This window comes from Sinohyriopsis cumingii, chromosome 18, assembly GCF_028554795.1.
Source record: "Sinohyriopsis cumingii isolate HCF-2022 chromosome 18, ASM2855479v2, whole genome shotgun sequence".
Classification (NCBI taxonomy): Eukaryota; Metazoa; Mollusca; class Bivalvia; order Unionida; family Unionidae; genus Sinohyriopsis; species Sinohyriopsis cumingii.
This window is the reverse complement of record NC_142978.1, coordinates 78,027,408-78,099,496: the sequence shown is the minus strand read 5'-3', so window position 1 is coordinate 78,099,496 and position 72,089 is coordinate 78,027,408. Positions and strand designations below refer to the sequence as shown.

At 35.8% G+C, this 72,089-nt stretch overlaps 1 non-coding gene and 5 pseudogenes across 1 annotated transcript; all 6 read left to right on the top strand.

Moving 5' to 3' along the window:
• The first annotated feature begins 1,803 nt into the window (after positions 1-1,803).
• Positions 1,804-1,911, top strand: LOC149777115 (U5 spliceosomal RNA; annotated as a pseudogene).
• A 12,763-nt stretch (positions 1,912-14,674) lies between these two features.
• On the top strand, positions 14,675-14,782 carry LOC149777114 (U5 spliceosomal RNA; annotated as a pseudogene).
• Positions 14,783-27,545: 12,763 nt separating this feature from the next.
• On the top strand, positions 27,546-27,653 carry LOC149777113 (U5 spliceosomal RNA; annotated as a pseudogene).
• A 12,756-nt stretch (positions 27,654-40,409) lies between these two features.
• LOC149777112 (U5 spliceosomal RNA) lies at positions 40,410-40,525 on the top strand. Its single transcript, XR_016416386.1, has one exon. It is a non-coding gene; the product is annotated as a U5 spliceosomal RNA (small nuclear RNA).
• Positions 40,526-46,675: 6,150 nt separating this feature from the next.
• LOC149777111 (U5 spliceosomal RNA) lies at positions 46,676-46,783 on the top strand (annotated as a pseudogene).
• A 21,997-nt stretch (positions 46,784-68,780) lies between these two features.
• LOC149777110 (U5 spliceosomal RNA) lies at positions 68,781-68,825 on the top strand (annotated as a pseudogene).
• The last annotated feature ends 3,264 nt before the right edge of the window (positions 68,826-72,089 follow it).

The following is a 72,089-nucleotide window of genomic DNA, read 5'->3' as shown; positions in this document are numbered from 1 at the left end:
CCATAAGCTTACGTCCATGTGCAAGTGGCAACATGGTTGGGGTTTTTTGTTTGTTTGTTGTGATCTGTTCATTATTTTTTTCTCTACCTATGAGCATGTGCCATGGTATATTTCATCTTCGAACTAATTCTAAGAAATTAATAAATTCTTTGGGAAAGGCTTATTACATCGGCTTTACAATTTCATTAATGATCAAAGCTGCTCAGATTTGCTCCTTGAGGCATCTAACGAAACCAAATTAAAGCAAAACAGACGAAATAACATTAAGGAAATTTTTTTGACTATGGCTGCCTAAAAATAATTCAAAAAGAACAATCTTAAAACCATTCACATGTCACAGAGTACCAGCAAGTTTTAATATGCAACTTTGGAGGCCTCGTATTTCTAGCTACTTTTATGTATTTGTGATTGAAAATCTCTAACGAAATCTGAGTTGTTACTTACATAAACTTTGTATTACTATTATTTTTGATGGATAGTAACACCGGCTGCATTCATTTAAACTCAAAACATACAAATCTATGAAAACGGCATGACACGTTTCCGACAGAAAATAATTTTCAATGCTGGCGATGTATCACAGCAGGTGACATATCTTAAAAGAAATGAAGAATTTACACGTAAGTATTAAGGTTTTAAATGCTAATTTTAAACTACATGGAATTAAACGGGAACCCGGATGGCCGAGTGTTCTAAAGCGCTCGACTTTACCAATCACTGCCATCTCATCTCGATCCACGTGGTTCGGGTCTCGGGGTCGGTCTATGTGTGTATATGAGAAAGGTTGCCATTAGCCTCTCGTGAGTCGGTGGCTCTTCCCGAGGTTTTCTCCAGTTTCTTATGCCACTATTTATACTGGCCGCCATGTATAGCCTATCACGTGCGGAAAAATGGCGTTATTCCCACAACAACAACATGGGAATATGTTATGCGCCTTTTTCGCGAGTTGGATCTAACAGAGAAGCAGTTTTAGCAGTAGGAAGAGAAACTCATTGATGCTCATTTTACAAAGAGTTTTCAATTTAATTTTCCTGAAATCTATACCTCAAAAGCCGAAATCTAAGCTGCGTACCACTACCGAAACGAGAGAGGAAACAATGCTCTAAATATAGACTGGGACTACTTTTGTGGGTACTGATCCGGAAGTAATAATTGCGACTCAATTTCATTAACGGCAGCCTAAACATGTCTGAATCTTTACTTAACCATGTGTGGACCACCTATTGGAATTGTACCAAACGCAATAAAGACAGTTAATGGTCTAAGCTTGGTATAACATACCCTAGTTTGCTAGTACATATGCCAGGTTTAAGGTCTACATTACTCTCCTCGGAGAAGACAGATGATATCCCAAACATCTGAAACATCCACACGTTGCATTAATCTAAAATGGAATTTTTTTTCTTCAAGTAAATTTTGATTTCCTATATGAATAAAACACCTGTTATTTTTTTCCAAATTAGTAATCTTTTCCTGATGTATAAATAGGTAGTTATAATCCATCTCGATAACTCGAACATCTAACGAATGTGGATTACATCCCTTTTACTGTCAAATTAACTCCCCCTGCCTTTTCCACGACAAGAAATATAGAAATATTAATTAGTATCCTTTCTACCAGTATAAAGAAAATAAATGGGTTTCACTGAAATTCAAAATAGCCAATAGCAAAATGACACTGTATATTGAAAACTATGACCCTTTTGGATCTTTGTAGACATAACCATTCCACTATCGTCTTTACAAAAGCATTTGGAAAGTTCAAACTATTTCTCTTCAAAATAAAGCGTGAAAGTATAATGATTACTCTGGTTTCTCTTCACATCGTATTAATCTTTCGCATTTTACTAAAGATTACCTGGTTTCTCTTCACATCGTATTAATCTTTCGCCTTTTACTGGATACAAAAGGAAGGTAAGCAGTGATTCAGGAGCAAGTGGAATTCAGCTGGGAAGCCGAACCGTTTGGTGAGTCCGTTCTAATCTATCTCTTTATTCTTCCTTACACGACATTGCCACTTAAATATCACAGCCCCTTTAAGGACCCTGTCGCAACACACATCACCACTACACATTAAATTCTAACGTTTACCGTATATCAGTACAAATAAGCATACTGTTTCACTCATACAAGATGAACAGCGAAGAGGTATGTAAGCAATTCTTACCCAAGCACGCCTTCACCGAAACGGAAGAAGGCAGACTTTTCACCGCAGAAAGATGGGACTATGTCCAAGCGGTAGATCTGTCCCAAGTCCATGCGGCGGAAAGACCGGCAACCCCCGAAATCCTCGGGGCACTAGCCGCCAGGGGAGTAACCCTCGAAAACATCGATTTTATCACAAATATAGGAAGAGGGATTATGCTGATCTATCCTAAAAACAAAACCAAAATAATTAATTTTGAGAGTTTTACTATAAAAGGGAAGACAGTCCTGATCACAACACCACCACCCATAACTAGGTTTACAAAAAGAAAATTCATAGACATACACATTACCAGATACCCAAATGAGTTCCCTATGGACTTGTTTAAGGAGGGAGTTGAAGCCAGACTGGGTGTCGGAATTTGTAAGGTTAGGTGGGAGACATTGCGGGGGTTCCCGACAGTGAGAACTGGAAAGAGAATAGTGCAGATTGATGCTGCAGACGTAGATAGGGTGCCAGAGTTTTTTTAAGGTACATGGTTTCGTGGTACACTCGTGGTACCCAGGGTGCAATGTCACACGCCCCTGCCTCACTTGCGGAAAAAAGGGCCACGTGAGGAGAGATTGCAGAGAGGCAAACGGACGTGGTACATATGCGGCGGCGGTGTCAAGAAGTGATGATCTGTTCGGACACATCTCCGACGATGGTGGCGATTCTGATCATGAGCCGGACCAGGAGGCTGTCAGCATGGAGCAGCCCCAGCCCCCAGCAGCTCCAGAAAAGGAGGAGGAGGAGGCTATGCAGAGTGAGGAGGAGGCGGCGCTGGAGGACGAACACGATGGTAAACGGGCGGAGTCGGGCAGTGAAAGTGTAACCGAAACAGATTACCAAACTGTAGAACCACGAAAGAAAAGAAAGAATCAGAAAACCAAGCAATCCGAATTAAATGGAACCAGGCCCCCAAAAAACAATGACAAGGAACAACAAAGAGGAAAACAACCTATATCAGACCCCATCAAAATCGTCAAAAGCAGCCTCACACGAAATCAGCGTGCAACAGCCAGCAAAACTCATATGCCTGCACAAGAGCAAGAAGCAGCACCAACAACAAGAAGCAGCACTATCAACCAAGCACATAAATACAACAACCACCAAAAACAAGGATCACCCAAACACTACACCAACAAAATACAAAACAATAACTAAAACACCAACCAAAAGCCATAACCGCTAACAAGCCACCACACACAACCACTGCCAAAACTCATAATGCAGAATAAACACTCAGTAACCCTTATATTCTTTTTCTATGGAAATGGAGAAGAAATACGCATTCTATCTCTAAATTGTAATGGACTAAACCATGATAAAGCCAAACAACTCGTACATTTTGCAAGAAATTATCACATTATCCTGTTACAGGAAATACACGACATAAACATTCAAGTAATACAATACCTGGAAAACAATTTGGATGCTACACTCATAGTACAAAAAGATCTAATTAACCCAAGATCAGGGGTAGCTGTTATATTAAATAAGAACATAAAAAATAATAAATGGAAAAACTACAACATACCCGACACACTAAAAGGTAGGGTATTACACATTTTTATTAACAGCATACACATAATTAACATATATGCACCAGGAAATAAAACACATAGGAGACACTACTACCAAACCTTACAAGAATACCTAAGAGAATTCAACCTCGAACACATGTTGATAGCTGGAGATTTTAACTGCACTATATCAGACCTGGACCGGAAGGGAGGAATGTCTGAATTTGACAAAGAACTTGCCCCCACCGTATCCAACCTGATAGAGGAACACTCACTAACAGATTCATACAGATTCAAAAATCCAAAAGGGAATCAATTTACATATCACTATAAAAACGATGGAGCCTCGAGACTAGACAGAATATATGTAGATGACCAAAACAAGGAAAATATAATAAACTCTGAAATCCTCCCTTTTAAACTAGCGGACCATAATGCTACTTCTGTAGTAATAAAAACCCGAAACCCACACAAGTGGGGAAGGGGACAATGGAAATTAAACAATCAGTTACTACAGTTGGAAACATACCAGCAGGAAATTGCCCATATTTTGACCAACCACGATATACACTGCAATAATATAATAGAAGAATGGGAACAAACAAAAAAGGATATTAAAAATATCTCCCAATCATATGCACTCTCCATAGCAAAAAACAAAATGTACATTCAGAGGGAATGTCATTATATTATCCACCACCCTGAATCCACAAACAAAGATATACAAACGGCAAAAAGCGTCCTACATACACTGAAAGAAAAAGAAGAAATAGGAAATAGACTCAGAGCTGGTAAATTCCACTACATTTACAAAGAAGGGAGGCACCTATATAGGAAAGAGGAGATTAGAAAAGGTTTGGAACGAAGCATCACAGAATTAAAAGAAGGAGAAAAAGTCCTAAAACATAAAACAGAAATACTAGACTATATACATCAATTTTATGCAAATCTATACCAATCACAAAAAATACCAACATCCAATATAACACATTACATGGAAAATGTAAACTTTCCGAAACTAAGCCAGGAGAATACAGACCTATGCGAAAACCCCATCACGGAACAAGAAATAATAAACGCAATCAACCAACTAAACAAGGATAAATCCCCGGGATTAGACGGCCTAACCGCTGAATTCTATAAGACTTTCCAAAAACTACTAGCACCATTATTATGTAAGATCTTCAAGGAAATTTTCAAACAAAAAGAAATGTCCCCAAGCATGAAACAAGGACTAATCACGCTAATTTACAAAAACAAAGGGAATGCCAATGAATTAACAAATTGGCGACCAATCACTCTACTAAACACAGATTATAAAGTACTAAGTAAAATACTGGCCAGTAGAACCACCACTACACTTAACGATATAATCAATATAAATCAAACATGCGGAGGTGATGACAAAAATATTCTAGACAACACCTTATCAATCAAAACCATTATAGACTTTATTGAGAGCCAAAAGGATACCGGAGCGATGATCCTAATAGATCAAGAAAAGGCTTTCGATAGGGTTGAAAAAAATTACATAACTGAAATCCTAAAGCGTTTTAATTTTGGACCGATTTATAAAGAGTGGATAGAAATCCTGTATAACAACATATCAGCAGTAGTACAAACTAATGGCGCGATTACAAACAAATTCCCGATAGAGAGATCGGTGAGACAGGGATGCCCTTTATCCATGTTACTCTATGTAATGGGCATCGAAGCGCTAAGAATCAAAATACAGAGCAATGAAAACATCAGAGGGATACATATTCCTAACCTAAAAGAAGAAATAAAGATGCTACAGCACGCGGATGACTGTACCAATTTTATAAAAGACACAACCTCATATAAACATCTAATGCAAGAATACTACAACTATGGAAAAGCATCCGGATCCCAGATAAACGATGGGAAAACCGAAATCTTGTTACTCGGGAACTGGCGTGGAAACTATCCAGGTTTACCACCTGACAAAATAAAGAAACACGTTAAAACACTCGGCATTATTTTTGGAAAAAACGCGAAACACTTAAACTACCTAAATGTACTAAACAAACTAAAAAGACAATTACTTTTATGGAGCTCGCTGTATTTTAACCTAATCGACAGAGCCCACATAGCTAAAACATACCTTTTTAGTAACATATGGTATGAGTTTAGTGTTATAGACTTTGATATGCAGTACATTAGGAAATTCGAAAAGGTAATATACCAGTTCATATGGAATGGGAAAATACACAAACTAAGTAAACAGACACTGCTAAGAGAAAACAAGAAAGGGGGGCTTAACATCCCTATTCTTGCTATCAAACAAACGGCAAACATCATTAACAGAATACAAAAATTACAAAACCTGGACGGAAGACCATGGAAAAACATATATGTTTATTTCTTTGGATATATCTTAAATAATTTCCCAGAAATATATAAAAATAACAAACTAACAAAGAAACTCAAACCCCCAAACATCGCATATAAAATAAAAAACACAATCATAGAATACAGAATTAACAAAGAAATATGGAGCTTACAGGAAGAAAAAACATACGGATACTTACATAACATTTATACAAACCAACACAAAACACAAATAGAACATCTACACCCAGACCTAAACTGGAAACCAATCTGGGAGAAATGGGGTAAAATAAAAAACACCAACACTCAAACAAGATTATATCTATACCTACACGATGCATGGTGGACAGGAGAAAAAGCCTTCTTTAGGAAAATCGTCCCATCCATACCACAATGTATCTTATGCAACACTCAATACGATAGCAAACGACATCTAATTTTATATTGTCCAAATACAAAAACACAAAGGGATGCCATTAAACAGGAAATAAAAAATTCAATAGGGAATTTCCAGACAAAACAATTATTGTACACGGACAACATAGAGGATAAAAACTTATATGATGAGATAATTCAATACATAAATAATATCGTGCAAATTAGAAACGATAAAATATGGACTACCAAGCCATCCGAATAACATCCAACATGTACAAAGAACTAACACATACACACACGCATACATTAAAACAGTAGGCAGAAGGGGCAGCGGGCATAACTCTATTAAAGAGTTTATCCCAACGGAAACCCAAAACCCCATCCTGCGATCACAAACTAACCATAATCAGGACTGTCTACCATTATATATAAAATTCACCACCAAAACCATTCAACCAATTACGAAATTAAACAACACAGAAACAGTACACAGAGGAGGCGGTAGGCAAAAACCCTATTAAGGAGTTTATCCCAATGGAAACCCACCATCTCCAGCTGTGACTGTCTTATTTTGTGCAGATCCAATCCCTCCACCTATACATGTACGGTAAACCTGGCCATACTACAAAAACAACTATTTCATCCCGACTAGCGAATATAGCTATAGGCATATAACAGAAACAGATGTGAGGGCTAGAGAATTAACTCTCTTCAAGAGTTTATCCCAAGGGAATCTTAGTCAACACATCTGTAACTGATACCCCCTCCCCCCAAACACAAAATAAACAAAGACCCACCAGAATATGCAACGCTCGCTAAACAGATATGGCCTGCTGGATAAAGTCGAGGAAAGAGACTGTCTAAATAGAGTCTATGAAGGTCCTGTCTGTACAAAATCCCACCGAAAACAACAATACAATAACCTAACCAGCCCACACACATCATTTCTATCTATAGGAACCCAACAATAAGCAGATAAGTATGCACAACAACAAAGTAAACTGCGTACATGCATACACAAACACACAAATCCACACAAAATAAAAATAAAACAAAAATAAAAAGTCAAATTTTAAAAAAAAATACATCTATTTTCATTTTTATATATAAGGAAATCAAACAAAAAAGGAAGAAATTATAACTAAATATCTTTAACCTCCTAAACAATACATCATATAATGAACCTGAATCCAAACTATCCCAGTAAAATCCTTTCTAGCTGATGTTCACACGAATCTTGGAACAATGACTACCAATGATTAATTACACCCCAGCCGGGATATCAATCAAACAATTCTCCAAGTACAGATAGACCTACACCACAGGGACTAAAACCAAGACTACCGTGCCACTACTGAAAACTAGATAGTTAACCCAAAACTCTTAAGATATGATCTAGATATTGCCAGTCTATACACAAAATCAAATGCAGTTACAACACAACACACACAAACAGCACCACACCGGACTTTAATGACTATGGCAAGTCACTCAAAAATAATAACGATAACGAAATGGGGATGGGAACGGAAACTTTTACCCTGAACTTTCGTAAAGGGAAAACGAGTACGATCCTAAGTTTCATGCATGTCGGGTTCAAGGCAAGAAAACAATCACGAGCACTAGTGTTTGCAAGTATTGACCTGAGAATGGAAACCGACCTGCCTACCGAGTGGGAACGCAGTACAACTCAGAACCCGCATGCAGGGACAACTCGAGATATATGGCGAAACGAAACAAAGATCAACCCTGACGAAAAAAAGAGATAAATAAATAAATAAAAAACAAAAACAAAAAAAAAAAAAAACAAAAAAAAAATACAAATAAAATAAAAAAAATAATAAAATTAAAACTTTTATATAAAACGAAATGAATACAAAAAAGCAATATCACATGGAATCTACATATGGGAGGACGGGGGATACATAAATCACAAACCATGACTTTTAGAAACGAAAAACAGGGTGACACCTCCAACTCTTTACCAGCATCTGCTGGAACGGAGTCATGGGGTGCCAACATAAGTTACTAAAGATTACCGTGGAGAGGAACATTTAATGAGTCTATAGACCATTCTTTGAAGCCTCACTTTGGTGAGGTACCAATTCAATTAAAGTAAACCTCTAGTTCAAATTTAGCATTTTGTTCTCTTTTCTTCTAACCAGATCCAAATGGAAGATAGTAACCGATGATTATATAATCAGGTCTCAGTACTTCCAGTTCGGTACTCACAAAGGTAGTTCTAGTCTATTGTTAGAACATTTATTCCTCTCTCATTGTCATGGTGATAGAAGAGTTATATTTATGCGATTTTGATAGGGATTTAAAGGTCATTGTTTATTCTTGAGAATATGAGCTCAGGTGTGGTTTTCCATGTGTATTTCGGCGATAGTGCATAGTCAGTAATAAGGCCATGGTGATGATCCGGAAGTGAAATATGTGTTCTGTTTACATACTGCTCTGTTGACAGTCCAGCCTCTCAAAAAAACCTTTGGCAAGAACTTCACCGTGAAGGTATTTTTAGATTAACATATGATTTGTACTGATTGTCACACAGTGGAAATGTCAGTCTCGACAACCAAATGTAGAGAACATATAACAAAATTAATTGTGCTATGTCCTGTCAGTGCAGTATTTGAGTAAAGATTAAACTGGTATTAAATCTTTATTATTAATGAACGACACATGAAATTTCAATATGTTATGTATATTGACTTTGAAAAACAGTAGAATGAAATTAGAAATAAAAAGTTAAGTTTTATTTTGAAAAATTTAAATGAAATTTAAAAAGAAGTATAAAAAATTAAAACATTTACTCCAAAATATATAATATTTGTTGAAATGATATTAAATGATATCAGCATGTAAATATTCCTACACCATATATAAGTTCCAATGTTGGATATTTGTCAAATTTTGTCAGAGAAAATATCTTTGTAAGTCAAAATGAGACCATCATTTAAAATACACGAAGACAAAATTCCAATTTGTATTGGTCATTCAAAGTATTTATTAGGGGTCCAAGCAGTTAATTTATGTGTTTATCATGGGGTCACTTCCTGAGTAACACATATCTGCTTGTATGGCCTTCAGTAATTTTTTACAAACATAGTTATAGGGTATTTAGTGAGAGGACAGAGATGAAAACTTTATACTAGAACCTAGTCAAGTTCTCTACTAAATCATTTTAAACCGTCCCAGAATGAAATACAGTTCAAAGGGATAAAATATACTTTCCCCATGTATATTACCCTTGGATGTAAGAAAACAGCAAAATAATATAAGCTGAACACAAAATGCATTCCATTGTATTGTTCAGTTTGGTTACGATATTGATTGGTGTAGTGCAGCATTGTGGCCTATATGATGTTATGGGAATGCTGATGATCCATCTTGCTTTATGCATTATTAATTACTAATAATATTTGTTAACTGACACTCTAAAGATTGCATAAGAAATATTCAAACAGATTATTTGAATTTAACTTTGTACAACTGATTTTGCGATAGCTACATATCCCACATGAACAAATATTCATATATTTTAGAATGTTTGGGATCAAACGTTCACATTCAGTACATCATATAGGCTGACATTGTACATATAGTGAATCTGTAAGGCCCATTTCTGGCTGTGTGCGCTGAAAATATCCCAAAATGTTATTTTCATCATGAGTAGGCCTATGTATGATAACATATTTCAATTTAGTACTATGACAGTGTGCAGTATTGTAGCATCAGCTGATATCTGATTCCATTGAATCATTGAGTTTAATAATTGGTAACCAACACTCTTAATGATAAATGTTGAAACAGATCATTTGAATTTTGTTTGCACATTTGATCTTAACAAGTACATTGTATATGTCCCACATATGTAAATGTCCATCCTGGTTTTCACGTTTTGGGGATCAGAATTTCACATTTAGTTGACGATATAGGATTTATTGGTATCTATAGTTGATCTGTGTGGCCACATTTTGCTGTATTCATCTGCAATATCCAAAATTGTTATTTCCCTCATGAATAAGATCGCTTATAGTCATATATTTTAATTTATTACATTGTCGATTGACCTTCCTGTATACTGGTATGTACTAATGTTTGCACCAATGATCAAACCTCACCGCCCCAACATTGCCTTAAACTGTATGATACATAGTCTACCTGATTTGCTATTTAACCTGTAAATGGCTAAATATGCTTCTAGAAACCCCATATATTTTTAGGATGAATTTATCACTTTAATACATGGTCATCGCTTCACCTTTTTGAGTGTCAGTCTGTCATGTTTAATATTTTTCCCATGCTTGCAACCTTAATGTTATTTTGAAATCACCATATCGAACACATTTTAAATTCATTTACCTACATCTTACTGTTTTCTAGAATCAAGTGAGACATGTTATATCTTTTCAGGTCTAACATTGTATCTGGAACAAAATGTTAGAGTTGGATCAGTTTGGAAGCTCTCCAGTAGTCCGGTGGTGATAGCAAGGTTTCATAAGGACATGTGAAGTGTACTGTCATAAGTGACCATGATTAGTTCATATCACCACACTGATATATAGCACCACAAAGACATGGCTTAGGTCTTCATGAGAGAGAATAACACCATTTTTCAGTAAGGTAGAGCCTCCCTAGAAACTGTATTTTCCTATCCCATTGTCACCTTTTGTAGTTATTGACATTGAAATGGAATGCATTTTTGCTATACAACATGGTAGTGGTCCCATCCGAACTTTAAATCTGAGTGCGCTATTACTTATACAAACAACTGCCTACGTACCTGACATAATATGTGGAACATAGCACCTGTCACTGTTTCTTTAGTGTCTACACCTATATGCATCTGGACAGGCATATTGCGGTTTGCTGCCAAAATCACTATGAGCTGTGTTGCTTCACTAACCCTGGGAAAAATGATATCACTTGTACAGACTTAAGCTACCATTTGTTTTAAATACCATGTATTAGTCAACTTTGCTGTCTAAAATTTGTCAAACTGAATTTTAAAACTTGTAGGAAAATTTATATTTTCAATAAAATGTAGTTTTTAAAATTTAAATGTTTATTTAAATTTCCTTTATCAATAATTTCAAATTGTAAACATATTCTCAGAGAGGCCTTGTACATTCAGGTTTTCATTGCATTGAAAAATTCTTATAATTAAGGAAGATATAGCAAATTAAGTTTTGGTTTCTCAAGAGCACTTGGACCAAAACTTGCACCCTGTGGAACACCAGCACTACACACTTTCTGAAAGGTGTCACGTGTCTTGTTTGTAATAAAATTCAAAAAGACTTCATGTATAAAATTGAAATAGGTGTGGCATGCAAATATAAAAGTTTGACTAAAATTGGCCATAACAAATTGGGCCTGTCAGGAATCAGGTCACAATTAGTACATCCAGTTCAGTACCAATAGATGTAGTTCAAGTCTATTTTTAGAATATTTCTTCCTCTCATTTTGGTGGTGACAGAAGAGTTATATTTATGCATTTTTTAGGGATTTAAGAAGTATTGAGAAACAAATGTAGAGAACATAGAGTAAAATTAATTGTGTTCTATGTCCTTATGGATCTGACCTTGTTCGATTTATTGACAAATGGAGTTTATCAGGAATATTATGTTCCCTGAATATTACTGGACCAGAAGTATGTTAGTTATCACGTCACTTTCTCGCATCATACCTTCTATTTTGTCCTCTTTATCTCACATGTATATGGTATGCATGTGTGTTTGGAAGTAAGTAACATTATCTTATGTTTATGAATTTAGCATTTGATGTGATCTTATTCAAATACATGTATGTAGATGCACGTTTGCTTTTTAGACCAACAAGTAGATCTCCGCCTTTTCTTCTTTTTTCTCCCCTGACATTACCGGTAGTGTCAGAAAAAAACAAAAGAAGCGATGATCTACTTGCTGGTCTAGTTTGCGTGGAATATGTATGCAAATGTATGTACAAGTATTATATTTGCATATGGTCATCCAAAGTGTATCAATTTAGCGTTCATATATATACCAATCATGTGCTGCAAAATGGCATTAAACCCAGTAAAACCAATCTGAATAATCAATCCGCTAATAAAAAGAGGCGTGATCTAACGATTGTGGACTAGATGTATCAAAGTTTTGGAAATTAAGATCTGTTAAGTGTATATTTGAAACTCGTCTGCAGTAAAAACGCCCTGTGTATATACATGCACGAGTGTGTGTGTGTGTGTGTGTGTGTGTGTGTGTGTGTTTTGACTGAAAATCAAAGAACCGAAGGTACTGTAATATTAATTGCATTTGAAAGATGCAAGTTGTTTTTTTCTTGTTATTGTTGGAAAATGGCGTCAAACTCACAACATCACGCTGAATATGAGTAAACAGTGTGTGTGTGTGTGTGTGTGTGTGTGTCTAATATCAACGAACCTAAAGCACCATAAGCTTACGTCCATGTGCAAGTGGCAACATGGTTGGGGTTTTTTGTTTGTTTGTTGTGATCTGTTCATTATTTTTTTCTCTACCTATGAGCATGTGCCATGGTATATTTCATCTTCGAACTAATTCTAAGAAATTAATAAATTCTTTGGGAAAGGCTTATTACATCGGCTTTACAATTTCATTAATGATCAAAGCTGCTCAGATTTGCTCCTTGAGGCATCTAACGAAACCAAATTAAAGCAAAACAGACGAAATAACATTAAGGAAATTTTTTTGACTATGGCTGCCTAAAAATAATTCAAAAAGAACAATCTTAAAACCATTCACATGTCACAGAGTACCAGCAAGTTTTAATATGCAACTTTGGAGGCCTCGTATTTCTAGCTACTTTTATGTATTTGTGATTGAAAATCTCTAACGAAATCTGAGTTGTTACTTACATAAACTTTGTATTACTATTATTTTTGATGGATAGTAACACCGGCTGCATTCATTTAAACTCAAAACATACAAATCTATGAAAACGGCATGACACGTTTCCGACAGAAAATAATTTTCAATGCTGGCGATGTATCACAGCAGGTGACATATCTTAAAAGAAATGAAGAATTTACACGTAAGTATTAAGGTTTTAAATGCTAATTTTAAACTACATGGAATTAAACGGGAACCCGGATGGCCGAGTGTTCTAAAGCGCTCGACTTTACCAATCACTGCCATCTCATCTCGATCCACGTGGTTCGGGTCTCGGGGTCGGTCTATGTGTGTATATGAGAAAGGTTGCCATTAGCCTCTCGTGAGTCGGTGGCTCTTCCCGAGGTTTTCTCCAGTTTCTTATGCCACTATTTATACTGGCCGCCATGTATAGCCTATCACGTGCGGAAAAATGGCGTTATTCCCACAACAACAACATGGGAATATGTTATGCGCCTTTTTCGCGAGTTGGATCTAACAGAGAAGCAGTTTTAGCAGTAGGAAGAGAAACTCATTGATGCTCATTTTACAAAGAGTTTTCAATTTAATTTTCCTGAAATCTATACCTCAAAAGCCGAAATCTAAGCTGCGTACCACTACCGAAACGAGAGAGGAAACAATGCTCTAAATATAGACTGGGACTACTTTTGTGGGTACTGATCCGGAAGTAATAATTGCGACTCAATTTCATTAACGGCAGCCTAAACATGTCTGAATCTTTACTTAACCATGTGTGGACCACCTATTGGAATTGTACCAAACGCAATAAAGACAGTTAATGGTCTAAGCTTGGTATAACATACCCTAGTTTGCTAGTACATATGCCAGGTTTAAGGTCTACATTACTCTCCTCGGAGAAGACAGATGATATCCCAAACATCTGAAACATCCACACGTTGCATTAATCTAAAATGGAATTTTTTTTCTTCAAGTAAATTTTGATTTCCTATATGAATAAAACACCTGTTATTTTTTTCCAAATTAGTAATCTTTTCCTGATGTATAAATAGGTAGTTATAATCCATCTCGATAACTCGAACATCTAACGAATGTGGATTACATCCCTTTTACTGTCAAATTAACTCCCCCTGCCTTTTCCACGACAAGAAATATAGAAATATTAATTAGTATCCTTTCTACCAGTATAAAGAAAATAAATGGGTTTCACTGAAATTCAAAATAGCCAATAGCAAAATGACACTGTATATTGAAAACTATGACCCTTTTGGATCTTTGTAGACATAACCATTCCACTATCGTCTTTACAAAAGCATTTGGAAAGTTCAAACTATTTCTCTTCAAAATAAAGCGTGAAAGTATAATGATTACTCTGGTTTCTCTTCACATCGTATTAATCTTTCGCATTTTACTAAAGATTACCTGGTTTCTCTTCACATCGTATTAATCTTTCGCCTTTTACTGGATACAAAAGGAAGGTAAGCAGTGATTCAGGAGCAAGTGGAATTCAGCTGGGAAGCCGAACCGTTTGGTGAGTCCGTTCTAATCTATCTCTTTATTCTTCCTTACACGACATTGCCACTTAAATATCACAGCCCCTTTAAGGACCCTGTCGCAACACACATCACCACTACACATTAAATTCTAACGTTTACCGTATATCAGTACAAATAAGCATACTGTTTCACTCATACAAGATGAACAGCGAAGAGGTATGTAAGCAATTCTTACCCAAGCACGCCTTCACCGAAACGGAAGAAGGCAGACTTTTCACCGCAGAAAGATGGGACTATGTCCAAGCGGTAGATCTGTCCCAAGTCCATGCGGCGGAAAGACCGGCAACCCCCGAAATCCTCGGGGCACTAGCCGCCAGGGGAGTAACCCTCGAAAACATCGATTTTATCACAAATATAGGAAGAGGGATTATGCTGATCTATCCTAAAAACAAAACCAAAATAATTAATTTTGAGAGTTTTACTATAAAAGGGAAGACAGTCCTGATCACAACACCACCACCCATAACTAGGTTTACAAAAAGAAAATTCATAGACATACACATTACCAGATACCCAAATGAGTTCCCTATGGACTTGTTTAAGGAGGGAGTTGAAGCCAGACTGGGTGTCGGAATTTGTAAGGTTAGGTGGGAGACATTGCGGGGGTTCCCGACAGTGAGAACTGGAAAGAGAATAGTGCAGATTGATGCTGCAGACGTAGATAGGGTGCCAGAGTTTTTTTAAGGTACATGGTTTCGTGGTACACTCGTGGTACCCAGGGTGCAATGTCACACGCCCCTGCCTCACTTGCGGAAAAAAGGGCCACGTGAGGAGAGATTGCAGAGAGGCAAACGGACGTGGTACATATGCGGCGGCGGTGTCAAGAAGTGATGATCTGTTCGGACACATCTCCGACGATGGTGGCGATTCTGATCATGAGCCGGACCAGGAGGCTGTCAGCATGGAGCAGCCCCAGCCCCCAGCAGCTCCAGAAAAGGAGGAGGAGGAGGCTATGCAGAGTGAGGAGGAGGCGGCGCTGGAGGACGAACACGATGGTAAACGGGCGGAGTCGGGCAGTGAAAGTGTAACCGAAACAGATTACCAAACTGTAGAACCACGAAAGAAAAGAAAGAATCAGAAAACCAAGCAATCCGAATTAAATGGAACCAGGCCCCCAAAAAACAATGACAAGGAACAACAAAGAGGAAAACAACCTATATCAGACCCCATCAAAATCGTCAAAAGCAGCCTCACACGAAATCAGCGTGCAACAGCCAGCAAAACTCATATGCCTGCACAAGAGCAAGAAGCAGCACCAACAACAAGAAGCAGCACTATCAACCAAGCACATAAATACAACAACCACCAAAAACAAGGATCACCCAAACACTACACCAACAAAATACAAAACAATAACTAAAACACCAACCAAAAGCCATAACCGCTAACAAGCCACCACACACAACCACTGCCAAAACTCATAATGCAGAATAAACACTCAGTAACCCTTATATTCTTTTTCTATGGAAATGGAGAAGAAATACGCATTCTATCTCTAAATTGTAATGGACTAAACCATGATAAAGCCAAACAACTCGTACATTTTGCAAGAAATTATCACATTATCCTGTTACAGGAAATACACGACATAAACATTCAAGTAATACAATACCTGGAAAACAATTTGGATGCTACACTCATAGTACAAAAAGATCTAATTAACCCAAGATCAGGGGTAGCTGTTATATTAAATAAGAACATAAAAAATAATAAATGGAAAAACTACAACATACCCGACACACTAAAAGGTAGGGTATTACACATTTTTATTAACAGCATACACATAATTAACATATATGCACCAGGAAATAAAACACATAGGAGACACTACTACCAAACCTTACAAGAATACCTAAGAGAATTCAACCTCGAACACATGTTGATAGCTGGAGATTTTAACTGCACTATATCAGACCTGGACCGGAAGGGAGGAATGTCTGAATTTGACAAAGAACTTGCCCCCACCGTATCCAACCTGATAGAGGAACACTCACTAACAGATTCATACAGATTCAAAAATCCAAAAGGGAATCAATTTACATATCACTATAAAAACGATGGAGCCTCGAGACTAGACAGAATATATGTAGATGACCAAAACAAGGAAAATATAATAAACTCTGAAATCCTCCCTTTTAAACTAGCGGACCATAATGCTACTTCTGTAGTAATAAAAACCCGAAACCCACACAAGTGGGGAAGGGGACAATGGAAATTAAACAATCAGTTACTACAGTTGGAAACATACCAGCAGGAAATTGCCCATATTTTGACCAACCACGATATACACTGCAATAATATAATAGAAGAATGGGAACAAACAAAAAAGGATATTAAAAATATCTCCCAATCATATGCACTCTCCATAGCAAAAAACAAAATGTACATTCAGAGGGAATGTCATTATATTATCCACCACCCTGAATCCACAAACAAAGATATACAAACGGCAAAAAGCGTCCTACATACACTGAAAGAAAAAGAAGAAATAGGAAATAGACTCAGAGCTGGTAAATTCCACTACATTTACAAAGAAGGGAGGCACCTATATAGGAAAGAGGAGATTAGAAAAGGTTTGGAACGAAGCATCACAGAATTAAAAGAAGGAGAAAAAGTCCTAAAACATAAAACAGAAATACTAGACTATATACATCAATTTTATGCAAATCTATACCAATCACAAAAAATACCAACATCCAATATAACACATTACATGGAAAATGTAAACTTTCCGAAACTAAGCCAGGAGAATACAGACCTATGCGAAAACCCCATCACGGAACAAGAAATAATAAACGCAATCAACCAACTAAACAAGGATAAATCCCCGGGATTAGACGGCCTAACCGCTGAATTCTATAAGACTTTCCAAAAACTACTAGCACCATTATTATGTAAGATCTTCAAGGAAATTTTCAAACAAAAAGAAATGTCCCCAAGCATGAAACAAGGACTAATCACGCTAATTTACAAAAACAAAGGGAATGCCAATGAATTAACAAATTGGCGACCAATCACTCTACTAAACACAGATTATAAAGTACTAAGTAAAATACTGGCCAGTAGAACCACCACTACACTTAACGATATAATCAATATAAATCAAACATGCGGAGGTGATGACAAAAATATTCTAGACAACACCTTATCAATCAAAACCATTATAGACTTTATTGAGAGCCAAAAGGATACCGGAGCGATGATCCTAATAGATCAAGAAAAGGCTTTCGATAGGGTTGAAAAAAATTACATAACTGAAATCCTAAAGCGTTTTAATTTTGGACCGATTTATAAAGAGTGGATAGAAATCCTGTATAACAACATATCAGCAGTAGTACAAACTAATGGCGCGATTACAAACAAATTCCCGATAGAGAGATCGGTGAGACAGGGATGCCCTTTATCCATGTTACTCTATGTAATGGGCATCGAAGCGCTAAGAATCAAAATACAGAGCAATGAAAACATCAGAGGGATACATATTCCTAACCTAAAAGAAGAAATAAAGATGCTACAGCACGCGGATGACTGTACCAATTTTATAAAAGACACAACCTCATATAAACATCTAATGCAAGAATACTACAACTATGGAAAAGCATCCGGATCCCAGATAAACGATGGGAAAACCGAAATCTTGTTACTCGGGAACTGGCGTGGAAACTATCCAGGTTTACCACCTGACAAAATAAAGAAACACGTTAAAACACTCGGCATTATTTTTGGAAAAAACGCGAAACACTTAAACTACCTAAATGTACTAAACAAACTAAAAAGACAATTACTTTTATGGAGCTCGCTGTATTTTAACCTAATCGACAGAGCCCACATAGCTAAAACATACCTTTTTAGTAACATATGGTATGAGTTTAGTGTTATAGACTTTGATATGCAGTACATTAGGAAATTCGAAAAGGTAATATACCAGTTCATATGGAATGGGAAAATACACAAACTAAGTAAACAGACACTGCTAAGAGAAAACAAGAAAGGGGGGCTTAACATCCCTATTCTTGCTATCAAACAAACGGCAAACATCATTAACAGAATACAAAAATTACAAAACCTGGACGGAAGACCATGGAAAAACATATATGTTTATTTCTTTGGATATATCTTAAATAATTTCCCAGAAATATATAAAAATAACAAACTAACAAAGAAACTCAAACCCCCAAACATCGCATATAAAATAAAAAACACAATCATAGAATACAGAATTAACAAAGAAATATGGAGCTTACAGGAAGAAAAAACATACGGATACTTACATAACATTTATACAAACCAACACAAAACACAAATAGAACATCTACACCCAGACCTAAACTGGAAACCAATCTGGGAGAAATGGGGTAAAATAAAAAACACCAACACTCAAACAAGATTATATCTATACCTACACGATGCATGGTGGACAGGAGAAAAAGCCTTCTTTAGGAAAATCGTCCCATCCATACCACAATGTATCTTATGCAACACTCAATACGATAGCAAACGACATCTAATTTTATATTGTCCAAATACAAAAACACAAAGGGATGCCATTAAACAGGAAATAAAAAATTCAATAGGGAATTTCCAGACAAAACAATTATTGTACACGGACAACATAGAGGATAAAAACTTATATGATGAGATAATTCAATACATAAATAATATCGTGCAAATTAGAAACGATAAAATATGGACTACCAAGCCATCCGAATAACATCCAACATGTACAAAGAACTAACACATACACACACGCATACATTAAAACAGTAGGCAGAAGGGGCAGCGGGCATAACTCTATTAAAGAGTTTATCCCAACGGAAACCCAAAACCCCATCCTGCGATCACAAACTAACCATAATCAGGACTGTCTACCATTATATATAAAATTCACCACCAAAACCATTCAACCAATTACGAAATTAAACAACACAGAAACAGTACACAGAGGAGGCGGTAGGCAAAAACCCTATTAAGGAGTTTATCCCAATGGAAACCCACCATCTCCAGCTGTGACTGTCTTATTTTGTGCAGATCCAATCCCTCCACCTATACATGTACGGTAAACCTGGCCATACTACAAAAACAACTATTTCATCCCGACTAGCGAATATAGCTATAGGCATATAACAGAAACAGATGTGAGGGCTAGAGAATTAACTCTCTTCAAGAGTTTATCCCAAGGGAATCTTAGTCAACACATCTGTAACTGATACCCCCTCCCCCCAAACACAAAATAAACAAAGACCCACCAGAATATGCAACGCTCGCTAAACAGATATGGCCTGCTGGATAAAGTCGAGGAAAGAGACTGTCTAAATAGAGTCTATGAAGGTCCTGTCTGTACAAAATCCCACCGAAAACAACAATACAATAACCTAACCAGCCCACACACATCATTTCTATCTATAGGAACCCAACAATAAGCAGATAAGTATGCACAACAACAAAGTAAACTGCGTACATGCATACACAAACACACAAATCCACACAAAATAAAAATAAAACAAAAATAAAAAGTCAAATTTTAAAAAAAAATACATCTATTTTCATTTTTATATATAAGGAAATCAAACAAAAAAGGAAGAAATTATAACTAAATATCTTTAACCTCCTAAACAATACATCATATAATGAACCTGAATCCAAACTATCCCAGTAAAATCCTTTCTAGCTGATGTTCACACGAATCTTGGAACAATGACTACCAATGATTAATTACACCCCAGCCGGGATATCAATCAAACAATTCTCCAAGTACAGATAGACCTACACCACAGGGACTAAAACCAAGACTACCGTGCCACTACTGAAAACTAGATAGTTAACCCAAAACTCTTAAGATATGATCTAGATATTGCCAGTCTATACACAAAATCAAATGCAGTTACAACACAACACACACAAACAGCACCACACCGGACTTTAATGACTATGGCAAGTCACTCAAAAATAATAACGATAACGAAATGGGGATGGGAACGGAAACTTTTACCCTGAACTTTCGTAAAGGGAAAACGAGTACGATCCTAAGTTTCATGCATGTCGGGTTCAAGGCAAGAAAACAATCACGAGCACTAGTGTTTGCAAGTATTGACCTGAGAATGGAAACCGACCTGCCTACCGAGTGGGAACGCAGTACAACTCAGAACCCGCATGCAGGGACAACTCGAGATATATGGCGAAACGAAACAAAGATCAACCCTGACGAAAAAAAGAGATAAATAAATAAATAAAAAACAAAAACAAAAAAAAAAAAAAACAAAAAAAAAATACAAATAAAATAAAAAAAATAATAAAATTAAAACTTTTATATAAAACGAAATGAATACAAAAAAGCAATATCACATGGAATCTACATATGGGAGGACGGGGGATACATAAATCACAAACCATGACTTTTAGAAACGAAAAACAGGGTGACACCTCCAACTCTTTACCAGCATCTGCTGGAACGGAGTCATGGGGTGCCAACATAAGTTACTAAAGATTACCGTGGAGAGGAACATTTAATGAGTCTATAGACCATTCTTTGAAGCCTCACTTTGGTGAGGTACCAATTCAATTAAAGTAAACCTCTAGTTCAAATTTAGCATTTTGTTCTCTTTTCTTCTAACCAGATCCAAATGGAAGATAGTAACCGATGATTATATAATCAGGTCTCAGTACTTCCAGTTCGGTACTCACAAAGGTAGTTCTAGTCTATTGTTAGAACATTTATTCCTCTCTCATTGTCATGGTGATAGAAGAGTTATATTTATGCGATTTTGATAGGGATTTAAAGGTCATTGTTTATTCTTGAGAATATGAGCTCAGGTGTGGTTTTCCATGTGTATTTCGGCGATAGTGCATAGTCAGTAATAAGGCCATGGTGATGATCCGGAAGTGAAATATGTGTTCTGTTTACATACTGCTCTGTTGACAGTCCAGCCTCTCAAAAAAACCTTTGGCAAGAACTTCACCGTGAAGGTATTTTTAGATTAACATATGATTTGTACTGATTGTCACACAGTGGAAATGTCAGTCTCGACAACCAAATGTAGAGAACATATAACAAAATTAATTGTGCTATGTCCTGTCAGTGCAGTATTTGAGTAAAGATTAAACTGGTATTAAATCTTTATTATTAATGAACGACACATGAAATTTCAATATGTTATGTATATTGACTTTGAAAAACAGTAGAATGAAATTAGAAATAAAAAGTTAAGTTTTATTTTGAAAAATTTAAATGAAATTTAAAAAGAAGTATAAAAAATTAAAACATTTACTCCAAAATATATAATATTTGTTGAAATGATATTAAATGATATCAGCATGTAAATATTCCTACACCATATATAAGTTCCAATGTTGGATATTTGTCAAATTTTGTCAGAGAAAATATCTTTGTAAGTCAAAATGAGACCATCATTTAAAATACACGAAGACAAAATTCCAATTTGTATTGGTCATTCAAAGTATTTATTAGGGGTCCAAGCAGTTAATTTATGTGTTTATCATGGGGTCACTTCCTGAGTAACACATATCTGCTTGTATGGCCTTCAGTAATTTTTTACAAACATAGTTATAGGGTATTTAGTGAGAGGACAGAGATGAAAACTTTATACTAGAACCTAGTCAAGTTCTCTACTAAATCATTTTAAACCGTCCCAGAATGAAATACAGTTCAAAGGGATAAAATATACTTTCCCCATGTATATTACCCTTGGATGTAAGAAAACAGCAAAATAATATAAGCTGAACACAAAATGCATTCCATTGTATTGTTCAGTTTGGTTACGATATTGATTGGTGTAGTGCAGCATTGTGGCCTATATGATGTTATGGGAATGCTGATGATCCATCTTGCTTTATGCATTATTAATTACTAATAATATTTGTTAACTGACACTCTAAAGATTGCATAAGAAATATTCAAACAGATTATTTGAATTTAACTTTGTACAACTGATTTTGCGATAGCTACATATCCCACATGAACAAATATTCATATATTTTAGAATGTTTGGGATCAAACGTTCACATTCAGTACATCATATAGGCTGACATTGTACATATAGTGAATCTGTAAGGCCCATTTCTGGCTGTGTGCGCTGAAAATATCCCAAAATGTTATTTTCATCATGAGTAGGCCTATGTATGATAACATATTTCAATTTAGTACTATGACAGTGTGCAGTATTGTAGCATCAGCTGATATCTGATTCCATTGAATCATTGAGTTTAATAATTGGTAACCAACACTCTTAATGATAAATGTTGAAACAGATCATTTGAATTTTGTTTGCACATTTGATCTTAACAAGTACATTGTATATGTCCCACATATGTAAATGTCCATCCTGGTTTTCACGTTTTGGGGATCAGAATTTCACATTTAGTTGACGATATAGGATTTATTGGTATCTATAGTTGATCTGTGTGGCCACATTTTGCTGTATTCATCTGCAATATCCAAAATTGTTATTTCCCTCATGAATAAGATCGCTTATAGTCATATATTTTAATTTATTACATTGTCGATTGACCTTCCTGTATACTGGTATGTACTAATGTTTGCACCAATGATCAAACCTCACCGCCCCAACATTGCCTTAAACTGTATGATACATAGTCTACCTGATTTGCTATTTAACCTGTAAATGGCTAAATATGCTTCTAGAAACCCCATATATTTTTAGGATGAATTTATCACTTTAATACATGGTCATCGCTTCACCTTTTTGAGTGTCAGTCTGTCATGTTTAATATTTTTCCCATGCTTGCAACCTTAATGTTATTTTGAAATCACCATATCGAACACATTTTAAATTCATTTACCTACATCTTACTGTTTTCTAGAATCAAGTGAGACATGTTATATCTTTTCAGGTCTAACATTGTATCTGGAACAAAATGTTAGAGTTGGATCAGTTTGGAAGCTCTCCAGTAGTCCGGTGGTGATAGCAAGGTTTCATAAGGACATGTGAAGTGTACTGTCATAAGTGACCATGATTAGTTCATATCACCACACTGATATATAGCACCACAAAGACATGGCTTAGGTCTTCATGAGAGAGAATAACACCATTTTTCAGTAAGGTAGAGCCTCCCTAGAAACTGTATTTTCCTATCCCATTGTCACCTTTTGTAGTTATTGACATTGAAATGGAATGCATTTTTGCTATACAACATGGTAGTGGTCCCATCCGAACTTTAAATCTGAGTGCGCTATTACTTATACAAACAACTGCCTACGTACCTGACATAATATGTGGAACATAGCACCTGTCACTGTTTCTTTAGTGTCTACACCTATATGCATCTGGACAGGCATATTGCGGTTTGCTGCCAAAATCACTATGAGCTGTGTTGCTTCACTAACCCTGGGAAAAATGATATCACTTGTACAGACTTAAGCTACCATTTGTTTTAAATACCATGTATTAGTCAACTTTGCTGTCTAAAATTTGTCAAACTGAATTTTAAAACTTGTAGGAAAATTTATATTTTCAATAAAATGTAGTTTTTAAAATTTAAATGTTTATTTAAATTTCCTTTATCAATAATTTCAAATTGTAAACATATTCTCAGAGAGGCCTTGTACATTCAGGTTTTCATTGCATTGAAAAATTCTTATAATTAAGGAAGATATAGCAAATTAAGTTTTGGTTTCTCAAGAGCACTTGGACCAAAACTTGCACCCTGTGGAACACCAGCACTACACACTTTCTGAAAGGTGTCACGTGTCTTGTTTGTAATAAAATTCAAAAAGACTTCATGTATAAAATTGAAATAGGTGTGGCATGCAAATATAAAAGTTTGACTAAAATTGGCCATAACAAATTGGGCCTGTCAGGAATCAGGTCACAATTAGTACATCCAGTTCAGTACCAATAGATGTAGTTCAAGTCTATTTTTAGAATATTTCTTCCTCTCATTTTGGTGGTGACAGAAGAGTTATATTTATGCATTTTTTAGGGATTTAAGAAGTATTGAGAAACAAATGTAGAGAACATAGAGTAAAATTAATTGTGTTCTATGTCCTTATGGATCTGACCTTGTTCGATTTATTGACAAATGGAGTTTATCAGGAATATTATGTTCCCTGAATATTACTGGACCAGAAGTATGTTAGTTATCACGTCACTTTCTCGCATCATACCTTCTATTTTGTCCTCTTTATCTCACATGTATATGGTATGCATGTGTGTTTGGAAGTAAGTAACATTATCTTATGTTTATGAATTTAGCATTTGATGTGATCTTATTCAAATACATGTATGTAGATGCACGTTTGCTTTTTAGACCAACAAGTAGATCTCCGCCTTTTCTTCTTTTTTCTCCCCTGACATTACCGGTAGTGTCAGAAAAAAACAAAAGAAGCGATGATCTACTTGCTGGTCTAGTTTGCGTGGAATATGTATGCAAATGTATGTACAAGTATTATATTTGCATATGGTCATCCAAAGTGTATCAATTTAGCGTTCATATATATACCAATCATGTGCTGCAAAATGGCATTAAACCCAGTAAAACCAATCTGAATAATCAATCCGCTAATAAAAAGAGGCGTGATCTAACGATTGTGGACTAGATGTATCAAAGTTTTGGAAATTAAGATCTGTTAAGTGTATATTTGAAACTCGTCTGCAGTAAAAACGCCCTGTGTATATACATGCACGAGTGTGTGTGTGTGTGTGTGTGTGTGTGTGTGTGTGTTTTGACTGAAAATCAAAGAACCGAAGGTACTGTAATATTAATTGCATTTGAAAGATGCAAGTTGTTTTTTTCTTGTTATTGTTGGAAAATGGCGTCAAACTCACAACATCACGCTGAATATGAGTAAACAGTGTGTGTGTGTGTGTGTGTGTGTGTGTCTAATATCAACGAACCTAAAGCACCATAAGCTTACGTCCATGTGCAAGTGGCAACATGGTTGGGGTTTTTTGTTTGTTTGTTGTGATCTGTTCATTATTTTTTTCTCTACCTATGAGCATGTGCCATGGTATATTTCATCTTCGAACTAATTCTAAGAAATTAATAAATTCTTTGGGAAAGGCTTATTACATCGGCTTTACAATTTCATTAATGATCAAAGCTGCTCAGATTTGCTCCTTGAGGCATCTAACGAAACCAAATTAAAGCAAAACAGACGAAATAACATTAAGGAAATTTTTTTGACTATGGCTGCCTAAAAATAATTCAAAAAGAACAATCTTAAAACCATTCACATGTCACAGAGTACCAGCAAGTTTTAATATGCAACTTTGGAGGCCTCGTATTTCTAGCTACTTTTATGTATTTGTGATTGAAAATCTCTAACGAAATCTGAGTTGTTACTTACATAAACTTTGTATTACTATTATTTTTGATGGATAGTAACACCGGCTGCATTCATTTAAACTCAAAACATACAAATCTATGAAAACGGCATGACACGTTTCCGACAGAAAATAATTTTCAATGCTGGCGATGTATCACAGCAGGTGACATATCTTAAAAGAAATGAAGAATTTACACGTAAGTATTAAGGTTTTAAATGCTAATTTTAAACTACATGGAATTAAACGGGAACCCGGATGGCCGAGTGTTCTAAAGCGCTCGACTTTACCAATCACTGCCATCTCATCTCGATCCACGTGGTTCGGGTCTCGGGGTCGGTCTATGTGTGTATATGAGAAAGGTTGCCATTAGCCTCTCGTGAGTCGGTGGCTCTTCCCGAGGTTTTCTCCAGTTTCTTATGCCACTATTTATACTGGCCGCCATGTATAGCCTATCACGTGCGGAAAAATGGCGTTATTCCCACAACAACAACATGGGAATATGTTATGCGCCTTTTTCGCGAGTTGGATCTAACAGAGAAGCAGTTTTAGCAGTAGGAAGAGAAACTCATTGATGCTCATTTTACAAAGAGTTTTCAATTTAATTTTCCTGAAATCTATACCTCAAAAGCCGAAATCTAAGCTGCGTACCACTACCGAAACGAGAGAGGAAACAATGCTCTAAATATAGACTGGGACTACTTTTGTGGGTACTGATCCGGAAGTAATAATTGCGACTCAATTTCATTAACGGCAGCCTAAACATGTCTGAATCTTTACTTAACCATGTGTGGACCACCTATTGGAATTGTACCAAACGCAATAAAGACAGTTAATGGTCTAAGCTTGGTATAACATACCCTAGTTTGCTAGTACATATGCCAGGTTTAAGGTCTACATTACTCTCCTCGGAGAAGACAGATGATATCCCAAACATCTGAAACATCCACACGTTGCATTAATCTAAAATGGAATTTTTTTTCTTCAAGTAAATTTTGATTTCCTATATGAATAAAACACCTGTTATTTTTTTCCAAATTAGTAATCTTTTCCTGATGTATAAATAGGTAGTTATAATCCATCTCGATAACTCGAACATCTAACGAATGTGGATTACATCCCTTTTACTGTCAAATTAACTCCCCCTGCCTTTTCCACGACAAGAAATATAGAAATATTAATTAGTATCCTTTCTACCAGTATAAAGAAAATAAATGGGTTTCACTGAAATTCAAAATAGCCAATAGCAAAATGACACTGTATATTGAAAACTATGACCCTTTTGGATCTTTGTAGACATAACCATTCCACTATCGTCTTTACAAAAGCATTTGGAAAGTTCAAACTATTTCTCTTCAAAATAAAGCGTGAAAGTATAATGATTACTCTGGTTTCTCTTCACATCGTATTAATCTTTCGCATTTTACTAAAGATTACCTGGTTTCTCTTCACATCGTATTAATCTTTCGCCTTTTACTGGATACAAAAGGAAGGTAAGCAGTGATTCAGGAGCAAGTGGAATTCAGCTGGGAAGCCGAACCGTTTGGTGAGTCCGTTCTAATCTATCTCTTTATTCTTCCTTACACGACATTGCCACTTAAATATCACAGCCCCTTTAAGGACCCTGTCGCAACACACATCACCACTACACATTAAATTCTAACGTTTACCGTATATCAGTACAAATAAGCATACTGTTTCACTCATACAAGATGAACAGCGAAGAGGTATGTAAGCAATTCTTACCCAAGCACGCCTTCACCGAAACGGAAGAAGGCAGACTTTTCACCGCAGAAAGATGGGACTATGTCCAAGCGGTAGATCTGTCCCAAGTCCATGCGGCGGAAAGACCGGCAACCCCCGAAATCCTCGGGGCACTAGCCGCCAGGGGAGTAACCCTCGAAAACATGGATTTTATCACAAATATAGGAAGAGGGATTATGCTGATCTATCCTAAAAACAAAACCAAAATAATTAATTTTGAGAGTTTTACTATAAAAGGGAAGACAGTCCTGATCACAACACCACCACCCATAACTAGGTTTACAAAAAGAAAATTCATAGACATACACATTACCAGATACCCAAATGAGTTCCCTATGGACTTGTTTAAGGAGGGAGTTGAAGCCAGACTGGGTGTCGGAATTTGTAAGGTTAGGTGGGAGACATTGCGGGGGTTCCCGACAGTGAGAACTGGAAAGAGAATAGTGCAGATTGATGCTGCAGACGTAGATAGGGTGCCAGAGTTTTTTTAAGGTACATGGTTTCGTGGTACACTCGTGGTACCCAGGGTGCAATGTCACACGCCCCTGCCTCACTTGCGGAAAAAAGGGCCACGTGAGGAGAGATTGCAGAGAGGCAAACGGACGTGGTACATATGCGGCGGCGGTGTCAAGAAGTGATGATCTGTTCGGACACATCTCCGACGATGGTGGCGATTCTGATCATGAGCCGGACCAGGAGGCTGTCAGCATGGAGCAGCCCCAGCCCCCAGCAGCTCCAGAAAAGGAGGAGGAGGAGGCTATGCAGAGTGAGGAGGAGGCGGCGCTGGAGGACGAACACGATGGTAAACGGGCGGAGTCGGGCAGTGAAAGTGTAACCGAAACAGATTACCAAACTGTAGAACCACGAAAGAAAAGAAAGAATCAGAAAACCAAGCAATCCGAATTAAATGGAACCAGGCCCCCAAAAAACAATGACAAGGAACAACAAAGAGGAAAACAACCTATATCAGACCCCATCAAAATCGTCAAAAGCAGCCTCACACGAAATCAGCGTGCAACAGCCAGCAAAACTCATATGCCCGCACAAGAGCAAGAAGCAGCACCAACAACAAGAAGCAGCACTATCAACCAAGCACATAAATACAACAACCACCAAAAACAAGGATCACCCAAACACTACACCAACAAAATACAAAACAATAACTAAAACACCAACCAAAAGCCATAACCGCTAACAAGCCACCACACACAACCACTGCCAAAACTCATAATGCAGAATAAACACTCAGTAACCCTTATATTCTTTTTCTATGGAAATGGAGCAAGAAATACGCATTCTATCTCTAAATTGTAATGGACTAAACCATGATAAAGCCAAACAACTCGTACATTTTGCAAGAAATTATCACATTATCCTGTTACAGGAAATACACGACATAAACATTCAAGTAATACAATACCTGGAAAACAATTTGGATGCTACACTCATAGTACAAAAAGATCTAATTAACCCAAGATCAGGGGTAGCTGTTATATTAAATAAGAACATAAAAAATAATAAATGGAAAAACTACAACATACCCGACACACTAAAAGGTAGGGTATTACACATTTTTATTAACAGCATACACATAATTAACATATATGCACCAGGAAATAAAACACATAGGAGACACTACTACCAAACCTTACAAGAATACCTAAGAGAATTCAACCTCGAACACATGTTGATAGCTGGAGATTTTAACTGCACTATATCAGACCTGGACCGGAAGGGAGGAATGTCTGAATTTGACAAAGAACTTGCCCCCACCGTATCCAACCTGATAGAGGAACACTCACTAACAGATTCATACAGATTCAAAAATCCAAAAGGGAATCAATTTACATATCACTATAAAAACGATGGAGCCTCGAGACTAGACAGAATATATGTAGATGACCAAAACAAGGAAAATATAATAAACTCTGAAATCCTCCCTTTTAAACTAGCGGACCATAATGCTACTTCTGTAGTAATAAAAACCCGAAACCCACACAAGTGGGGAAGGGGACAATGGAAATTAAACAATCAGTTACTACAGTTGGAAACATACCAGCAGGAAATTGCCCATATTTTGACCAACCACGATATACACTGCAATAATATAATAGAAGAATGGGAACAAAAAAAAAAAGGATATTAAAAATATCTCCCAATCATATGCACTCTCCATAGCAAAAAACAAAATGTACATTCAGAGGGAATGTCATTATATTATCCACCACCCTGAATCCACAAACAAAGATATACAAACGGCAAAAAGCGTCCTACATACACTGAAAGAAAAAGAAGAAATAGGAAATAGACTCAGAGCTGGTAAATTCCACTACATTTACAAAGAAGGGAGGCACCTATATAGGAAAGAGGAGATTAGAAAAGGTTTGGAACGAAGCATCACAGAATTAAAAGAAGGAGAAAAAGTCCTAAAACATAAAACAGAAATACTAGACTATATACATCAATTTTATGCAAATCTATACCAATCACAAAAAATACCAACATCCAATATAACACATTACATGGAAAATGTAAACTTTCCGAAACTAAGCCAGGAGAATACAGACCTATGCGAAAACCCCATCACGGAACAAGAAATAATAAACGCAATCAACCAACTAAACAAGGATAAATCCCCGGGATTAGACGGCCTAACCGCTGAATTCTATAAGACTTTCCAAAAACTACTAGCACCATTATTATGTAAGATCTTCAAGGAAATTTTCAAACAAAAAGAAATGTCCCCAAGCATGAAACAAGGACTAATCACGCTAATTTACAAAAACAAAGGGAATGCCAATGAATTAACAAATTGGCGACCAATCACTCTACTAAACACAGATTATAAAGTACTAAGTAAAATACTGGCCAGTAGAACCACCACTACACTTAACGATATAATCAATATAAATCAAACATGCGGAGGTGATGACAAAAATATTCTAGACAACACCTTATCAATCAAAACCATTATAGACTTTATTGAGAGCCAAAAGGATACCGGAGCGATGATCCTAATAGATCAAGAAAAGGCTTTCGATAGGGTTGAAAAAAATTACATAACTGAAATCCTAAAGCGTTTTAATTTTGGACCGATTTATAAAGAGTGGATAGAAATCCTGTATAACAACATATCAGCAGTAGTACAAACTAATGGCGCGATTACAAACAAATTCCCGATAGAGAGATCGGTGAGACAGGGATGCCCTTTATCCATGTTACTCTATGTAATGGGCATCGAAGCGCTAAGAATCAAAATACAGAGCAATGAAAACATCAGAGGGATACATATTCCTAACCTAAAAGAAGAAATAAAGATGCTACAGCACGCGGATGACTGTACCAATTTTATAAAAGACACAACCTCATATAAACATCTAATGCAAGAATACTACAACTATGGAAAAGCATCCGGATCCCAGATAAACGATGGGAAAACCGAAATCTTGTTACTCGGGAACTGGCGTGGAAACTATCCAGGTTTACCACCTGACAAAATAAAGAAACACGTTAAAACACTCGGCATTATTTTTGGAAAAAACGCGAAACACTTAAACTACCTAAATGTACTAAACAAACTAAAAAGACAATTACTTTTGTGGAGCTCGCTGTATTTTAACCTAATCGACAGAGCCCACATAGCTAAAACATACCTTTTTAGTAACATATGGTATGAGTTTAGTGTTATAGACTTTGATATGCAGTACATTAGGAAATTCGAAAAGGTAATATACCAGTTCATATGGAATGGGAAAATACACAAACTAAGTAAACAGACACTGCTAAGAGAAAACAAGAAAGGGGGGCTTAACATCCCTATTCTTGCTATCAAACAAACGGCAAACATCATTAACAGAATACAAAAATTACAAAACCTGGACGGAAGACCATGGAAAAACATATATGTTTATTTCTTTGGATATATCTTAAATAATTTCCCAGAAATATATAAAAATAACAAACTAACAAAGAAACTCAAACCCCCAAACATCGCATATAAAATAAAAAACACAATCATAGAATACAGAATTAACAAAGAAATATGGAGCTTACAGGAAGAAAAAACATACGGATACTTACATAACATTTATACAAACCAACACAAAACACAAATAGAACATCTACACCCAGACCTAAACTGGAAACCAATCTGGGAGAAATGGGGTAAAATAAAAAACACCAACACTCAAACAAGATTATATCTATACCTACACGATGCATGGTGGACAGGAGAAAAAGCCTTCTTTAGGAAAATCGTCCCATCCATACCACAATGTATCTTATGCAACACTCAATACGATAGCAAACGACATCTAATTTTATATTGTCCAAATACAAAAACACAAAGGGATGCCATTAAACAGGAAATAAAAAATTCAATAGGGAATTTCCAGACAAAACAATTATTGTACACGGACAACATAGAGGATAAAAACTTATATGATGAGATAATTCAATACATAAATAATATCGTGCAAATTAGAAACGATAAAATATGGACTACCAAGCCATCCGAATAACATCCAACATGTACAAAGAACTAACACATACACACACGCATACATTAAAACAGTAGGCAGAAGGGGCAGCGGGCATAACTCTATTAAAGAGTTTATCCCAACGGAAACCCAAAACCCCATCCTGCGATCACAAACTAACCATAATCAGGACTGTCTACCATTATATATAAAATTCACCACCAAAACCATTCAACCAATTACGAAATTAAACAACACAGAAACAGTACACAGAGGAGGCGGTAGGCAAAAACCCTATTAAGGAGTTTATCCCAATGGAAACCCACCATCTCCAGCTGTGACTGTCTTATTTTGTGCAGATCCAATCCCTCCACCTATACATGTACGGTAAACCTGGCCATACTACAAAAACAACTATTTCATCCCGACTAGCGAATATAGCTATAGGCATATAACAGAAACAGATGTGAGGGCTAGAGAATTAACTCTCTTCAAGAGTTTATCCCAAGGGAATCTTAGTCAACACATCTGTAACTGATACCCCCTCCCCCCAAACACAAAATAAACAAAGACCCACCAGAATATGCAACGCTCGCTAAACAGATATGGCCTGCTGGATAAAGTCGAGGAAAGAGACTGTCTAAATAGAGTCTATGAAGGTCCTGTCTGTACAAAATCCCACCGAAAACAACAATACAATAACCTAACCAGCCCACACACATCATTTCTATCTATAGGAACCCAACAATAAGCAGATAAGTATGCACAACAACAAAGTAAACTGCGTACATGCATACACAAACACACAAATCCACACAAAATAAAAATAAAACAAAAATAAAAAGTCAAATTTTAAAAAAAAATACATCTATTTTCATTTTTATATATAAGGAAATCAAACAAAAAAGGAAGAAATTATAACTAAATATCTTTAACCTCCTAAACAATACATCATATAATGAACCTGAATCCAAACTATCCCAGTAAAATCCTTTCTAGCTGATGTTCACACGAATCTTGGAACAATGACTACCAATGATTAATTACACCCCAGCCGGGATATCAATCAAACAATTCTCCAAGTACAGATAGACCTACACCACAGGGACTAAAACCAAGACTACCGTGCCACTACTGAAAACTAGATAGTTAACCCAAAACTCTTAAGATATGATCTAGATATTGCCAGTCTATACACAAAATCAAATGCAGTTACAACACAACACACACAAACAGCACCACACCGGACTTTAATGACTATGGCAAGTCACTCAAAAATAATAACGATAACGAAATGGGGATGGGAACGGAAACTTTTACCCTGAACTTTCGTAAAGGGAAAACGAGTACGATCCTAAGTTTCATGCATGTCGGGTTCAAGGCAAGAAAACAATCACGAGCACTAGTGTTTGCAAGTATTAACCTGAGAATGGAAACCGACCTGCCTACCGAGTGGGAACGCAGTACAACTCAGAACCCGCATGCAGGGACAACTCGAGATATATGGCGAAACGAAACAAAGATCAACCCTGACGAAAAAAAGAGATAAATAAATAAATAAAAAACAAAAACAAAAAAAAAAAAAACAAAAAAAAATATACAAATAAAATAAAAAAAATAATAAAATTAAAACTTTTATATAAAACGAAATGAATACAAAAAAGCAATATCACATGGAATCTACATATGGGAGGACGGGGGATACATAAATCACAAACCATGACTTTTAGAAACGAAAAACAGGGTGACACCTCCAACTCTTTACCAGCATCTGCTGGAACGGAGTCATGGGGTGCCAACATAAGTTACTAAAGATTACCGTGGAGAGGAACATTTAATGAGTCTATAGACCATTCTTTGAAGCCTCACTTTGGTGAGGTACCAATTCAATTAAAGTAAACCTCTAGTTCAAATTTAGCATTTTGTTCTCTTTTCTTCTAACCAGATCCAAATGGAAGATAGTAACCGATGATTATATAATCAGGTCTCAGTACTTCCAGTTCGGTACTCACAAAGGTAGTTCTAGTCTATTGTTAGAACATTTATTCCTCTCTCATTGTCATGGTGATAGAAGAGTTATATTTATGCGATTTTGATAGGGATTTAAAGGTCATTGTTTATTCTTGAGAATATGAGCTCAGGTGTGGTTTTCCATGTGTATTTCGGCGATAGTGCATAGTCAGTAATAAGGCCATGGTGATGATCCGGAAGTGAAATATGTGTTCTGTTTACATACTGCTCTGTTGACAGTCCAGCCTCTCAAAAAAACCTTTGGCAAGAACTTCACCGTGAAGGTATTTTTAGATTAACATATGATTTGTACTGATTGTCACACAGTGGAAATGTCAGTCTCGAGAACCAAATGTAGAGAACATATAACAAAATTAATTGTGCTATGTCCTGTCAGTGCAGTATTTGAGTAAAGATTAAACTGGTATTAAATCTTTATTATTAATGAACGACACATGAAATTTCAATATGTTATGTATATTGACTTTGAAAAACAGTAGAATGAAATTAGAAATAAAAAGTTAAGTTTTATTTTGAAAAATTTAAATGAAATTTAAAAAGAAGTATAAAAAATTAAAACATTTACTCCAAAATATATAATATTTGTTGAAATGATATTAAATGATATCAGCATGTAAATATTCCTACACCATATATAAGTTCCAATGTTGGATATTTGTCAAATTTTGTCAGAGAAAATATCTTTGTAAGTCAAAATGAGACCATCATTTAAAATACACGAAGACAAAATTCCAATTTGTATTGGTCATTCAAAGTATTTATTAGGGGTCCAAGCAGTTAATTTATGTGTTTATCATGGGGTCACTTCCTGAGTAACACATATCTGCTTGTATGGCCTTCAGTAATTTTTTACAAACATAGTTATAGGGTATTTAGTGAGAGGACAGAGATGAAAACTTTATACTAGAACCTAGTCAAGTTCTCTACTAAATCATTTTAAACTGTCCCAGAATGAAATACAGTTCAAAGGGATAAAATATACTTTCCCCATGTATATTACCCTTGGATGTAAGAAAACAGCAAAATAATATAAGCTGAACACAAAATGCATTCCATTGTATTGTTCAGTTTGGTTACGATATTGATTGGTGTAGTGCAGCATTGTGGCCTATATGATGTTATGGGAATGCTGATGATCCATCTTGCTTTATGCATTATTAATTACTAATAATATTTGTTAACTGACACTCTAAAGATTGCATAAGAAATATTCAAACAGATTATTTGAATTTAACTTTGTACAACTGATTTTGCGATAGCTACATATCCCACATGAACAAATATTCATATATTTTAGAATGTTTGGGATCAAACGTTCACATTCAGTACATCATATAGGCTGACATTGTACATATAGTGAATCTGTAAGGCCCATTTCTGGCTGTGTGCGCTGAAAATATCCCAAAATGTTATTTTCATCATGAGTAGGCCTATGTATGATAACATATTTCAATTTAGTACTATGACAGTGTGCAGTATTGTAGCATCAGCTGATATCTGATTCCATTGAATCATTGAGTTTAATAATTGGTAACCAACACTCTTAATGATAAATGTTGAAACAGATCATTTGAATTTTGTTTGCACATTTGATCTTAACAAGTACATTGTATATGTCCCACATATGTAAATGTCCATCCTGGTTTTCACGTTTTGGGGATCAGAATTTCACATTTAGTTGACGATATAGGATTTATTGGTATCTATAGTTGATCTGTGTGGCCACATTTTGCTGTATTCATCTGCAATATCCAAAATTGTTATTTCCCTCATGAATAAGATCGCTTATAGTCATATATTTTAATTTATTACATTGTCGATTGACCTTCCTGTATACTGGTATGTACTAATGTTTGCACCAATGATCAAACCTCACCGCCCCAACATTGCCTTAAACTGTATGATACATAGTCTACCTGATTTGCTATTTAACCTGTAAATGGCTAAATATGCTTCTAGAAACCCCATATATTTTTAGGATGAATTTATCACTTTAATACATGGTCATCGCTTCACCTTTTTGAGTGTCAGTCTGTCATGTTTAATATTTTTCCCATGCTTGCAACCTTAATGTTATTTTGAAATCACCATATCGAACACATTTTAAATTCATTTACCTACATCTTACTGTTTTCTAGAATCAAGTGAGACATGTTATATCTTTTCAGGTCTAACATTGTATCTGGAACAAAATGTTAGAGTTGGATCAGTTTGGAAGCTCTCCAGTAGTCCGGTGGTGATAGCAAGGTTTCATAAGGACATGTGAAGTGTACTGTCATAAGTGACCATGATTAGTTCATATCACCACACTGATATATAGCACCACAAAGACATGGCTTAGGTCTTCATGAGAGAGAATAACACCATTTTTCAGTAAGGTAGAGCCTCCCTAGAAACTGTATTTTCCTATCCCATTGTCACCTTTTGTAGTTATTGACATTGAAATGGAATGCATTTTTGCTATACAACATGGTAGTGGTCCCATCCGAACTTTAAATCTGAGTGCGCTATTACTTATACAAACAACTGCCTACGTACCTGACACAATATGTGGAACATAGCACCTGTCACTGTTTCTTTAGTGTCTACACCTATATGCATCTGGACAGGCATATTGCGGTTTGCTGCCAAAATCACTATGAGCTGTGTTGCTTCACTAACCCTGGGAAAAATGATATCACTTGTACAGACTTAAGCTACCATTTGTTTTAAATACCATGTATTAGTCAACTTTGCTGTCTAAAATTTGTCAAACTGAATTTTAAAACTTGTAGGAAAATTTATATTTTCAATAAAATGTAGTTTTTAAAATTTAAATGTTTATTTAAATTTCCTTTATCAATAATTTCAAATTGTAAACATATTCTCAGAGAGGCCTTGTACATTCAGGTTTTCATTGCATTGAAAAATTCTTATAATTAAGGAAGATATAGCAAATTAAGTTTTGGTTTCTCAAGAGCACTTGGACCAAAACTTGCACCCTGTGGAACACCAGCACTACACACTTTCTGAAAGGTGTCACGTGTCTTGTTTGTAATAAAATTCAAAAAGACTTCATGTATAAAATTGAAATAGGTGTGGCATGCAAATATAAAAGTTTGACTAAAATTGGCCATAACAAATTGGGCCTGTCAGGAATCAGGTCACAATTAGTACATCCAGTTCAGTACCAATAGATGTAGTTCAAGTCTATTTTTAGAATATTTCTTCCTCTCATTTTGGTGGTGACAGAAGAGTTATATTTATGCATTTTTTAGGGATTTAAGAAGTATTGAGAAACAAATGTAGAGAACATAGAGTAAAATTAATTGTGTTCTATGTCCTTATGGATCTGACCTTGTTCGATTTATTGACAAATGGAGTTTATCAGGAATATTATGTTCCCTGAATATTACTGGACCAGAAGTATGTTAGTTATCACGTCACTTTCTCGCATCATACCTTCTATTTTGTCCTCTTTATCTCACATGTATATGGTATGCATGTGTGTTTGGAAGTAAGTAACATTATCTTATGTTTATGAATTTAGCATTTGATGTGATCTTATTCAAATACATGTATGTAGATGCACGTTTGCTTTTTAGACCAACAAGTAGATCTCCGCCTTTTCTTCTTTTTTCTCCCCTGACATTACCGGTAGTGTCAGAAAAAAACAAAAGAAGCGATGATCTACTTGCTGGTCTAGTTTGCGTGGAATATGTATGCAAATGTATGTACAAGTATTATATTTGCATATGGTCATCCAAAGTGTATCAATTTAGCGTTCATATATATACCAATCATGTGCTGCAAAATGGCATTAAACCCAGTAAAACCAATCTGAATAATCAATCCGCTAATAAAAAGAGGCGTGATCTAACGATTGTGGACTAGATGTATCAAAGTTTTGGAAATTAAGATCTGTTAAGTGTATATTTGAAACTCGTCTGCAGTAAAAACGCCCTGTGTATATACATGCACGAGTGTGTGTGTGTGTGTGTGTGTGTGTGTTTTGACTGAAAATCAAAGAACCGAAGGTACTGTAATATTAATTGCATTTGAAAGATGCAAGTTGTTTTTTTCTTGTTATTGTTGGAAAATGGCGTCAAACTCACAACATCACGCTGAATATGAGTAAACAGTGTGTGTGTGTGTGTGTGTGTGTGTGTGTCTAATATCAACGAACCTAAAGCACCATAAGCTTACGTCCATGTGCAAGTGGCAACATGGTTGGGGTTTTTTGTTTGTTTGTTGTGATCTGTTCATTATTTTTTTCTCTACCTATGAGCATGTGCCATGGTATATTTCATCTTCGAACTAATTCTAAGAAATTAATAAATTCTTTGGGAAAGGCTTATTACATCGGCTTTACAATTTCATTAATGATCAAAGCTGCTCAGATTTGCTCCTTGAGGCATCTAACGAAACCAAATTAAAGCAAAACAGACGAAATAACATTAAGGAAATTTTTTTGACTATGGCTGCCTAAAAATAATTCAAAAAGAACAATCTTAAAACCATTCACATGTCACAGAGTACCAGCAAGTTTTAATATGCAACTTTGGAGGCCTCGTATTTCTAGCTACTTTTATGTATTTGTGATTGAAAATCTCTAACGAAATCTGAGTTGTTACTTACATAAACTTTGTATTACTATTATTTTTGATGGATAGTAACACCGGCTGCATTCATTTAAACTCAAAACATACAAATCTATGAAAACGGCATGACACGTTTCCGACAGAAAATAATTTTCAATGCTGGCGATTTATCACAGCAGGTGACATATCTTAAAAGAAATGAAGAATTTACACGTAAGTATTAAGGTTTTAAATGCTAATTTTAAACTACATGGAATTAAACGGGAACCCGGATGGCCGAGTGTTCTAAAGCGCTCGACTTTACCAATCACTGCCATCTCATCTCGATCCACGTGGTTCGGGTCTCGGGGTCGGTCTATGTGTGTATATGAGAAAGGTTGCCATTAGCCTCTCGTGAGTCGGTGGCTCTTCCCGAGGTTTTCTCCAGTTTCTTATGCCACTATTTATACTGGCCGCCATGTATAGCCTATCACGTGCTGAAAAATGGCGTTATTCCCACAACAACAACATGGGAATATGTTATGCGCCTTTTTCGCGAGTTGGATCTAACAGAGAAGCAGTTTTAGCAGTAGGAAGAGAAACTCATTGATGCTCATTTTACAAAGAGTTTTCAATTTAATTTTCCTGAAATCTATACCTCAAAAGCCGAAATCTAAGCTGCGTACCACTACCGAAACGAGAGAGGAAACAATGCTCTAAATATAGACTGGGACTACTTTTGTGGGTACTGATCCGGAAGTAATAATTGCGACTCAATTTCATTAACGGCAGCCTAAACATGTCTGAATCTTTACTTAACCATGTGTGGACCTATTGGAATTGTACCAAACGCAATAAAGACAGTTAATGGTCTAAGCTTGGTATAACATACCCTAGTTTGCTAGTACATATGCCAGGTTTAAGGTCTACATTGCTCTCCTCGGAGAAGACAGATGATATCCCAAACATCTGAAACATCCACACGTTGCATTAATCTAAAATGGAATTTTTTTTCTTCAAGTAAATTTTGATTTCCTATATGAATAAAACACCTGTTATTTTTTTCCAAATTAGTAATCTTTTCCTGATGTATAAATAGGTAGTTATAATCCATCTCGATAACTCGAACATCTAACGAATGTGGATTACATCCCTTTTACTGTCAAATTAACTCCCCCTGCCTTTTCCACGACAAGAAATATAGAAATATTAATTAGTATCCTTTCTACCAGTATAAAGAAAATAAATGGGTTTCACTGAAATTCAAAATAGCCAATAGCAAAATGACACTGTATATTGAAAACTATGACCCTTTTGGATCTTTGTAGACATAACCATTCCACTATCGTCTTTACAAAAGCATTTGGAAAGTTCAAACTATTTCTCTTCAAAATAAAGCGTGAAAGTATAATGATTACTCTGGTTTCTCTTCACATCGTATTAATCTTTCGCCTTTTACTAAAGATTACCGTGGAGAGGAACATTTAACGAGTCTATAGACCATTCTTTGAAGCCTCACTTTGGTGAGGTACCAATTCAATTAAAGTAAACCTCTAGTTCAAATTTAGCATTTTGTTCTCTTTTCTTCTAACCAGATCCAAATGGAAGATAGTAACCGATGATTATATAATCAGGTCTCAGTACTTCCAGTTCGGTACTCACAAAGGTAGTTCTAGTCTATTGTTAGAACATTTATTCCTCTCTCATTGTCATGGTGATAGAAGAGTTATATTTATGCGATTTTGATAGGGATTTAAAGGTCATTGTTTATTCTTGAGAATATGAGCTCAGGTGTGGTTTTCCATGTGTATTTCGGCGATAGTGCATAGTCAGTAATAAGGCCATGGTGATGATCCGGAAGTGAAATATGTGTTCTGTTTACATACTGCTCTGTTGACAGTCCAGCCTCTCAAAAAAACCTTTGGCAAGAACTTCACCGTGAAGGTATTTTTAGATTAACATATGATTTGTACTGATTGTCACACAGTGGAAATGTCAGTCTCGAGAACCAAATGTAGAGAACATATAACAAAATTAATTGTGCTATGTCCTGTCAGTGCAGTATTTGAGTAAAGATTAAACTGGTATTAAATCTTTATTATTAATGAACGACACATGAAATTTCAATATGTTATGTATATTGACTTTGAAAAACAGTAGAATGAAATTAGAAATAAAAAGTTAAGTTTTATTTTGAAAAATTTAAATGAAATTTAAAAAGAAGTATAAAAAATTAAAACATTTACTCCAAAATATATAATATTTGTTGAAATGATATTAAATGATATCAGCATGTAAATATTCCTACACCATATATAAGTTCCAATGTTGGATATTTGTCAAATTTTGTCAGAGAAAATATCTTTGTAAGTCAAAATGAGACCATCATTTAAAATACACGAAGACAAAATTCCAATTTGTATTGGTCATTCAAAGTATTTATTAGGGGTCCAAGCAGTTAATTTATGAGTTTATCATGGGGTCACTTCCTGAGTAACACATATCTGCTTGTATGGCCTTCAGTAATTTTTTACAAACATAGTTATAGGGTATTTAGTGAGAGGACAGAGATGAAAACTTTATACTAGAACCTAGTCAAGTTCTCTACTAAATCATTTTAAACTGTCCCAGAATGAAATACAATTCAAAGGGATAAAATATACTTTCCCCATGTATATTACCCTTGGATGTAAGAAAACAGCAAAATAATATAAGCTGAACACAAAATGCATTCCATTGTATTGTTCAGTTTGGTTACGATATTGATTGGTGTAGTGCAGCATTGTGGCCTATATGATGTTATGGGAATGCTGATGATCCATCTTGCTTTATGCATTATTAATTACTAATAATATTTGTTAACTGACACTCTAAAGATTGCATAAGAAATATTCAAACAGATTATTTGAATTTAACTTTGTACAACTGATTTTGCGATAGCTACATATCCCACATGAACAAATATTCATATATTTTAGAATGTTTGGGATCAAACGTTCACATTCAGTACATCATATAGGCTGACATTGTACATATAGTGAATCTGTAAGGCCCATTTCTGGCTGTGTGCGCTGAAAATATCCCAAAATGTTATTTTCATCATGAGTAGGCCTATGTATGATAACATATTTCAATTTAGTACTATGACAGTGTGCAGTATTGTAGCATCAGCTGATATCTGATTCCATTGAATCATTGAGTTTAATAATTGGTAACCAACACTCTTAATGATAAATGTTGAAACAGATCATTTGAATTTTGTTTGCACATTTGATCTTAACAAGTACATTGTATATGTCCCACATATGTAAATGTCCATCCTGGTTTTCACGTTTTGGGGATCAGAATTTCACATTTAGTTGACGATATAGGATTTATTGGTATCTATAGTTGATCTGTGTGGCCACATTTTGCTGTATTCATCTGCAATATCCAAAATTGTTATTTCCCTCATGAATAAGATCGCTTATAGTCATATATTTTAATTTATTACATTGTCGCTTGACCTTCCTGTATACTGGTATGTACTAATGTTTGCACCAATGATCAAACCTCACCGCCCCAACATTGCCTTAAACTGTATGATACATAGTCTACCTGATTTGCTATTTAACCTGTAAATGGCTAAATATGCTTCTAGAAACCCCATATATTTTTAGGATGAATTTATCACTTTAATACATGGTCATCGCTTCACCTTTTTGAGTGTCAGTCTGTCATGTTTAATATTTTTCCCATGCTTGCAACTTAATGTTATTTTGAAATCACCATATCGAACACATTTTAAATTCATTTACCTACATCTTACTGTTTTCTAGAATCAAGTGAGACATGTTATATCTTTTCAGGTCTAACATTGTATCTGGAACAAAATGTTAGAGTTGGATCAGTTTGGAAGCTCTCCAGTAGTCCGGTGGTGATAGCAAGGTTTCATAAGGACATGTGAAGTGTACTGTCATAAGTGACCATGATTAGTTCATATCACCACACTGATATATAGCACCACAAAGACATGGCTTAGGTCTTCATGAGAGAGAATAACACCATTTTTCAGTAAGGTAGAGCCTCCCTAGAAACTGTATTTTCCTATCCCATTGTCACCTTTTGTAGTTATTGACATTGAAATGGAATGCATTTTTGCTATACAACATGGTAGTGGTCCCATCCGAACTTTAAATCTGAGTGCGCTATTACTTATACAAACAACTGCCTACGTACCTGACACAATATGTGGAACATAGCACCTGTCACTGTTTCTTTAGTGTCTACACCTATATGCATCTGGACAGGCATATTGCGGTTTGCTGCCAAAATCACTATGAGCTGTGTTGCTTCACTAACCCTGGGAAAAATGATATCACTTGTACAGACTTAAGCTACCATTTGTTTTAAATACCATGTATTAGTCAACTTTGCTGTCTAAAATTTGTCAAACTGAATTTTAAAACTTGTAGGAAAATTTATATTTTCAATAAAATGTAGTTTTTAAAATTTAAATGTTTATTTAAATTTCCTTTATCAATAATTTCAAATTGTAAACATATTCTCAGAGAGGCCTTGTACATTCAGGTTTTCATTGCATTGAAAAATTCTTATAATTAAGGAAGATATAGCAAATTAAGTTTTGGTTTCTCAAGAGCACTTGGACCAAAACTTGCACCCTGTGGAACACCAGCACTACACACTTTCTGAAAGGTGTCACGTGTCTTGTTTGTAATAAAATTCAAAAAGACTTCATGTATAAAATTGAAATAGGTGTGGCATGCAAATATAAAAGTTTGACTAAAATTGGCCATAACAAATTGGGCCTGTCAGGAATCAGGTCACAATTAGTACATCCAGTTCAGTACCAATAGATGTAGTTCAAGTCTATTTTTAGAATATTTCTTCCTCTCATTTTGGTGGTGACAGAAGAGTTATATTTATGCATTTTTTAGGGATTTAAGAAGTATTGAGAAACAAATGTAGAGAACATAGAGTAAAATTAATTGTGTTCTATGTCCTTATGGATCTGACCTTGTTCGATTTATTGACAAATGGAGTTTATCAGGAATATTATGTTCCCTGAATATTACTGGACCAGAAGTATGTTAGTTATCACGTCACTTTCTCGCATCATACCTTCTATTTTGTCCTCTTTATCTCACATGTATATGGTATGCATGTGTGTTTGGAAGTAAGTAACATTATCTTATGTTTATGAATTTAGCATTTGATGTGATCTTATTCAAATACATGTATGTAGATGCACGTTTGCTTTTTAGACCAACAAGTAGATCTCCGCCTTTTCTTCTTTTTTCTCCCCTGACATTACCGGTAGTGTCAGAAAAAAACAAAAGAAGCGATGATCTACTTGCTGGTCTAGTTTGCGTGGAATATGTATGCAAATGTATGTACAAGTATTATATTTGCATATGGTCATCCAAAGTGTATCAATTTAGCGTTCATATATATACCAATCATGTGCTGCAAAATGGCATTAAACCCAGTAAAACCAATCTGAATAATCAATCCGCTAATAAAAAGAGGCGTGATCTAACGATTGTGGACTAGATGTATCAAAGTTTTGGAAATTAAGATCTGTTAAGTGTATATTTGAAACTCGTCTGCAGTAAAAACGCCCTGTGTATATACATGCACGAGTGTGTGTGTGTGTTTGTGTGTGTGTGTGTGTGTGTGTGTGTGTGTGTGTGTTTTGACTGAAAATCAAAGAACCGATGGTACTGTAATATTAATTGCATTTGAAAGATGCAAGTTGTTTTTTTCTTGTTATTGTTGGAAAATGGCGTCAAACTCACAACATCACGCTGAATATGAGTAAACAGTGTGTGTGTGTGTGTGTGTGTGTGTGTGTCTAATATCAACGAACCTAAAGCACCATAAGCTTACGTCCATGTGCAAGTGGCAACATGGTTGGGGTTTTTTGTTTGTTTGTTGTGATCTGTTCATTATTTTTTTCTCTACCTATGAGCATGTGCCATGGTATATTTCATCTTCGAACTAATTCTAAGAAATTAATAAATTCTTTGGGAAAGGCTTATTACATCGGCTTTACAATTTCATTAATGATCAAAGCTGCTCAGATTTGCTCCTTGAGGCATCTAACGAAACCAAATTAAAGCAAAACAGACGAAATAACATTAAGGAAATTGTTTTGACTATGGCTGCCTAAAAATAATTCAAAAAGAACAATCTTAAAACCATTCACATGTCACAGAGTACCAGCAAGTTTTAATATGCAACTTTGGAGGCCTCGTATTTCTAGCTACTTTTATGTATTTGTGATTGAAAATCTCTAACGAAATCTGAGTTGTTACTTACATAAACTTTGTATTACTATTATTTTTGATGGATAGTAACACCGGCTGCATTCATTTAAACTCAAAACATACAAATCTATGAAAACGGCATGACACGTTTCCGACAGAAAATAATTTTCAATGCTGGCGATTTATCACAGCAGGTGACATATCTTAAAAGAAATGAAGAATTTACACGTAAGTATTAAGGTTTTAAATGCTAATTTTAAACTACATGGAATTAAACGGGAACCTGGATGGCCGAGTGTTCTAAAGCGCTCGACTTTACCAATCACTGCCATCTCATCTCGATCCACGTGGTTCGGGTCTCGGGGTCGGTCTATGTGTGTATATGAGAAAGGTTGCCATTAGCCTCTCGTGAGTCGGTGGCTCTTCCCGAGGTTTTCTCCAGTTTCTTATGCCACTATTTATACTGGCCGCCATGTATAGCCTATCACGTGCTGAAAAATGGCGTTATTCCCACAACAACAACATGGGAATATGTTATGCGCCTTTTTCGCGAGTTGGATCTAACAGAGAAGCAGTTTTAGCAGTAGGAAGAGAAACTCATTGATGCTCATTTTACAAAGAGTTTTCAATTTAATTTTCCTGAAATCTATACCTCAAAAGCCGAAATCTAAGCTGCGTACCACTACCGAAACGAGAGAGGAAACAATGCTCTAAATATAGACTGGGACTACTTTTGTGGGTACTGATCCGGAAGTAATAATTGCGACTCAATTTCATTAACGGCAGCCTAAACATGTCTGAATCTTTACTTAACCATGTGTGGACCACCTATTGGAATTGTACCAAACGCAATAAAGACAGTTAATGGTCTAAGCTTGGTATAACATACCCTAGTTTGCTAGTACATATGCCAGGTTTAAGGTCTACATTACTCTCCTCGGAGAAGACAGATGATATCCCAAACATCTGAAACATCCACACGTTGCATTAATCTAAAATGGAATTTTTTTTCTTCAAGTAAATTTTGATTTCCTATATGAATAAAACACCTGTTATTTTTTTCCAAATTAGTAATCTTTTCCTGATGTATAAATAGGTAGTTATAATCCATCTCGATAACTCGAACATCTAACGAATGTGGATTACATCCCTTTTACTGTCAAATTAACTCCCCCTGCCTTTTCCACGACAAGAAATATAGAAATATTAATTAGTATCCTTTCTACCAGTATAAAGAAAATAAATGGGTTTCACTGAAATTCAAAATAGCCAATAGCAAAATGACACTGTATATTGAAAACTATGACCCTTTTGGATCTTTGTAGACATAACCATTCCACTATCGTCTTTACAAAAGCATTTGGAAAGTTCAAACTATTTCTCTTCAAAATAAAGCGTGAAAGTATAATGATTACTCTGGTTTCTCTTCACATCGTATTAATCTTTCGCATTTTACTAAAGATTACCTGGTTTCTCTTCACATCGTATTAATCTTTCGCCTTTTACTGGATACAAAAGGAAGGTAAGCAGTGATTCAGGAGCAAGTGGAATTCAGCTGGGAAGCCGAACCGTTTGGTGAGTCCGTTCTAATCTATCTCTTTATTCTTCCTTACACGACATTGCCACTTAAATATCACAGCCCCTTTAAGGACCCTGTCGCAACACACATCACCACTACACATTAAATTCTAACGTTTACCGTATATCAGTACAAATAAGCATACTGTTTCACTCATACAAGATGAACAGCGAAGAGGTATGTAAGCAATTCTTACCCAAGCACGCCTTCACCGAAACGGAAGAAGGCAGACTTTTCACCGCAGAAAGATGGGACTATGTCCAAGCGGTAGATCTGTCCCAAGTCCATGCGGCGGAAAGACCGGCAACCCCCGAAATCCTCGGGGCACTAGCCGCCAGGGGAGTAACCCTCGAAAACATCGATTTTATCACAAATATAGGAAGAGGGATTATGCTGATCTATCCTAAAAACAAAACCAAAATAATTAATTTTGAGAGTTTTACTATAAAAGGGAAGACAGTCCTGATCACAACACCACCACCCATAACTAGGTTTACAAAAAGAAAATTCATAGACATACACATTACCAGATACCCAAATGAGTTCCCTATGGACTTGTTTAAGGAGGGAGTTGAAGCCAGACTGGGTGTCGGAATTTGTAAGGTTAGGTGGGAGACATTGCGGGGGTTCCCGACAGTGAGAACTGGAAAGAGAATAGTGCAGATTGATGCTGCAGACGTAGATAGGGTGCCAGAGTTTTTTTAAGGTACATGGTTTCGTGGTACACTCGTGGTACCCAGGGTGCAATGTCACACGCCCCTGCCTCACTTGCGGAAAAAAGGGCCACGTGAGGAGAGATTGCAGAGAGGCAAACGGACGTGGTACATATGCGGCGGCGGTGTCAAGAAGTGATGATCTGTTCGGACACATCTCCGACGATGGTGGCGATTCTGATCATGAGCCGGACCAGGAGGCTGTCAGCATGGAGCAGCCCCAGCCCCCAGCAGCTCCAGAAAAGGAGGAGGAGGAGGCTATGCAGAGTGAGGAGGAGGCGGCGCTGGAGGACGAACACGATGGTAAACGGGCGGAGTCGGGCAGTGAAAGTGTAACCGAAACAGATTACCAAACTGTAGAACCACGAAAGAAAAGAAAGAATCAGAAAACCAAGCAATCCGAATTAAATGGAACCAGGCCCCCAAAAAACAATGACAAGGAACAACAAAGAGGAAAACAACCTATATCAGACCCCATCAAAATCGTCAAAAGCAGCCTCACACGAAATCAGCGTGCAACAGCCAGCAAAACTCATATGCCCGCACAAGAGCAAGAAGCAGCACCAACAACAAGAAGCAGCACTATCAACCAAGCACATAAATACAACAACCACCAAAAACAAGGATCACCCAAACACTACACCAACAAAATACAAAACAATAACTAAAACACCAACCAAAAGCCATAACCGCTAACAAGCCACCACACACAACCACTGCCAAAACTCATAATGCAGAATAAACACTCAGTAACCCTTATATTCTTTTTCTATGGAAATGGAGCAAGAAATACGCATTCTATCTCTAAATTGTAATGGACTAAACCATGATAAAGCCAAACAACTCGTACATTTTGCAAGAAATTATCACATTATCCTATTACAGGAAATACACGACATAAACATTCAAGTAATACAATACCTGGAAAACAATTTGGATGCTACACTCATAGTACAAAAAGATCTAATTAACCCAAGATCAGGGGTAGCTGTTATATTAAATAAGAACATAAAAAATAATAAATGGAAAAACTACAACATACCCGACACACTAAAAGGTAGGGTATTACACATTTTTATTAACAGCATACACATAATTAACATATATGCACCAGGAAATAAAACACATAGGAGACACTACTACCAAACCTTACAAGAATACCTAAGAGAATTCAACCTCGAACACATGTTGATAGCTGGAGATTTTAACTGCACTATATCAGACCTGGACCGGAAGGGAGGAATGTCTGAATTTGACAAAGAACTTGCCCCCACCGTATCCAACCTGATAGAGGAACACTCACTAACAGATTCATACAGATTCAAAAATCCAAAAGGGAATCAATTTACATATCACTATAAAAACGATGGAGCCTCGAGACTAGACAGAATATATGTAGATGACCAAAACAAGGAAAATATAATAAACTCTGAAATCCTCCCTTTTAAACTAGCGGACCATAATGCTACTTCTGTAGTAATAAAAACCCGAAACCCACACAAGTGGGGAAGGGGACAATGGAAATTAAACAATCAGTTACTACAGTTGGAAACATACCAGCAGGAAATTGCCCATATTTTGACCAACCACGATATACACTGCAATAATATAATAGAAGAATGGGAACAAAAAAAAAAGGATATTAAAAATATCTCCCAATCATATGCACTCTCCATAGCAAAAAACAAAATGTACATTCAGAGGGAATGTCATTATATTATCCACCACCCTGAATCCACAAACAAAGATATACAAACGGCAAAAAGCGTCCTACATACACTGAAAGAAAAAGAAGAAATAGGAAATAGACTCAGAGCTGGTAAATTCCACTACATTTACAAAGAAGGGAGGCACCTATATAGGAAAGAGGAGATTAGAAAAGGTTTGGAACGAAGCATCACAGAATTAAAAGAAGGAGAAAAAGTCCTAAAACATAAAACAGAAATACTAGACTATATACATCAATTTTATGCAAATCTATACCAATCACAAAAAATACCAACATCCAATATAACACATTACATGGAAAATGTAAACTTTCCGAAACTAAGCCAGGAGAATACAGACCTATGCGAAAACCCCATCACGGAACAAGAAATAATAAACGCAATCAACCAACTAAACAAGGATAAATCCCCGGGATTAGACGGCCTAACCGCTGAATTCTATAAGACTTTCCAAAAACTACTAGCACCATTATTATGTAAGATCTTCAAGGAAATTTTCAAACAAAAAGAAATGTCCCCAAGCATGAAACAAGGACTAATCACGCTAATTTACAAAAACAAAGGGAATGCCAATGAATTAACAAATTGGCGACCAATCACTCTACTAAACACAGATTATAAAGTACTAAGTAAAATACTGGCCAGTAGAACCACCACTACACTTAACGATATAATCAATATAAATCAAACATGCGGAGGTGATGACAAAAATATTCTAGACAACACCTTATCAATCAAAACCATTATAGACTTTATTGAGAGCCAAAAGGATACCGGAGCGATGATCCTAATAGATCAAGAAAAGGCTTTCGATAGGGTTGAAAAAAATTACATAACTGAAGTCCTAAAGCGTTTTAATTTTGGACCGATTTATAAAGAGTGGATAGAAATCCTGTATAACAACATATCAGCAGTAGTACAAACTAATGGCGCGATTACAAACAAATTCCCGATAGAGAGATCGGTGAGACAGGGATGCCCTTTATCCATGTTACTCTATGTAATGGGCATCGAAGCGCTAAGAATCAAAATACAGAGCAATGAAAACATCAGAGGGATACATATTCCTAACCTAAAAGAAGAAATAAAGATGCTACAGCACGCGGATGACTGTACCAATTTTATAAAAGACACAACCTCATATAAACATCTAATGCAAGAATACTACAACTATGGAAAAGCATCCGGATCCCAGATAAACGATGGGAAAACCGAAATCTTGTTACTCGGGAACTGGCGTGGAAACTATCCAGGTTTACCACCTGACAAAATAAAGAAACACGTTAAAACACTCGGCATTATTTTTGGAAAAAACGCGAAACACTTAAACTACCTAAATGTACTAAACAAACTAAAAAGACAATTACTTTTGTGGAGCTCGCTGTATTTTAACCTAATCGACAGAGCCCACATAGCTAAAACATACCTTTTTAGTAACATATGGTATGAGTTTAGTGTTATAGACTTTGATATGCAGTACATTAGGAAATTCGAAAAGGTAATATACCAGTTCATATGGAATGGGAAAATACACAAACTAAGTAAACAGACACTGCTAAGAGAAAACAAGAAAGGGGGGCTTAACATCCCTATTCTTGCTATCAAACAAACGGCAAACATCATTAACAGAATACAAAAATTGCAAAACCTGGACGGAAGACCATGGAAAAACATATATGTTTATTTCTTTGGATATATCTTAAATAATTTCCCAGAAATATATAAAAATAACAAACTAACAAAGAAACTCAAACCCCCAAACATCGCATATAAAATAAAAAACACAATCATAGAATACAGAATTAACAAAGAAATATGGAGCTTACAGGAAGAAAAAACATACGGATACTTACATAACATTTATACAAACCAACACAAAACACAAATAGAACATCTACACCCAGACCTAAACTGGAAACCAATCTGGGAGAAATGGGGTAAAATAAAAAACACCAACACTCAAACAAGATTATATCTATACCTACACGATGCATGGTGGACAGGAGAAAAAGCCTTCTTTAGGAAAATCGTCCCATCCATACCACAATGTATCTTATGCAACACTCAATACGATAGCAAACGACATCTAATTTTATATTGTCCAAATACAAAAACACAAAGGGATGCCATTAAACAGGAAATAAAAAATTCAATAGGGAATTTCCAGACAAAACAATTATTGTACACGGACAACATAGAGGATAAAAACTTATATGATGAGATAATTCAATACATAAATAATATCGTGCAAATTAGAAACGATAAAATATGGACTACCAAGCCATCCGAATAACATCCAACATGTACAAAGAACTAACACATACACACACGCATACATTAAAACAGTAGGCAGAAGGGGCAGCGGGCATAACTCTATTAAAGAGTTTATCCCAACGGAAACCCAAAACCCCATCCTGCGATCACAAACTAACCATAATCAGGACTGTCTACCATTATATATAAAATTCACCACCAAAACCATTCAACCAATTACGAAATTAAACAACACAGAAACAGTACACAGAGGAGGCGGTAGGCAAAAACCCTATTAAGGAGTTTATCCCAATGGAAACCCACCATCTCCAGCTGTGACTGTCTTATTTTGTGCAGATCCAATCCCTCCACCTATACATGTACGGTAAACCTGGCCATACTACAAAAACAACTATTTCATCCCGACTAGCGAATATAGCTATAGGCATATAACAGAAACAGATGTGAGGGCTAGAGAATTAACTCTCTTCAAGAGTTTATCCCAAGGGAATCTTAGTCAACACATCTGTAACTGATACCCCCTCCCCCCAAACACAAAATAAACAAAGACCCACCAGAATATGCAACGCTCGCTAAACAGATATGGCCTGCTGGATAAAGTCGAGGAAAGAGACTGTCTAAATAGAGTCTATGAAGGTCCTGTCTGTACAAAATCCCACCGAAAACAACAATACAATAACCTAACCAGCCCACACACATCATTTCTATCTATAGGAACCCAACAATAAGCAGATAAGTATGCACAACAACAAAGTAAACTGCGTACATGCATACACAAACACACAAATCCACACAAAATAAAAATAAAACAAAAATAAAAAGTCAAATTTTAAAAAAAAATACATCTATTTTCATTTTTATATATAAGGAAATCAAACAAAAAAGGAAGAAATTATAACTAAATATCTTTAACCTCCTAAACAATACATCATATAATGAACCTGAATCCAAACTATCCCAGTAAAATCCTTTCTAGCTGATGTTCACACGAATCTTGGAACAATGACTACCAATGATTAATTACACCCCAGCCGGGATATCAATCAAACAATTCTCCAAGTACAGATAGACCTACACCACAGGGACTAAAACCAAGACTACCGTGCCACTACTGAAAACTAGATAGTTAACCCAAAACTCTTAAGATATGATCTAGATATTGCCAGTCTATACACAAAATCAAATGCAGTTACAACACAACACACACAAACAGCACCACACCGGACTTTAATGACTATGGCAAGTCACTCAAAAATAATAACGATAACGAAATGGGGATGGGAACGGAAACTTTTACCCTGAACTTTCGTAAAGGGAAAACGAGTACGATCCTAAGTTTCATGCATGTCGGGTTCAAGGCAAGAAAACAATCACGAGCACTAGTGTTTGCAAGTATTGACCTGAGAATGGAAACCGACCTGCCTACCGAGTGGGAACGCAGTACAACTCAGAACCCGCATGCAGGGACAACTCGAGATATATGGCGAAACGAAACAAAGATCAACCCTGACGAAAAAAAGAGATAAATAAATAAATAAAAAACAAAAACAAAAAAAAAAAAAAGAAAAAAAAATATACAAATAAAATAAAAAAAATAATAAAATTAAAACTTTTATATAAAACGAAATGAATACAAAAAAGCAATATCACATGGAATCTACATATGGGAGGACGGGGGATACATAAATCACAAACCATGACTTTTAGAAACGAAAAACAGGGTGACACCTCCAACTCTTTACCAGCATCTGCTGGAACGGAGTCATGGGGTGCCAACATAAGTTACTAAAGATTACCGTGGAGAGGAACATTTAATGAGTCTATAGACCATTCTTTGAAGCCTCACTTTGGTGAGGTACCAATTCAATTAAAGTAAACCTCTAGTTCAAATTTAGCATTTTGTTCTCTTTTCTTCTAACCAGATCCAAATGGAAGATAGTAACCGATGATTATATAATCAGGTCTCAGTACTTCCAGTTCGGTACTCACAAAGGTAGTTCTAGTCTATTGTTAGAACATTTATTCCTCTCTCATTGTCATGGTGATAGAAGAGTTATATTTATGCGATTTTGATAGGGATTTAAAGGTCATTGTTTATTCTTGAGAATATGAGCTCAGGTGTGGTTTTCCATGTGTATTTCGGCGATAGTGCATAGTCAGTAATAAGGCCATGGTGATGATCCGGAAGTGAAATATGTGTTCTGTTTACATACTGCTCTGTTGACAGTCCAGCCTCTCAAAAAAACCTTTGGCAAGAACTTCACCGTGAAGGTATTTTTAGATTAACATATGATTTGTACTGATTGTCACACAGTGGAAATGTCAGTCTCGACAACCAAATGTAGAGAACATATAACAAAATTAATTGTGCTATGTCCTGTCAGTGCAGTATTTGAGTAAAGATTAAACTGGTATTAAATCTTTATTATTAATGAACGACACATGAAATTTCAATATGTTATGTATATTGACTTTGAAAAACAGTAGAATGAAATTAGAAATAAAAAGTTAAGTTTTATTTTGAAAAATTTAAATGAAATTTAAAAAGAAGTATAAAAAATTAAAACATTTACTCCAAAATATATAATATTTGTTGAAATGATATTAAATGATATCAGCATGTAAATATTCCTACACCATATATAAGTTCCAATGTTGGATATTTGTCAAATTTTGTCAGAGAAAATATCTTTGTAAGTCAAAATGAGACCATCATTTAAAATACACGAAGACAAAATTCCAATTTGTATTGGTCATTCAAAGTATTTATTAGGGGTCCAAGCAGTTAATTTATGAGTTTATCATGGGGTCAATTCCTGAGTAACACATATCTGCTTGTATGGCCTTCAGTAATTTTTTACAAACATAGTTATAGGGTATTTAGTGAGAGGACAGAGATGAAAACTTTATACTAGAACCTAGTCAAGTTCTCTACTAAATCATTTTAAACTGTCCCAGAATGAAATACAGTTTAAAGGGATAAAATATACTTTCCCCATGTATATTACCCTTGGATGTAAGAAAACAGCAAAATAATATAAGCTGAACACAAAATGCATTCCATTGTATTGTTCAGTTTGGTTACGATATTGATTGGTGTAGTGCAGCATTGTGGCCTATATGATGTTATGGGAATGCTGATGATCCATCTTGCTTTATGCATTATTAATTACTAATAATATTTGTTAACTGACACTCTAAAGATTGCATAAGAAATATTCAAACAGATTATTTGAATTTAACTTTGTACAACTGATTTTGCGATAGCTACATATCCCACATGAACAAATATTCATATATTTTAGAATGTTTGGGATCAAACGTTCACATTCAGTACATCATATAGGCTGACATTGTACATATAGTGAATCTGTAAGGCCCATTTCTGGCTGTGTGCGCTGAAAATATCCCAAAATGTTATTTTCATCATGAGTAGGCCTATGTATGATAACATATTTCAATTTAGTACTATGACAGTGTGCAGTATTGTAGCATCAGCTGATATCTGATTCCATTGAATCATTGAGTTTAATAATTGGTAACCAACACTCTTAATGATAAATGTTGAAACAGATCATTTGAATTTTGTTTGCACATTTGATCTTAACAAGTACATTGTATATGTCCCACATATGTAAATGTCCATCCTGGTTTTCACGTTTTGGGGATCAGAATTTCACATTTAGTTGATGATATAGGATTTATTGGTATATATAGTTGATCTGTGTGGCCACATTTTGCTGTATTCATCTGCAATATCCAAAATTGTTATTTCCCTCATGAATAAGATCGCTTATAGTCATATATTTTAATTTATTACATTGTCGATTGACCTTCCTGTATACTGGTATGTACTAATGTTTGCACCAATGATCAAACCTCACCGCCCCAACATTGCCTTAAACTGTATGATACATAGTCTACCTGATTTGCTATTTAACCTGTAAATGGCTAAATATGCTTCTAGAAACCCCATATATTTTTAGGATGAATTTATCACTTTAATACATGGTCATCGCTTCACCTTTTTGAGTGTCAGTCTGTCATGTTTAATATTTTTCCCATGCTTGCAACCTTAATGTTATTTTGAAATCACCATATCGAACACATTTTAAATTCATTTACCTACATCTTACTGTTTTCTAGAATCAAGTGAGACATGTTATATCTTTTCAGGTCTAACATTGTATCTGGAACAAAATGTTAGAGTTGGATCAGTTTGGAAGCTCTCCAGTAGTCCGGTGGTGATAGCAAGGTTTCATAAGGACATGTGAAGTGTACTGTCATAAGTGACCATGATTAGTTCATATCACCACACTGATATATAGCACCACAAAGACATGGCTTAGGTCTTCATGAGAGAGAATAACACCATTTTTCAGTAAGGTAGAGCCTCCCTAGAAACTGTATTTTCCTATCCCATTGTCACCTTTTGTAGTTATTGACATTGAAATGGAATGCATTTTTGCTATACAACATGGTAGTGGTCCCATCCGAACTTTAAATCTGAGTGCGCTATTACTTATACAAACAACTGCCTACGTACCTGACACAATATGTGGAACATAGCACCTGTCACTGTTTCTTTAGTGTCTACACCTATATGCATCTGGACAGGCATATTGCGGTTTGCTGCCAAAATCACTATGAGCTGTGTTGCTTCACTAACCCTGGGAAAAATGATATCACTTGTACAGACTTAAGCTACCATTTGTTTTAAATACCATGTATTAGTCAACTTTGCTGTCTAAAATTTGTCAAACTGAATTTTAAAACTTGTAGGAAAATTTATATTTTCAATAAAATGTAGTTTTTAAAATTTAAATGTTTATTTAAATTTCCTTTATCAATAATTTCAAATTGTAAACATATTCTCAGAGAGGCCTTGTACATTCAGGTTTTCATTGCATTGAAAAATTCTTATAATTAAGGAAGATATAGCAAATTAAGTTTTGGTTTCTCAAGAGCACTTGGACCAAAACTTGCACCCTGTGGAACACCAGCACTACACACTTTCTGAAAGGTGTCACGTGTCTTGTTTGTAATAAAATTCAAAAAGACTTCATGTATAAAATTGAAATAGGTGTGGCATGCAAATATAAAAGTTTGACTAAAATTGGCCATAACAAATTGGGCCTGTCAGGAATCAGGTCACAATTAGTACATCCAGTTCAGTACCAATAGATGTAGTTCAAGTCTATTTTTAGAATATTTCTTCCTCTCATTTTGGTGGTGACAGAAGAGTTATATTTATGCATTTTTTAGGGATTTAAGAAGTATTGAGAAACAAATGTAGAGAACATAGAGTAAAATTAATTGTGTTCTATGTCCTTATGGATCTGACCTTGTTCGATTTATTGACAAATGGAGTTTATCAGGAATATTATGTTCCCTGAATATTACTGGACCAGAAGTATGTTAGTTATCACGTCACTTTCTCGCATCATACCTTCTATTTTGTCCTCTTTATCTCACATGTATATGGTATGCATGTGTGTTTGGAAGTAAGTAACATTATCTTATGTTTATGAATTTAGCATTTGATGTGATCTTATTCAAATACATGTATGTAGATGCACGTTTGCTTTTTAGACCAACAAGTAGATCTCCGCCTTTTCTTCTTTTTTCTCCCCTGACATTACCGGTAGTGTCAGAAAAAAACAAAAGAAGCGATGATCTACTTGCTGGTCTAGTTTGCGTGGAATATGTATGCAAATGTATGTACAAGTATTATATTTGCATATGGTCATCCAAAGTGTATCAATTTAGCGTTCATATATATACCAATCATGTGCTGCAAAATGGCATTAAACCCAGTAAAACCAATCTGAATAATCAATCCGCTAATAAAAAGAGGCGTGATCTAACGATTGTGGACTAGATGTATCAAAGTTTTGGAAATTAAGATCTGTTAAGTGTATATTTGAAACTCGTCTGCAGTAAAAACGCCCTGTGTATATACATACACGAGTGTGTGTGTGTGTGTGTGTGTGTGTGTGTGTGTGTGTGTGTTTTGACTGAAAATCAAAGAACCGAAGGTACTGTAATATTAATTGCATTTGAAAGATGCAAGTTGTTTTTTCTTGTTATTGTTGGAAAATGGCGTCAAACTCACAACATCACGCTGAATATGAGTAAACAGTGTGTGTGTGTGTGTGTGTGTGTGTGTGTCTAATATCAACGAACCTAAAGCACCATAAGCTTACGTCCATGTGCAAGTGGCAACATGGTTGGGGTTTTTTGTTTGTTTGTTGTGATCTGTTCATTCTTTTTTTCTCTACCTATGAGCATGTGCCATGGTATATTTCATCTTCGAACTAATTCTAAGAAATTAATAAATTCTTTGGGAAAGGCTTATTACATCGGCTTTACAATTTCATTAATGATCAAAGCTGCTCAGATTTGCTCCTTGAGGCATCTAACGAAACCAAATTAAAGCAAAACAGACGAAATAACATTAAGGAAATTTTTTTGACTATGGCTGCCTAAAAATAATTCAAAAAGAACAATCTTAAAACCATTCACATGTCACAGAGTACCAGCAAGTTTTAATATGCAACTTTGGAGGCCTCGTATTTCTAGCTACTTTTATGTATTTGTGATTGAAAATCTCTAACGAAATCTGAGTTGTTACTTACATAAACTTTGTATTACTATTATTTTTGATGGATAGTAACACCGGCTGCATTCATTTAAACTCAAAACATACAAATCTATGAAAACGGCATGACACGTTTCCTACAGAAAATAATTTTCAATGCTGGCGATGTATCACAGCAGGTGACATATCTTAAAAGAAATGAAGAATTTACACGTAAGTATTAAGGTTTTAAATGCTAATTTTAAACTACATGGAATTAAACGGGAACCCGGATGGCCGAGTGTTCTAAAGCGCTCGACTTTACCAATCACTGCCATCTCATCTCGATCCACGTGGTTCGGGTCTCGGGGTCGGTCTATGTGTGTATATGAGAAAGGTTGCCATTAGCCTCTCGTGAGTCGGTGGCTCTTCCCGAGGTTTTCTCCAGTTTCTTATGCCACTATTTATACTGGCCGCCATGTATAGCCTATCACGTGCTGAAAAATGGCGTTATTCCCACAACAACAACATGGGAATATGTTATGCGCCTTTTTCGCGAGTTGGATCTAACAGAGAAGCAGTTTTAGCAGTAGGAAGAGAAACTCATTGATGCTCATTTTACAAAGAGTTTTCAATTTAATTTTCCTGAAATCTATACCTCAAAAGCCGAAATCTAAGCTGCGTACCACTACCGAAACGAGAGAGGAAACAATGCTCTAAATATAGACTGGGACTACTTTTGTGGGTACTGATCCGGAAGTAATAATTGCGACTCAATTTCATTAACGGCAGCCTAAACATGTCTGAATCTTTACTTAACCATGTGTGGACCACCTATTGGAATTGTACCAAACGCAATAAAGACAGTTAATGGTCTAAGCTTGGTATAACATACCCTAGTTTGCTAGTACATATGCCAGGTTTAAGGTCTACATTGCTCTCCTCGGAGAAGACAGATGATATCCCAAACATCTGAAACATCCACACGTTGCATTAATCTAAAATGGAATTTTTTTTCTTCAAGTAAATTTTGATTTCCTATATGAATAAAACACCTGTTATTTTTTTCCAAATTAGTAATCTTTTCCTGATGTATAAATAGGTAGTTATAATCCATCTCGATAACTCGAACATCTAACGAATGTGGATTACATCCCTTTTACTGTCAAATTAACTCCCCCTGCCTTTTCCACGACAAGAAATATAGAAATATTAATTAGTATCCTTTCTACCAGTATAAAGAAAATAAATGGGTTTCACTGAAATTCAAAATAGCCAATAGCAAAATGACACTGTATATTGAAAACTATGACCCTTTTGGATCTTTGTAGACATAACCATTCCACTATCGTCTTTACAAAAGCATTTGGAAAGTTCAAACTATTTCTCTTCAAAATAAAGCGTGAAAGTATAATGATTACTCTGGTTTCTCTTCACATCGTATTAATCTTTCGCCTTTTACAATGCAAGAATACTACAACTATGGAAAAGCATCCGGATCCCAGATAAACGATGGGAAAACCGAAATCTTGTTACTCGGGAACTGGCGTGGAAACTATCCAGGTTTACCACCTGACAAAATAAAGAAACACGTTAAAACACTCGGCATTTTTTTTGGAAAAAACGCGAAACACTTAAACTACCTAAATGTACTAAACAAACTAAAAAGACAATTACTTTTGTGGAGCTCGCTGTATTTTAACCTAATCGACAGAGCCCACATAGCTAAAACATACCTTTTTAGTAACATATGGTATGAGTTTAGTGTTATAGACTTTGATATGCAGTACATTAGGAAATTCGAAAAGGTAATATACCAGTTCATATGGAATGGGAAAATACACAAACTAAGTAAACAGACACTGCAAAGAGAAAACAAGAAAGGGGGGCTTAACATCCCTATTCTTGCTATCAAACAAACGGCAAACATCATTAACAGAATACAAAAATTACAAAACCTGGACGGAAGACCATGGAAAAACATATATGTTTATTTCTTTGGATATATCTTAAATAATTTCCCAGAAATATATAAAAATAACAAACTAACAAAGAAACTCAAACCCCCAAACATCGCATATAAAATAAAAAACACAATCATAGAATACAGAATTAACAAAGAAATATGGAGCTTACAGGAAGAAAAACATACGGATACTTACATAACATTTATACAAACCAACACAAAACACAAATAGAACATCTACACCCAGACCTAAACTGGAAACCAATCTGGGAGAAATGGGGTAAAATAAAAAACACCAACACTCAAACAAGATTATATCTATACCTACACGATGCATGGTGGACAGGAGAAAAAGCCTTCTTTAGGAAAATCGTCCCATCCATACCACAATGTATCTTATGCAACACTCAATACGATAGCAAACGACATCTAATTTTATATTGTCCAAATACAAAAACACAAAGGGATGCCATTAAACAGGAAATAAAAAATTCAATAGGGAATTTCCAGACAAAACAATTATTGTACACGGACAACATAGAGGATAAAAACTTATATGATGAGATAATTCAATACATAAATAATATCGTGCAAATTAGAAACGATAAAATATGGACTACCAAGCCATCCGAATAACATCCAACATGTACAAAGAACTAACACATACACACACGCATACATTAAAACAGTAGGCAGAAGGGGCAGCGGGCATAGCTCTATTAAAGAGTTTATCCCAACGGAAACCCAAAACCCCATCCTGCGATCACAAACTAACCATAATCAGGACTGTCTACCATTATATATAAAATTCACCACCAAAACCATTCAACCAATTACGAAATTAAACAACACAGAAACAGTACACAGAGGAGGCGGTAGGCAAAAACCCTATTAAGGAGTTTATCCCAATGGAAACCCACCATCTCCAGCTGTGACTGTCTTATTTTGTGCAGATCCAATCCCTCCACGTATACATGTACGGTAAACCTGGCCATACTACAAAAACAACTATTTCATCCCGACTAGCGAATATAGCTATAGGCATATAACAGAAACAGATGTGAGGGCTAGAGAATTAACTCTCTTCAAGAGTTTATCCCAAGGGAATCTTAGTCAACACATCTGTAACTGATACCCCCTCCCCCCAAACACAAAATAAACAAAGACCCACCAGAATATGCAACGCTCGCTAAACAGATATGGCCTGCTGGATAAAGTCGAGGAAAGAGACTGTCTAAATAGTGTCCATGAAGGTCCTGTCTGTACAAAATCCCACCGAAAACAACAATACAATAACCTAACCAGCCCACACACATCATTTCTATCTATAGGAACCCAACAATAAGCAGATAAGTATGCACAACAACAAAGTAAACTGCGTACATGCATACACAAACACACAAATCCACACAAAATAAAAATAAAACAAAAATAAAAAGTCAAATTTTAAAAAAAAAAATACATCTATTTTCATTTTTATATATAAGAAAATCAAACAAAAAAGGTAGAAATTATAACTAAATATGTTTAACCTCCTAAACAATACATCATATAATGAACCTGAATCCAAACTATCCCAGTAAAATCCTTTTTAGCTGATGTTCACACGAATCTTGGAACAATGACTACCAATGATTAATTACACCCCAGCCGGGATATCAATCAAACAATTCTCCAAGTACAGATAGACCTACACCACAGGGACTAAAACCAAGACTACCGTGCCACTACTGAAAACTAGATAGTTAACCCAAAACTCTTAAGATATGATCTAGATATTGCCAGTCTATACACAAAATCAAATGCAGTTACAACACAACACACACAAACAGCACCACACCGGACTTTAATGACTATGGCAAGTCACTCAAAAATAATAACGATAACGAAATGGGGATGGGAACGGAAACTTTTACCCTGAACTTTCGTAAAGGGAAAACGAGTACGATCCTAAGTTTCATGCATGTCGGGTTCAAGGCAAGAAAACAATCACGAGCACTAGTGTTTGCAAGTATTGACCTGAGAATGGAAACCGACCTGCCTACCGAGTGGGAACGCAGTACAACTCAGAACCCGCATGCAGGGACAACTCGAGATATATGGCGAAACGAAACAAAGATCAACCCTGACGAAAAAAAGAGATAAATAAATAAATAAAAAACAAAAACAAAAAAACAAAAAAAAAGAAAAAAAAAATATACAAATAAAATAAAATAAAAAAAATGATAAAATTAAAACTTTTATATAAATCAAAATGAATACAAAAAAAGCAATATCACATGGAATCTACATATGGGAGGACGGGGGATACAAAAATCACAAACCATGACTTTTAGAAACGAAAAACAGGGTGACACCTCCAACTCTTTACCAGCATCTGCTGGAACGGAGTCATGGGGTGCCAACATAAGTTACTAAAGATTACCGTGGAGAGGAACATTTAATGAGTCTATAGACCATTCTTTGAAGCCTCACTTTGGTGAGGTACCAATTCAATTAAAGTAAACCTCTAGTTCAAATTTAGCATTTTGTTCTCTTTTCTTCTAACCAGATCCAAATGGAAGATAGTAACCGATGATTATATAATCAGGTCTCAGTACTTCCAGTTCGGTACTCACAAAGGTAGTTCTAGTCTATTGTTAGAACATTTATTCCTCTCTCATTGTCATGGTGATAGAAGAGTTATATTTATGCGATTTTGATAGGGATTTAAAGGTCATTGTTTATTCTTGAGAATATGAGCTCAGGTGTGGTTTTCCATGTGTATTTCGGCGATAGTGCATAGTCAGTAATAAGGCCATGGTGATGATCCGGAAGTGAAATATGTGTTCTGTTTACATACTGCTCTGTTGACAGTCCAGCCTCTCAAAAAAACCTTTGGCAAGAACTTCACCGTGAAGGTATTTTTAGATTAACATATGATTTGTACTGATTGTCACACAGTGGAAATGTCAGTCTCGAGAACCAAATGTAGAGAACATATAACAAAATTAATTGTGCTATGTCCTGTCAGTGCAGTATTTGAGTAAAGATTAAACTGGTATTAAATCTTTATTATTAATGAACGACACATGAAATTTCAATATGTTATGTATATTGACTTTGAAAAACAGTAGAATGAAATTAGAAATAAAAAGTTAAGTTTTATTTTGAAAAATTTAAATGAAATTTAAAAAGAAGTATAAAAAATTAAAACATTTACTCCAAAATATATAATATTTGTTGAAATGATATTAAATGATATCAGCATGTAAATATTCCTACACCATATATAAGTTCCAATGTTGGATATTTGTCAAATTTTGTCAGAGAAAATATCTTTGTAAGTCAAAATGAGACCATCATTTAAAATACACGAAGACAAAATTCCAATTTGTATTGGTCATTCAAAGTATTTATTAGGGGTCCAAGCAGTTAATTTATGAGTTTATCATGGGGTCAATTCCTGAGTAACACATATCTGCTTGTATGGCCTTCAGTAATTTTTTACAAACATAGTTATAGGGTATTTAGTGAGAGGACAGAGATGAAAACTTTATACTAGAACCTAGTCAAGTTCTCTACTAAATCATTTTAAACTGTCCCAGAATGAAATACAATTCAAAGGGATAAAATATACTTTCCCCATGTATATTACCCTTGGATGTAAGAAAACAGCAAAATAATATAAGCTGAACACAAAATGCATTCCATTGTATTGTTCAGTTTGGTTACGATATTGATTGGTGTAGTGCAGCATTGTGGCCTATATGATGTTATGGGAATGCTGATGATCCATCTTGCTTTATGCATTATTAATTACTAATAATATTTGTTAACTGACACTCTAAAGATTGCATAAGAAATATTCAAACAGATTATTTGAATTTAACTTTGTACAACTGATTTTGCGATAGCTACATATCCCACATGAACAAATATTCATATATTTTAGAATGTTTGGGATCAAACGTTCACATTCAGTACATCATATAGGCTGACATTGTACATATAGTGAATCTGTAAGGCCCATTTCTGGCTGTGTGCGCTGAAAATATCCCAAAATGTTATTTTCATCATGAGTAGGCCTATGTATGATAACATATTTCAATTTAGTACTATGACAGTGTGCAGTATTGTAGCATCAGCTGATATCTGATTCCATTGAATCATTGAGTTTAATAATTGGTAACCAACACTCTTAATGATAAATGTTGAAACAGATCATTTGAATTTTGTTTGCACATTTGATCTTAACAAGTACATTGTATATGTCCCACATATGTAAATGTCCATCCTGGTTTTCACGTTTTGGGGATCAGAATTTCACATTTAGTTGACGATATAGGATTTATTGGTATCTATAGTTGATCTGTGTGGCCACATTTTGCTGTATTCATCTGCAATATCCAAAATTGTTATTTCCCTCATGAATAAGATCGCTTATAGTCATATATTTTAATTTATTACATTGTCGATTGACCTTCCTGTATACTGGTATGTACTAATGTTTGCACCAATGATCAAACCTCACCGCCCCAACATTGCCTTAAACTGTATGATACATAGTCTACCTGATTTGCTATTTAACCTGTAAATGGCTAAATATGCTTCTAGAAACCCCATATATTTTTAGGATGAATTTATCACTTTAATACATGGTCATCGCTTCACCTTTTTGAGTGTCAGTCTGTCATGTTTAATATTTTTCCCATGCTTGCAACCTTAATGTTATTTTGAAATCACCATATCGAACACATTTTAAATTCATTTACCTACATCTTACTGTTTTCTAGAATCAAGTGAGACATGTTATATCTTTTCAGGTCTAACATTGTATCTGGAACAAAATGTTAGAGTTGGATCAGTTTGGAAGCTCTCCAGTAGTCCGGTGGTGATAGCAAGGTTTCATAAGGACATGTGAAGTGTACTGTCATAAGTGACCATGATTAGTTCATATCACCACACTGATATATAGCACCACAAAGACATGGCTTAGGTCTTCATGAGAGAGAATAACACCATTTTTCAGTAAGGTAGAGCCTCCCTAGAAACTGTATTTTCCTATCCCATTGTCACCTTTTGTAGTTATTGACATTGAAATGGAATGCATTTTTGCTATACAACATGGTAGTGGTCCCATCCGAACTTTAAATCTGAGTGCGCTATTACTTATACAAACAACTGCCTACGTACCTGACACAATATGTGGAACATAGCACCTGTCACTGTTTCTTTAGTGTCTACACCTATATGCATCTGGACAGGCATATTGCGGTTTGCTGCCAAAATCACTATGAGCTGTGTTGCTTCACTAACCCTGGGAAAAATGATATCACTTGTACAGACTTAAGCTACCATTTGTTTTAAATACCATGTATTAGTCAACTTTGCTGTCTAAAATTTGTCAAACTGAATTTTAAAACTTGTAGGAAAATTTATATTTTCAATAAAATGTAGTTTTTAAAATTTAAATGTTTATTTAAATTTCCTTTATCAATAATTTCAAATTGTAAACATATTCTCAGAGAGGCCTTGTACATTCAGGTTTTCATTGCATTGAAAAATTCTTATAATTAAGGAAGATATAGCAAATTAAGTTTTGGTTTCTCAAGAGCACTTGGACCAAAACTTGCACCCTGTGGAACACCAGCACTACACACTTTCTGAAAGGTGTCACGTGTCTTGTTTGTAATAAAATTCAAAAAGACTTCATGTATAAAATTGAAATAGGTGTGGCATGCAAATATAAAAGTTTGACTAAAATTGGCCATAACAAATTGGGCCTGTCAGGAATCAGGTCACAATTAGTACATCCAGTTCAGTACCAATAGATGTAGTTCAAGTCTATTTTTAGAATATTTCTTCCTCTCATTTTGGTGGTGACAGAAGAGTTATATTTATGCATTTTTAGGGATTTAAGAAGTATTGAGAAACAAATGTAGAGAACATAGAGTAAAATTAATTGTGTTCTATGTCCTTATGGATCTGACCTTGTTCGATTTATTGACAAATGGAGTTTATCAGGAATATTATGTTCCCTGAATATTACTGGACCAGAAGTATGTTAGTTATCACGTCACTTTCTCGCATCATACCTTCTATTTTGTCCTCTTTATCTCACATGTATATGGTATGCATGTGTGTTTGGAAGTAAGTAACATTATCTTATGTTTATGAATTTAGCATTTGATGTGATCTTATTCAAATACATGTATGTAGATGCACGTTTGCTTTTTAGACCAACAAGTAGATCTCCGCCTTTTCTTCTTTTTTCTCCCCTGACATTACCGGTAGTGTCAGAAAAAAACAAAAGAAGCGATGATCTACTTGCTGGTCTAGTTTGCGTGGAATATGTATGCAAATGTATGTACAAGTATTATATTTGCATATGGTCATCCAAAGTGTATCAATTTAGCGTTCATATATATACCAATCATGTGCTGCAAAATGGCATTAAACCCAGTAAAACCAATCTGAATAATCAATCCGCTAATAAAAAGAGGCGTGATCTAACGATTGTGGACTAGATGTATCAAAGTTTTGGAAATTAAGATCTGTTAAGTGTATATTTGAAACTCGTCTGCAGTAAAAACGCCCTGTGTATATACATACACGAGTGTGTGTGTGTGTGTGTGTGTGTGTGTGTGTGTGTGTGTGTGTTTTGACTGAAAATCAAAGAACCGAAGGTACTGTAATATTAATTGCATTTGAAAGATGCAAGTTGTTTTTTCTTGTTATTGTTGGAAAATGGCGTCAAACTCACAACATCACGCTGAATATGAGTAAACAGTGTGTGTGTGTGTGTGTGTCTAATATCAACGAACCTAAAGCACCATAAGCTTACGTCCATGTGCAAGTGGCAACATGGTTGGGGTTTTTTGTTTGTTTGTTGTGATCTGTTCATTCTTTTTTTCTCTACCTATGAGCATGTGCCATGGTATATTTCATCTTCGAACTAATTCTAAGAAATTAATAAATTCTTTGGGAAAGGCTTATTACATCGGCTTTACAATTTCATTAATGATCAAAGCTGCTCAGATTTGCTCCTTGAGGCATCTAACGAAACCAAATTAAAGCAAAACAGACGAAATAACATTAAGGAAATTTTTTTGACTATGGCTGCCTAAAAATAATTCAAAAAGAACAATCTTAAAACCATTCACATGTCACAGAGTACCAGCAAGTTTTAATATGCAACTTTGGAGGCCTCGTATTTCTAGCTACTTTTATGTATTTGTGATTGAAAATCTCTAACGAAATCTGAGTTGTTACTTACATAAACTTTGTATTACTATTATTTTTGATGGATAGTAACACCGGCTGCATTCATTTAAACTCAAAACATACAAATCTATGAAAACGGCATGACACGTTTCCGACAGAAAATAATTTTCAATGCTGGCGATGTATCACAGCAGGTGACATATCTTAAAAGAAATGAAGAATTTACACGTAAGTATTAAGGTTTTAAATGCTAATTTTAAACTACATGGAATTAAACGGGAACCCGGATGGCCGAGTGTTCTAAAGCGCTCGACTTTACCAATCACTGCCATCTCATCTCGATCCACGTGGTTCGGGTCTCGGGGTCGGTCTATGTGTGTATATGAGAAAGGTTGCCATTAGCCTCTCGTGAGTCGGTGGCTCTTCCCGAGGTTTTCTCCAGTTTCTTATGCCACTATTTATACTGGCCGCCATGTATAGCCTATCACGTGCTGAAAAATGGCGTTATTCCCACAACAACAACATGGGAATATGTTATGCGCCTTTTTCGCGAGTTGGATCTAACAGAGAAGCAGTTTTAGCAGTAGGAAGAGAAACTCATTGATGCTCATTTTACAAAGAGTTTTCAATTTAATTTTCCTGAAATCTATACCTCAAAAGCCGAAATCTAAGCTGCGTACCACTACCGAAACGAGAGAGGAAACAATGCTCTAAATATAGACTGGGACTACTTTTGTGGGTACTGATCCGGAAGTAATAATTGCGACTCAATTTCATTAACGGCAGCCTAAACATGTCTGAATCTTTACTTAACCATGTGTGGACCACCTATTGGAATTGTACCAAACGCAATAAAGACAGTTAATGGTCTAAGCTTGGTATAACATACCCTAGTTTGCTAGTACATATGCCAGGTTTAAGGTCTACATTGCTCTCCTCGGAGAAGACAGATGATATCCCAAACATCTGAAACATCCACACGTTGCATTAATCTAAAATGGAATTTTTTTTCTTCAAGTAAATTTTGATTTCCTATATGAATAAAACACCTGTTATTTTTTTCCAAATTAGTAATCTTTTCCTGATGTATAAATAGGTAGTTATAATCCATCTCGATAACTCGAACATCTAACGAATGTGGATTACATCCCTTTTACTGTCAAATTAACTCCCCCTGCCTTTTCCACGACAAGAAATATAGAAATATTAATTAGTATCCTTTCTACCAGTATAAAGAAAATAAATGGGTTTCACTGAAATTCAAAATAGCCAATAGCAAAATGACACTGTATATTGAAAACTATGACCCTTTTGGATCTTTGTAGACATAACCATTCCACTATCGTCTTTACAAAAGCATTTGGAAAGTTCAAACTATTTCTCTTCAAAATAAAGCGTGAAAGTATAATGATTACTCTGGTTTCTCTTCACATCGTATTAATCTTTCGCCTTTTAGTAACTCTGGTTTCTCTTCACATCGTATTAATCTTTCGCCTTTTACTAAAGATTACCTGGATACAAAAGGAAGGTAAGCAGTGATTCAGGAGCAAGTGGAATTCAGCTGGGAAGCCGAACCGTTTGGTGAGTCCGTTCTAATCTATCTCTTTATTCTTCCTTACACGACATTGCCACTTAAATATCACAGCCCCTTTAAGGACCCTGTCGCAACACACATCACCACTACACATTAAATTCTAACGTTTACCGTATATCAGTACAAATAAGCATACTGTTTCACTCATACAAGATGAACAGCGAAGAGGTATGTAAGCAATTCTTACCCAAGCACGCCTTCACCGAAACGGAAGAAGGCAGACTTTTCACCGCAGAAAGATGGGACTATGTCCAAGCGGTAGATCTGTCCCAAGTCCATGCGGCGGAAAGACCGGCAACCCCCGAAATCCTCGGGGCACTAGCCGCCAGGGGAGTAACTCTCGAAAACATCGATTTTATCACAAATATAGGAAGAGGGATTATGCTGATCTATCCTAAAAACAAAACCAAAATAATCAATTTTGAGAGTTTTACTATAAAAGGGAAGACAGTCCTGATCACGACACCACCACCCATAACGAGGTTTACAAAAAGAAAATTCATAGACATACACATTACCAGATACCCAAATGAGTTCCCTATGGACTTGTTTAAGGAGGGAGTTGAAGCCAGACTGGGTGTCGGAATTTGTAAGGTTAGGTGGGAGACATTGCGGGGGTTCCCGACAGTGAGAACTGGAAAGAGAATAGTGCAGATTGATTCTGCAGACGTAGATAGAGTGCCAGAGTTTTTTAAGGTACATGGTTTCGTGGTACACTCGTGGTACCCAGGGTGCAATGTCACACGCCCCTGCCTCACTTGCGGAAAAAAGGGCCACGTGAGGAGAGATTGCAGAGAGGCAAACGGACGTGGTACATATGCGGCGGCGGTGTCAAGAAGTGATGATCTGTTCGGACACATCTCCGACGATGGTGGCGATTCTGATCATGAGCCGGACCAGGAGGCTGTCAGCATGGAGCAGCCCCAGCCCCCAGCAGCTCCAGAAAAGGAGGAGGAGGAGGCTATGCAGAGTGAGGAGGAGGCGGCGCTGGAGGACGAACACGATGGTAAACGGGCGGAGTCGGGCAGTGAAAGTGTAACCGAAACAGATTACCAAACTGTAGAACCACGAAAGAAACGAAAGAATCAGAAAACCAAGCAATCCGAATTAAATGGAACCAGGCCCCCAAAAAACAATGACAAGGAACAACAAAGAGGAAAACAACCTATATCAGACCCCACCAAAATCGTCAAAAGCAGCCTCACGCGAAATCAGCGTGCAACAACCAGCAAAACTCATATGCCCGCACAAGAGCAAGAAGCAGCACCAACAACAAGAAGCAGCACTATCAACCAAGCACATAAATACAACAACCACCAAAAACAAGGATCACCCAAACACTACACCAACAAAATACAAAACAATAACTAAAACACCAACCAAAAGCCATAACCGCTAACAAGCCACCACACACAACCACTGCCAAAACTCATAATGCAAAATAAACACTCAGTAACCCTTATATTCTTTTTCTATGGAAATGGAGCAAGAAATACGCATTCTATCTCTAAATTGTAATGGACTAAACCATGATAAAGCCAAACAACTCGTACATTTTGCAAGAAATTATCACATTATCCTATTACAGGAAATACACGACATAAACATTCAAGTAATACAATACCTGGAAAACAATTTGGATGCTACACTCATAGTACAAAAAGATCTAATTAACCCAAGATCAGGGGTAGCTAAATAAGAACATAAAAAATAATAAATGGAAAAACTACAACATACCCGACACACTAAAAGGTAGGGTATTACACATTTTTATTAACAGCATACACATAATTAACATATATGCACCAGGAAATAAAACACATAGGAGACACTACTACCAAACCTTACAAGAATACCTAAGAGAATTCAACCTCGAACACATGTTGATAGCTGGAGATTTTAACTGCACTATATCAGACCTGGACCGGAAGGGAGGAATGTCTGAATTTGACAAAGAACTTGCCCCCACCGTATCCAACCTGATAGAGGAACACTCACTAACAGATTCATACAGATTCAAAAATCCAAAAGGGAATCAATTTACATATCACTATAAAAACGATGGAGCCTCGAGACTAGACAGAATATATGTAGATGACCAAAACAAGGAAAATATAATAAACTCTGAAATCCTCCCTTTTAAACTAGCGGACCATAATGCTACTTCTGTAGTAATAAAAACCCGAAACCCACACAAGTGGGGAAGGGGTCAATGGAAATTAAACAATCAGTTACTACAGTTGGAAACATACCAGCAGGAAATTGCCCATATTTTGACCAACCACGATATACACTGCAATAATATAATAGAAGAATGGGAACAAAAAAAAAAAGGATATTAAAAATATCTCCCAATCATATGCACTCTCCATAGCAAAAAACAAAATGTACATTGAGAGGGAATGTCATTATACTATCCACCACCCTGAATCCACAAACAAAGATATACAAACGGCAAAAAGCGTCCTACATACACTGAAAGAAAAAGAAGAAATAGGAAATAGACTCAGAGCTGGTAAATTCCACTACATTTACAAAGAAGGGAGGCACCTATATAGGAAAGAGGAGATTAGAAAAGGTTTGGAACGAAGCATCACAGAATTAAAAGAAGGAGAAAAAGTCCTAAAACATAAAACAGAAATACTAGACTATATACATCAATTTTATGCAAATCTATACCAATCACAAAAAATACCAACATCAAATATAACACATTACATGGAAAATGTAAACTTTCCGAAACTAAGCCAGGAGAATACAGACCTATGCGAAAACCCCATCACGGAACAAGAAATAATAAACGCAATCAACCAACTAAACAAGGATAAATCCCCGGGATTAGACGGACTAACCGCTGAATTCTATAAGACTTTCCAAAAACTACTAGCACCATTATTATGTAAGATCTTCAAGGAAATTTTCAAACAAAAAGAAATGTCCCCAAGCATGAAACAAGGACTAATCACGCTAATTTACAAAAACAAAGGGAATGCCAATGAATTAACAAATTGGCGACCAATCACTCTACTAAACACAGATTATAAAGTACTAAGTAAAATACTGGCCAGTAGAACCACCACTACACTTAACGATATAATCAATATAAATCAAACATGCGGAGGTGATGACAAAAATATTCTAGACAACACCTTATCAATCAAAACCATTATAGACTTTATTGAGAGC